This window comes from Camelus dromedarius, chromosome X (assembly GCF_036321535.1).
Source record: "Camelus dromedarius isolate mCamDro1 chromosome X, mCamDro1.pat, whole genome shotgun sequence".
NCBI classification, from domain to species: domain Eukaryota; kingdom Metazoa; phylum Chordata; class Mammalia; order Artiodactyla; family Camelidae; genus Camelus; species Camelus dromedarius.
In genome coordinates, this window is record NC_087472.1 from 99,013,585 (window position 1) to 99,085,673 (window position 72,089).

Genomic DNA, 72,089 nt, shown 5'->3' on the forward strand with positions numbered 1-72,089 from the left:
GTTTGAAAACTGCTTCCATATATGCACTGATTACAAAGCTCATTCTCTTAGCCATCATGCTTCTAAAATGTGGGCCATGGAAAAAAATGTCCTTATGTCCTTCTTTGACCAGAGCAATTCTCATTTATATTTGCTGATCTAGTGAATTTACTGAGAATGTCCCCATTCTGTATTGTGGCGGCTATGAGAATATACCTTTCAGATCTTTAACTGCAGAGAGTGCCATTGACCAATGGCTTCTTCCATCACTTGGCTCTAGCCCAGACAAAGGAAGAGAACATAGAAAACTACAGGAAGATTTAGGAGCCAGGCCAGAAGTAGAGTACATCACTTCTACTTACATTCCATTGGTCATAATTCAGTTGGAAGGGATCCTGGGAGATGTGATTTAGTCATGTGATGAGGAAGAGAACATGGATATTGGTGAACAAATAGCCAGTGTCATCTATAATCTGTAATATTTTTGTTACACTTATAATATCTGGCAGCTTATTCAAGAATGATCACTAGGGAAAAAAAAACCTGTTTATTTCATGGTCACACATGCAGAGTCCAGGAGGTATAAAAGTTCGTTTACTTCAAATTGTCTTTCAGTATATGCAGAATCTGCCTGAGAGGCATCTTGGAGACTTCATCTTCGGTCTTCTCTTTCTCTGTTCCCCCAATCTTTTGTCCCTTTTTACCATAATCACTTTGCTACCTTTTACACCTTTGTTCTTCCCCAGCATTCTGGCTTTACTTTATAGAAGAAGCATGTCTACTTGGGGTTCTGAGAATCCTTTCCTAATGCCACCAAAAGGAAAGGAGAGACCATTTTTGGAATGAAATGAGGCAGCCCCAAATCCTTTGGATTCCTTGAAAAAATGGGAAATCTACAGTTAAATTTAAAGCTAAGCTTTTTCTTGTTAATAGTGACCACCACTCATGGCATAACTTAACTGTGCTTTATATCATAACACGTTTCCTTAAACAATTTCATACTCTGGTTCAACAATTCTATTTTAAGGAATTAATCTTAAGGAATTAATCAGACAAGTTAGAAAAGACAGATAAATATATTTATGACTGCATTGTTTACAAATAATGAGGAACCAGAAACAATCTAAACATCTGAATGTCTTACAATAGGAAATTGTTCCAGTACATTTCAGTACATACATACAAAGATGAATACCATGCAGCCATCAAAAATGATGACTCATATCTGTATTTTTATACTGTATAAAATAGTAATTATACTATGATTCTAATTTTTACATGCACGTGTTTTCATTGGGAAATATTAGAAAGATCACACCAAAATGTTAACAGTGGTTATCTGGTTATCTTGGGGTCGTGGATTTCATATTGTTTTAATATTGCTTGATTTGATTATCTGTATTTCTGAAAAGGTTCTCTACATTTAGTCCTTGCATAATAAGAGAGTGAAGAAATAAAATATGGAATCAGAGAGTGGGAGATGACAATAAGTCTCAGAAGGTGGTTTGGTTTAGAAGAGTGCTGACATTTTCCTTGGTGTTTATGAAAGTACTTGGTTCCCAATGTTCCCCACCCATTCTCTCACCTGTCTCCTCCACTTTGGGAACTGTTAGAGGCAAATTCTCATTTGATAATTTCACTTAAATTGAAATCCAACAATATAGTATAAAGATATATTAAATAACTTCCCCAAACGCACACAAATTAAATTTCTGAAATAGTGATTATTTTTCCCTTTGTAAAGTCAATTTCTTTGATTTTAATGAGTTATGAGTAAAAACAATCTTACATTTTCCCCTTCCACCAAAAAACAAAACAAAACAAAACAAAACACCAACCCATGATGCTTGGAAGAACAGGGCTGGTAAGTCACTTTTGTAACTCATTGGAAAGCTTAACAAAAAATTTCACTGATTTTGGAGATATTAGGCTATTAAAATTGTGTTGTGGCCATGAGAATGTTTATCTTGCATCTTCTACTATGGAGAGCTCAATTGATTGGCAGCCCTGGGTGTTGCACTGTGAAATCCATCTGCATCCTGCTCCAGAGCTGTAACTCCCAGGCAATGACAGCTTCACAGGGCTGTTCCCAGCCTATGAGTGAGTGCAGCATGAGTACTAAAGCAGGCATGTTCCTGCTAGATGCAAGACTACTTTGATGGATGACTTAGGTTCAAGGACTCTCGTACAGTATTTCCAGACTCTCTTCTCTTAGAATGGCTTTGCAGACTAAGAGAGACTAAGGTACTTCCACCCAGGCTTCCTTCCTTCCCTCTGTCCCTTATTTGGGTTCAGACCTGCATTGCAGTCTGATGACTCTTCCAGCCTCTCCCAGCTGCCTCTCCATTTTCTCTCACAGGTATTAAATGCTATCTTGGCATCTGTTTCTCAAAAGGCCCAAACTAACACAAATAGCTCATAAGGTAACCAAGAGATTAAAGGTTAAGTGATACATATAACCACACTTGCCACAATTCAGGTACAGACCTAGAACCAGAAGAAAGCATTTTTCCTTGTGACTATCCTTTAGGGGTTCCATTGAGCCTAAACTAAAATTCTATTAAAATTTATTTCATTTTGAATGGAGTTCCTGAAGAAGTCTACTAATAACCCAACAATCAGAAATATTGATTACCCTGGCAGAGTCAGAACTTGGAGCCCACAATCACAACCATCTTCCAACAACATCACTGATCTTTAAAACTAAATCTAAGTCTACCTTGGAATAGTTACCACTGATTCATTATTGGCTTTGGACATGCCCCTTACATTCTCTGGGACTCTGTTTTCTTCATTTTGAATCATTTACTATAAGAGAGTCTCCTTGGGTTTAAGAGCAGTGGCTCCTAAGCATTGTAGGGTTTGAATCCTGGCTCCAGCTCTTGCCAACTGTGTGACCTTGGGTAAGATATTTAATATGTCTTTGCCTCAGTTTCTTTATCTACAAAAAGGGTTTAATAATAATCTCCTAGGCTTACTATGAGGAGAATAGTGTTTGGTGCACAGTACATTTTCATAAATATTGACTGTTGTGGTTGCTGTTAATTTATTGATCACTTCCTATGTGCCAGGCCATGGCCTAGGTTCTCTGAGGGAAACTATGAATATAAAACAGTATGGTTGAGGAACTCATACAACAACAACAAAAAAGGCTGGAAATAAATAATTGTGCAGCTGTGGGATAAGGGCTGTATGAAAGGAAAATAGAAGGTACAAGGGTTCTCTAAAAATAGGGTAAAGTAGGTTCCAGGAAGGCTTCCCAAGAGACACTAGTTACACTCGAACTGAGTCCTGAAGGCTATAGAATTTGACTGGTCAAAGCAAGGCTTGCGTGCAAAGAGGACAGCTCATGTGGTGGTATGTGGATGCAGAACAGCATGGGGCTTTCCAGGCAGGTGCAAGAGATTTGATCTAATCTAACTGAAGGGTGTGGGAGTAGGAGCATTCAGAGGCCTATCTTCAGAGATTGGCCTTGACTTCCATGCAGTGGAATCTGGATTTCATTCCTAGGGAGTGGAGAGTCATCAATGAAAGGACTGAAACAGGCAATGAGCATCACCAAGGATGTGTTTTACAAAGCCTTTTCTGGCAGCTTTATGGAATATAAAGCAGGTGTGAGGAGGACTCAAGAGAGACAGGAAGATCAGTAGGGAAGCTCTTATGATAGAGACAGAAAAGGAGAGGACTGGAAAAACAAGAATAAGGAATACAAGAAGTGGAACAAATTTACAGGAAGAGATAACAAGTTTTTCCTCTATTTATGCTCTGCATAATTCCACAAAGAACGTGAAGTAGCTTGAAGAAGATACACAGGATAGTTTAGAAAAAAGTACTAGGACCAGAGGGAATACAAATTAGATTAGGAAATATGGGATACAATATAAATAAGACATAAATAGGCCAAGCTTTTTGGACTTGAACAGGTGCTATCCTGGCAGCCAAAATGAAAATTGATTTGGTATAGAGTTTATCAGCTGTTCTATAGACCAGTTTTCTCATCATTACCCTCAGAAGCATCAGTAAAGGAGATCATTTGGAATGTTGTGTTTAGGTATCTGTGGGACATCTAACTAGAAATGTCAATAATGTTTCCATGTGAGGGTCTGGTGCTCCAAGATGGACCTAGGCTGGAGAAGCACATGAATGAGGCCCCACTGTCCATGTGGCCATCAGAACCATGGTATAGAATATACTCATCCAGGGAGACTGTGTTGGCCAACTTCTTGGCAGAATAAGCTACTGGTATTTGACAAGATATTCTCTATGATCCTTTTAGCTCTAGCATCCCATGGAGTCACCTTTTGCAAAGAGAATGCTACATTATTATTCATTAAATTATTGATTGGACAAGTATTTATCGAGCACCCACTATGTGTCAGGTGCTCTTCCATAGACTGGGAATATGACAGTGAATAAAACAGACAAAAATCCCCATTCTCATGAATCTTACATTCTAGTAGGTGACTAGGGGATCTTAGCTCATCACCTGTCTGCTGCCTTGGAAAAACCCAGAAATCTGTGTCTGAAGAAATAATTTAGATCATCTCTAGGGCAGAGTTGGTTCCAGTCAGGATCTTAGGATCTTAAGAGTAACCCTTAATGCATGGAAGATCTGAGAGGATGGGATTCTTTGGCCCCAGCCTAGACAGACCTTCTAGGCTGCTTCAGGTTCAATTGGAACCAACTCAGTTCACCCTGATTCCCTCAAAGCTGGAGCAAGTTCTGTCTAATTGAGAGGAGCAGGTGAAGGAGAGCTTGTTGAGCAGTATATCATTGTTTGTGTTGTAATTTGCAAATGAACCAGATGTCTGAATTATATGAGACATTTGATTCTTGAACTTCATAACCAGGGCACTTACTCAACATTTCCTACTGTATCGAAAAAGTAACCTTTACTGAGTGTCTTGTCCACCTGGCTGATATAGTACACATAGGCATTTTACTTTGGGTTCTCTTTTCTTACCTCCATATGCATTGATTTTTATTTTTGCTTTTATTCCCTCATTTTCCTATTTTTCACTTCTGGTAGATTAGAAGGTATACTCTATTTCTGTTTTTTCTGTGATTATCCTGGAATTTTTCATATACTTATTTATCAAATTTAAACTAAATTGATAATTTTATTTTCTTTCCAAATAATACAAGGACCTTAAAACTTTAATGCTAATAACTCCTTACTCAAAACTCCTCTACTTTTATTGATCATACAACTACATAATTCTGTTTTGAGTTTTTTAATCCTGAAAATTATGTGCTATTGATTTCAATATGTGCTTAATTTTACCTACATGTTGACCATTTTATATGCTCAGCATTCTTTCTTTCATCTCATACATTCCCTTGTGTTAATTTTTCTTTTCCTGGAAGCACATCCACTATAAGTTCTTTTAATGATAGCATTGGTGATTAGACCATTAAAACATAATAGTTGTAATAATAATAACGATGATGATAATAATAAAAGTAATAACTATAAACTATTACATGTTTACCATGTGTCAGGGATTGTGCTAAGTGCTTTAAATGGTTTACCTCTTAACCCTCACAAAAATCTGTCAGATACCATTATTATCTTTATTTTACAGATAGGAAAACTTGAGTCTTAGATTAAGTAACTTGGTCAAGGACACATAACTAGACGAGAAACCATTTCTGTCTAACTCCAGTGCCCATGCTCCTAACCATTCTTCTTGCATCCATACAATTGTGGACATATTTCAAAATTTCTTCTGTAGCCTCTTCTGTCTCATTTGTCACTAGACTTTCAGATTCAATTTGTGAATAGAATGTTTAACCAACTGGATCCTCTTCACAAATTGAATCTGTAAGTCTAGTGACAAGTAAGACAGAAGTGGCCCGAGAGGTTTTTCAGATATGAAGCTATCATTACAATCCGAGTCCTTCATTTGTGGCTACACATCAATAAGTATATAAATTGCAGGCAAACTATATCACAATGCCGCATCATTAGTCATGCTGCAGTGGATCTGACTTCAAACTATCTTAGTCTAAGCAGAAGGAAACTACTCTCAAGTCTGTCACTTAACACCCAAAACACTATTTTCCGTTATTTAAAGCATGTATACATGGCGAAACTTTGCTTTTCCAGGACCTTTTGAAGTTACTTGTTTGGACACCAATCTCCTCCCCAAATCATGATAATAGTTATTTGTTCAAAATAAAAAGGAACAAGGAGGGCGCTTCTGTGGCCCTTCATTTTGTGGTGCTGAATCTTACCACAAACCATCTATATTGTTATTCATATATATTTGTTTTGCATCTTCATAAGAAGATTACATTATTGAAAGGAAACGTCATTCAAGTACCATCAAGTAAATATCTCTAGTCACCATCTTAAGGCTCAGCACGACCTAAGAGAGACACTGCCTGGAAAGCTCATTCTCATGTTGGCGAAAGAAGATTCTGTGGTGTTCTGAAGACCTGACTAGTGCTTTATCAAATAAGACCTAGTAGGGGTTACTGCTCAATAAATTTTATGGAGTAAGCTAAGTATCTCTTCTAGGTCTTTTGGCCATCAAAAGAAAGAAAGCTTAACAAAAAGTAACAAGAAGCATAGGAAAGCTGATCTAGCTATACAGATATCAGACAAAGTAGACTTCTTCAAGACAAAGTGGATGACAAGTATTACCAGGGATAAAAGGGGAATTTTATGATAAGAAAAAATTTATATATTGAGAAGGCATAATTCCAAATGTGCATTTATCTAATAACAGAGTTTCACTATATGTGAAATAAAAACTTACAGAACTAAAGGGAAGAACAGAAAAAGCCATAATCACAGCTGGAAGTTTTAACATGCCTCTTTCAGTAATTGTTAGCATAAGTAGTCCCCCACCCCAAATCAACAAGAATACAGAAGATCTGAACAATATTATCAGTCAACTTGGTCTAATTGATATTTGCAGAACACTACATCTAACAGCAGCAAAATACACATTTGAAAAATTTACATGGATAACAAGTAAAGAGTTGAGTCAGTAATCAAAAAATTACCTACAAATAAAAGTCCAAGCCCAGATGGCTTCACAGGTGAATTCTACCAAAAAAAAATTTTTTTTTTAAAATGAATACTAGTCCTTTTTAAACTCTTCCAAAGAACAGAAGGGGAGAGAACACTTCTCAATTCATTCTTTGAGGCCCTTATTACACTGATAGCAAAAGCAGGCAAAGATATCATAAGAAAGAAATGTACAGACCAATATCACTTATGCATATAGACACAAAAATGCTCACCAAAATACTAACTGAACAACATATAAAAAGAATTATACACAATGACCAAGTGGGATTTATCCCAGCAATGCAAGCTTGGTTTCATATCCAAAAATTTATTACACCATATCAATGGAATAAAAAAGAAAAATCACACAATCATCTCAATAGATACAGAGAAAGAATTTGATAAAATCCAACACTCTTTCATGATAAAACACTCAACAAACTAGGAATAGAAAGAAACTTTCTCAGTCTGATAAAGTACATCTTCAAAAATCCATAGCTTACAAAATATATAATGGTTAAAGGTTCAATATTTTCCTCCTAAGATTAGGAATAAGACAAGGATATCTGCTCTTACTACTTCTGTTCAACACTGTACTGCAGGTTCTAGATAGGGAAATTAGATAAGAAAAAGAAATAAAAGGACTCCAGATTGGAAAGGAAGAAGTATAACTATTTCTATTCACAAACAACATGATCTTATATATAGAAATTTCTAAAATATCACTAAAAAACTATTAGAACTAATAAATGAGTTCAGCAAGGTTGCAGGATACAAGATCAATACACAAAAATCAATTATATTTTAATGCACTTGCAATGAACAAGTCAAAAATGAAATTAAAAAAGCAATTTCATTTATAACAGCAACAAAAAGAATAAAATAGGAATAAATTTAGTAAGATAAGTACAAAACATATGCTCTGAAAACTACAAAACAATATTGAAATAAATTAAAGAATATCAAAACAAATAGGACATCCTATGTTCATGGATCATGAGACTTAATATTGTTAAGATGGTAATGCTCTCCAAACTGATCTATAGATTCAACACAGACTCTATCAGAACCCCTTCAGGCTTCTTTGTAGAAATTGACAAGCTGAACCAAAAGTCCATGAAGAAATGCAAGGGACCAAAACTAGCCAAAACTACCTTGAAAAAGAACAAATTTGGATGACTCACTTCTTCTAGATCTCAAAACTTACTGCAAAGCAACAGTAATCAAGAAAGTGTATACTAGCATGAAGATAGACATAAATTAATGAAATAGAATTGAGAATCCAGAAATAAACCCTGACATTAATGGTCAACTGATTTTCAACAAAGGTTTCCAGATCATTTAATAGGGAAAGGAATAGTCTTTTCAACAAATGATGGTGGAACAACTAGATATCTACATGCAAAAGAATAAATTTGGTCCCTTACCTCACACCACGCCTGAAAATTAACTCAAAATGAATCAAAGGCCTAAATATATGAGTCAAAACTATAAAACTCTTATGTTGAAATACTCCAAATATTTGAGAGGTTATTTTCTGATTAACCTATGAATCAAGGAAGAATTCACAAGAGAAATTAGAAAATATTTTGAAGTGAATGATAATGAAAGCACAGCATATCAAAATGTGTGGGATGTAGCCAAAGCAGTGCTTAGAGAGAAATGTATACCTTTTCTACAATATAAATATGTATATATATTTTAAGACTCACTGAGTTGTACACTTGATAGTTGTAAATATTAATGCATGTAAATCTAGCTTTAATTAAAACAAATAGTACCAGGCTGTCAGAAAGATAAACAGAAATCATGGGATAAAAAAGGAGTTAAATGAAGACTGGGAAAGCCGTGGTTACAGTGTGTTTTTTAAATGGTAGCAAGACTATTTTTTTAATGTATAATTAACGTAGAGTAAAATTAACATACAAATTTTATCTTGATTACTCAGATCAAAATACAGAATATTTCTACCACCGCAGAAAACTTCCTCCTCCTCAACCTCCAGAGTTATCCCAGCAGTTTTTACAATAGTAGTTTTGAAGGTGAAATTGCTCAGTAGTGTCAACTTTGGCAGAGGGCAAATAGAATAAAGATTTAGGAGGACATTACAGATGATAAAGTGATGGGGTCAGATTCCAAATTGCAGTTAATCTTGAAATAAATGGGAGGTGAAAAAGATACATATTTTTAAGAAGCTGACACTGCTAGTTGTACTTGATAGTGAAAAAGGGAAAAAGCAATTATCTCTCTAATATTTGAGACATTTTCAATATATTTGGGGAGATAAAACACTTTGAAAAATGCTCTTTATCACTAATCTAAACAATGATTTGTGAACAAATAATATTCTAACATATGTAATTTATTTATTTACTTTTCTGATGTTAAACATGTATATTATATCCAAGTCTTTGTTATTTTAAATAATAATACAGTTGACCCCTGAACAACACCGTTTGAACTGTGTGGGTTCACTTATAAGCAGGTTTTTTCCAGTAAATATGCATGATAGTACTATGCAGTCTGTGGTGGTTTGAATTCGAGAATGTGAAACTGTAAAGTTGTACATGGATTTTCCCCACCTTGTACAAGGGTCAACTGTTTAATCAGTAACCCTACATACAAATTTTTATTTCTTGCTCTGATGAATTCAATTGATCTACAAATAACTTTGAGCACCTTCTGAATTTCAGGCTAGAAACTTGAGTGTTGTGTCAGTGAACCGAACAGTAGAGAACAGTAGGAAAGTAGAGGAAGAAACTTTCTCCTCTACTTTCTTAGCTTCAAGCTGGGCCCTACAAATTAAACTGACAAAAGATAGATTAACAGGAGAAAAACAAAGATTTAATCACAGCTATATGTATGAGAGTTCACAATGAAATGTGGCTTGAGGTGGTTAGCATGTGAGATTTATATACCATCTTAGGCTCCACAAAGAAAAGAGGGTGGAGGATTCCTGTGGAGAGGGGAAGGGAAGTTCTGGGAGGGTTAGGAGAGAAAATGTTTGATTGCTAAGTGTTGTTTAGTAAGGTTTGTTATGCAGGTGAAAATCATCTTAGGTGAGAAGAACTGTCTCTAGGAGCAGTTCTCTTCCTGGAACAGAGAATGAGATACCTTTACAAACAGAAATTTATGTCATGCTTTTAGACAGAAAGGGGTAGGTGGCAGAGAGCTAATTGCCTTCAGCTCAAAAGAATCCTTATTCTAAAGTGGCATATTCTGGTCCCCTTCAGACATAATAGCTGTCTCAAAGAGATTATAGTCTAGCAAAGATGAGAAATGTGGACTAATTGTGATGGATCTTCACTAAGCAGAACTAGAAATTCAGAACTAGGGAATTTAGCAGAGTCTGGGGACCCCAAAAAGGCCTTCCTGAAGGGCTGACTTCTATTCTGAGGCCTAAAGGCTAAGAAGGAGTTAGTTTACTGAAAGAGGAGGAATACAGCATGCCAGTGTGAAGACTCTAATACAGGGGAGAAAATGATGCCTTAGAGCATGTAGAGGAGATGGAGGGAAAGGAAGGCAAGGGAACTGTCTCCTAAGACCTTACAGACAATTCTAAGTATTTCATCCATTTTCCTAAGGGCAGTAGGAAGCTATCAAAGGATTCTAATCAGGACTGTAATCAATGCAAATGGCATGTAATGTCTTTAGTAAGCTTCACTTCCTCTACATGTTGGGAAGAGAGGAGGGCTTGTCTGATTTGGTTCCAGAATTTTCCACATAAAAGTTTCCTCAGTGTTGTAAATTGCTGCCCACCTCTGCATGCTGCCTCACTCCTGCTCACTCCACTGCAGTTGTAGCTTAGACATTAGGCAGAGTTCTCTAATGGGCTGTAGCACCTCTGTACGGCCCCAGTGCGGAAGAAATGAGGCAGGACACATTTTCCTCTTTTGTTCTGTCCGTTTATCCCAATAGTTCCGCCCTTTAAAACTATATGGATATTAGAATTCTCTATATGGTTGAGAATTACAGTGGAGCAGGGAAGAAAAGAAAAATCTAAAAGAGCATAGCTAATAATATTTACCCCCTTAACCCAAAGGAAGAGGACCCAGTATGTATGTGGGGAGGAGTGCCAAATTCCACACCCATGTTCTCAGACCCACTTCCTCTCCAAGAGAACCATCTTCTAATATCCACCTTGCAAATATTTACCAGCCTTTCAAGACATCTTTCCGGTGCATGTAGGTCTTGTTTCTTAGCCCAGGATATATATCTCTGCTTTTAGCAATTTTCCTAAATCTGAGTTATTCAATCTATAATTGTGACCTAGGTTCCAACAGGACAATCCACAGTAATCTCTGACATTTTGCATCCCATAGAAACATCCAGGTGTTCATTGGCACCACTCTTATGTTCTAATCTGAGCTCCACCAGCATGAGTTGCACACAAGTCTCTTTTTTGCTGATTGCCCAATCGTTAACTGTTGGAACACATATTTACATATACCCACATACACTCACCCATAGTCAGAGGACAAACACTATTTGGTAGACACAGTACAAACAAGCCTCACAAGAAGGAAAAGGCAATCATTTCCCCAAGGTTCCATAATTTACAAGGTCACCTTTCTCACAATGGAGTTAGTACAGTACATAATTACACAAAGTGGTATTAATTCCTTTCTATTATCCCCTTCTCTCAAATTGTACCTCCTTGAGCTTGCCAAGATCAAGAAATGGCCCATTACTAAGCCATATACCTCTTAATGACCACTCAGTTAGCTATACAAAGACCTGGTTAAAGCTTGAAATTACCTCTTGAAAATTTCCAATTAGCTATTAGACAAAGGCCATCCATCTCCCAAGCCTCCGTCTTGGGAGGAGGGCTTCATTGCTTGGGAAGTAAGGGAAGTCAGTATAATCAGATCTGCATTTTTATCAGAATATCCTGTGTAGAAAGTGGAAAGTGGTTGCAGGGAGGAGGGCAAAAGTACGTGCTGGGGGACCAGGAGGAGAAAAAGGACAAGTATATTGTGATCTTAGTTTTGCAGTCAAACAACTCACAAAAAAGGAATCCAAGAAAAGGAACTTTGTCAATTAAGATAAGTTTTGGTTGACACTATGGAAATTACTCTGAGAAGGTGGTGGTGTCAGAAATGTATAGAGTTTCATGAACGTGGATTATCACTACTTTATAAATAGGAAGGAAAATGTAGTGAGATGAAATGACACCCTCCCCCCGAAATAACCAGTGATAGAATCTATCTGTACAAACTAACATAATCTTTTCCTCATCACTTTCCAAAGGGAAACCCTCATCAACAACAACAAAAAATTCCAGAAACTTTGTGTATGATTATGACCACTTTATACACATCCATTTGATACAACTAGAATATGCAACTTTTGTTCTAAAATTAAATTTAACAGATGATAATTCAGAAAGTACTACCCCCACACCTCAGATCCACTTCCCCAGAAATGAGATTTCAACTTTCCTGACACTAAATTTGGGCAGAGATGTTAAATTATTATAATAACTGCAAGCTGGTCCCAGCTAAAATGGCATTTCAGCAGCCTGCCACTGGAATATAATCAACTGCACACCCACTGCTGGACTTGATACACAATTGTGGCACCAAAAAATGATTAGAATGTACCTCTTGGTGCCAAGTATTGCAGTACAACAAATTAACCTTTGACCAGAATAATTATTTTCCCACTTTCTGGATGTCTAAGTCAGTTAAGCATTTTCACATCAATGCAACCATATGTCTACCTGTAACACTTGAGAAATTATTCCTCATTTGCAGAATAACCCTCTGTCTCACAAAGGACATACTCTGTCTTCCAACTCAGAAGGGTGAGCAACTGGCTATTTTACAGTATGTGATACACTGGATAGTCCAGAAGTACTTACCTATTTGCATCATATTAGTGTATCATATTTTAAACATTCCCTCACAAAGTTGACCCAAACAAATAATCCTCTACAAAATACTTTCAATGCTTTAATTTTCTCAGGATTGTCAAGATCAATACCTTTCTCTGCACCAAATATCTTTGTGGCAGTAATTACCTTTGTAGAATTGTTGTTAGAGAAAAGTAAGTTTCCCTGGAGAAGAAGGATCTATGAGTTTTTATGAATATAAAGGCAATTTTAGCAAGAAAAGAGTATAGAGTCGGCAGCTGCTTTAAATAGTCTAGATTTATTCCTTTCCTTAAGTCTTAATGTTTCTTATTTTTCTATTTCTGGACTTTTAGTTAAAATATAACACTATCATTGTTAAACTGTTCATTATAGTCACCTTTTCTAGAAACTTAACTTATATCTAAGGTTCTAATATTCAGGGTTGCAAGTATTCCAGTTTATTTGCAACTTACTTCTTCCATAAAATCTCTGTGCCTTACTGCAGGGCAACCCCTCAAAAGTTGTGTCTTGTTTTCTATTAAATGTAATACAAATGTGCTCTTCTTAAAGGAGACCCTATGGGACCCAAACAAGCCACAAACAAAAATGAAAATAATAAAAGTCTGCAGTCATGATACTTTATTGTGTATAAATATATTTTAAAATGTGAACTCTGAATAAAGATATAATTGTTGAAGTTTTATCCAGGAGTGTTAAACACCACAAAAGAAGTATCTTTTTAGAAGGAATAGTTAATGCTTGAGGGCTTCAAATGGCCATTTAACTTTGAGTAGAAGCACAAACAGGAGTTGACCTGTAAGGGCTAGAGAACACATGTGTTGCATGTCCCCCTTCTGCTGGACAGATCCAAAGGTAGGAATATTTTAGTGTAGTGTATAACTTTTTTTCTAAGCAAGACCAACAGTGGACTTTCTTTTGTAGAACAAAGTCATAGGGTATAATGAAAGGGGCACATTTTTTGGAATTAGAAACATGCAACTTTAGATACTGCTTCTATGACTGTATTGCAATGTGGGGCTCTGTTCTCCTAAGTGTAGAAGAAGGATAAAGCCAGCTGGAGGAGGTTGCTTTAAGAATTAAGTGAGATGTTTGTAAAAGCACCTAGCTCAGAGTAAGTGCTTAATTCTCTCTGGTCCTTTCACCTTTAGTGATATAATTTTCATTGAATTTAAGTGGGGTTTACAAGGAGTCCAAAGCTGTTTTCTCAAGGAACATATCAGTTTCATAGTGAATATTGAGGAAAAATAGGAATGCATTAATTTCTATTGTAATGTTTCAGGAGGTCTTACCAACCATTAAGCAGAGAGATGCCATCAACATAAAAAAATTAATCCATAAAAACTGACATCCTCATACATACCAAATCCATTGATTATAAAGATCAACAAATGTATATTGGTTTTACTCTTTTTTTGGCTTTGGAATGACTATAGAATGATATTGGCCATAAGATGATTGATACCTAATAAAGATGATTTAAAATATGGAAAATACAGAGTCAAAAGAAGGCCAACCTCATTATATATATATTTTTTTCTACTACAAGAGAAGAAGATGCATGGGTAATACTAGAGATGGGTTATCATGAAAGTGTGTATTTTAGCATCTTTATATACAATGTATACTTCCCTGTTGTAAAAAGCTGGCTTGTTGATTCAAGAAGCTCAGTCAGTTTGGTACCCTGCAAGATTACTTTTTTCTTGATATAAATGGAATAAATATCCTCAAATTCTTCCATTGAGGTATGTGCTCCAACAAGTGTTTCCTGAGCATTCCCAAAGGCTCTAAAGAACTCATACAGAGAGGAGCATTTTCCCAGGAGGTGGCATGTCACCTTCTCCTCAACACAGAAGCCTCTTTGTTTTCTTTACTTTCCTCTCACTCACATCTTACATTTCTCTTCATCTTACCACTATTCCTACATCATTTTAACAGTTCCTGCTTCTCTCTCTTCTAACCATCTGATCCTTTTTTCCCTATTTGGTATACCAGCTTTGGAATAAGGGCTTGAAGACAATGCCTGCCGGCACTCACATGCTTCACCGAGGTCCCCAGGGACAGCTGAAGAGCCAGCTCTACATCTGACAGAATTGATGTGGAGAGCTGAAAAAGCTGAGTTGTCCCTGGGGCATTGGTGTATAGGGGAAGGAAGGCTTTTTCAGGGCCCTTTGAGCCAAGAATGTGATCAGGAAGGGAGCTGCCCATGGTTCTGAGTGGTCCCACTAAGGATGTACCGAATAAAAAAGGTCCATGAGCAGTGCCTTGAGGAGGAGATAGAGGTGATCAAAGCAAACCTCCTTTGACTACAATTTCAGACTTACCACACTGCTTCTCTGTTAGTGGTGCTATTCTCTTGTTTCCTTTGCCCTCCCCATGCAGAAACCTACAAAACCAGGACACCAGCTAAAGAAGCCCAGTGACCTCACTTCCTAGAGGCCAATGTCCCACAGTAGCCATGGATAATGGAAAGAAAGACTTGATACAGAGATTCAGTCCCTATTTCAGGAATAACTTTTAGGATGGGTCTAGCTATCCTTTGCCTAAAAGCTTTTAAAGGATTAAAAATGTCCAAAAGCAAGCTTGAGGGCAAAATGTACAAATAAGTAATATTGTTTATTGGACCTGTTACCTTTTAGAGAATTTGTGACCATTTAAGGAATGGGAAAACCCCCAAACATTTTTTTTTTCTGTAAACATCTCTTCTCTTCTGCAGCTCTGAAGCATGTGTGTTTGAGGGGGATTTTAAAATTCATGTCTTGGATTTATGTCTCTGATTACACATAATTCATCAAGATCTTGCTCTTCACGAGCTATTTAATACTCAGGAAATCATTTAAGTCATTTTAGGATCTTCCTAAAATCCAACAGGAAGTTGTGTTTACAAAGGACACACAAACCTGAAACATTTGCACATTTCATTTGAATCCAAATGCAGAAGCCATAAGTACTTTGGAATGGGAGAGAAATTCAGCCTATCTTTTCTTTGTCAATAAGAAAGGTCTGATTCCAGGTCATCCAAAAATGCTTCCTGATAATCCCACCTGGACATGATGTATGGACTCTTATGTTATACATCATTCATTGTCTAAGGTCTCATGTTGTAATCATCTGTGTTTGCGTATATCTTCTGTTTTTAATGGAGATGTCTGACCTAAGAGGAAGAAAACTAGATATAAGCTCAGGTAACCAAGGTTCAAGTCCTGATTTTCACAGCTGTGTGGCCATGAACAAATCACTTAACATCACAGAGCCCCATTTATTCTACATACTTTATAAATTTTGAACACATCAAAAGTGACAATGAGCCTAAACATATTCTGTTGTCCCTTAAATGAGAATTGCCATCTACTATTTAATCTGTACAGTTTTTAATTGTTTATACTTATTGTTTCAACAAGAATTTTTCAAGATTCACTACCGAAATATTGTGGGAAAAGAATATGGAAATGTGGGAAAAGAGTGGAGAAGTTTTATTTTCAACGGACATTTCTTTTTCTGCCAAAGTGGAATGTCTTCATCATAACAATTATGTGCTGTTACATACCCTGGGGGGCTATTTCTAGGTAGAGAAAGGGAAAAGCTAGCAAGTCCTGGAAAGCTAATTTTTATAAGTGTCTCCAGATTTAGCCTAGTTTATGGTGAGTTGGTTTAAACTATTGTATTTTTCAAAGACTACTAATTTTTTGCTTAAAGAATATATTACTTGTAATATATAATACAGTATATAATTGTAAAAGAGATATTGTAAAATATAATTTTGATTTTTAGATCTTATTTTGTTTAAAATTTTAGGTGCCAACATATTTCAGAAATAAGTAAGTCACTTGCATTTTTCTGCTTCTCACAAAAGAGGAAGTAAATGTGTTTACCACCACATGTGATCCCCTAGGAGGGTGCATTTTATTCTGAATGTCAAATTTTAAGTGGAGGAATAACAGGGTGCAGACATACTGAAAACACTCTCTCGGTAGCTGATGTTTTTCCCTCCAGTGGGTGATGAAAATCAAATCCCCAAACTGCTACTTCTGGGCTTTTTACTAATTAACTTGACATCTGTGGTGAAGCGGAACATAGACTAACCTTGTTCATTCCCAGCCCCACAATTAAACTGCTGGTAGTTCAGGTCAGAAGCTTATCTCTGGAAATTTGAGAGTAAAATAATTTCAAATTGACAGAAAGTGTAAAACAACTTCTTTAACATTTTTACCAAAATATTCAGGAAAAGGAAGGGCTTTCAGGTGGAGTAAAAGCTGTACTCGTCAATCCACCATGATTCATTACTCTGTCTACTGTGATTTTTCTCCATCTATGGATGACAGAATCACAGAATCCATGTAAACAGGATCATTCTTGTAAAAACAGCTCCTGTTATAGAGCAGGGATGAGTGGAGTAATGCTGTGACTGGGATGTGATATAAATAGAGATGGGGGTGGGAAAACCAAGTGGGCAGAAAGTTTCTTGGAAGATCTAGGGAGGAAAACATGATTCTTTAGGAAAAAAATTAAAGAATAATATAGCAAAACATGTTTACTGAAAAGAAAAAGTGTTAAATTTCCCTCATTTACGCTACTATCAGAAAATGTCTGGTGACCTAAGTGTGTCAGTAGCATAGAGTCCATGCAGACAAAGCTATCGGCTTATCTGTGGCTTACCAGAAAGAAGGAAGTGAAAAGATTATGGTGGGGAAAACTGGAGGCAGACTACAGTTATGTACAAATAAGAATACAGATGAAACAGAAGCATTGATGGGCAAAAGGACATGATGGCTTGGATTTTCTTTAAAATACTTTTTCAAAAAAATTTTAATTGTGGGACCAAAATAAGTTACTTATACAAACAACATGGATAAATCTCAGAAACATCGTGTTGAGGGAAGCCTTACACAAAAAGCACATTCTATAGATCCCATTTATATGACGAAAAAGGCAAAACTAAGGTGAAAAATGTCAGAACAGTGGTTATCTCTTGGAGTCAGGGTGGAGGCATGAATTGACTGGGAAGGGGCATGAGGGAATTTTCTAGGGTGATGGTTATGTTCTATGTCTTAATAGCAGTTTGGGCTACACAGGTGTATGCTATGCATGCATCAGAACTCATCAAATTGTACACAAGATTTGTGAATTTCACTCTATATAAAATTTACTTCAAAATAAGGAACAAATGCTGAGCTCTATTACTAATATGCTTGCTGAAGTGTTTGGGGGCAATATACTGATGTCTGCAGCTTACATGGAAGTAAATAAAAATATAAGAGATTGGTGGATGGATAGATGAAGACATGGATAGATATGTTATAAAACAAGTATAGGAAAAGATTAATTGTAGAATTTAGATGGTGGATATATGAGGGTTCATTTTATAATTTTTCAAATTTTCTCTATATTTGAAAATTTGTATAATAAAATGTTGGGAAAAGTGAGAGCTGGGAGAGAGGAAACAAAATTGGCAAAAATGTGAATAACTAGTGCATCAAGGGGATAGTTAATAGATTCATCGTACCCTTCTCTCTACTTTCTATATGTTTCAAATTTTCCATAATAAAAAGTTAAAAAGGGATTCATACTGTTGGGGAGGAAAATTTTTTCCTCTACTTTTCTAAATTCTTCTGGCCAGTCTAAGAATTAAATTCGCAAGAGACAGATTAACAGGGGGGAAAAAAAACAAATGTAATTACGTATCCATAAGAATATGAAGCCCCCAGGCACTCAAGCTGTTGCAGCTTCTATGCCATCCAGAGCTAAAGAGAAGGGGGTAGTGGTTTGGGATTTCAAAGGGGAGGAAGGCAATTCACTGGGAGTTGGGAAGAGCAAATGTTTGGTAAACAAATGTTTGTCATAGCATGCAAAGAAGTCTTTCTGATGTAAAAAGAAGTCATCTTTGGTAATAGCTCTCTTCTCAGGTACTGGCTCCCTATTTAAATTCTTTTAGGTACTTAAGCAGAAGGTAAAAAGAAAAACTACCGGAGTCTTATGTTTCTCACAGATAACTAGCCCGAAACAATCCTTATGGCAAAGAGACACATTTTGGGAAGGCAAATTTTGCTCCTTTACAATATGAAGAAATTATCTAAATTGAATATAGAATTGGACTTAAGTCATGTAATTATGAAAATGTATTTTCTCTGTATTTAATAACAGTATCCAATTTTGCCGTAAAATAAAAGGGAAATGGAGAGAAGTGGATTCAGATAAGAATCTAAGGAAATTAGAAGAGAGGGTCCTGAACTAAAAATTCCATCTCTATCAAAGTATGGTCATTTTTATAAATCACTTCTCTTCACCTAAGTTAAACTCAACTCTATCTTGATCCCTGCCTACAAAAAGGGAATCTACCTCTATAGCGTGAGGAGCAGAAAAGATCATCGTGAAGAATGCAGAGTTGAAAAAACATGAAAGAACATAGTGGGCACTGCAGCCAACATTTAGCCTCCGACAGTTTTCCCGCATCCTCTCCACTCCCTAGCTTGGCTTTCTCTCTTTCCCTAATGTTCAGGTAACATATAAGTATGCTAGTGAATTGACTGATTTCACAAATCCTAATTCTACTAACTGGCCCTGATACAGCTCCTTCTATGCTATAGATCCTCGTTCCAAATCCTCCCTTAGCTCAATATTGCCTTCTCAACTGATTCCTCAAGAAATACTTTCACAAAACTACTATTAAGATTATATCCTCATTTAAAAAATATAGAACCAGTATTAAAAAAGGCGGATGAAGAAAGTCTCTGTCATTGTTGTAGAATTGCTATTGAAGCTACTGTACATTATATCGTCCAGTTCCCAACTCATATGTTCAGTTTCTCCCAGAGTTTTGAGCTATGGTTGATCCCTATTGGTGATTTTGGGTATCCCCTTTTGTTAGATAGTTGTGTAACTCTCATATTTCCCTTTTTACCTTGGCTTCCAGGAAGTTTAGAGCTACTTGATTCATTAAATAGTAGCCTCCTTTGGCTCCATTTTCTGTTCTAATTATTGCACTCTTGTCTTTCCCATCTCCATCCCAACCTTTGTTCCCATTGCTTGGAACTTACCCTCTAATAATTATATATCTGTTGGATTTATAGTATCTAAGTTTTGGTAAACTGCTCTAGGTTTGGAAGTAGCTAGAGAATACATAATACTTTTATGAAACCTCCAGTACTGTCAATAAGTGATGTTACTCTAGCTCAAATTTTATTGCAGTGATATCTAAGCATATTGCAAAAAAAGGGATAGGTTTAGCTGATATTTTGAGAAAACCAAGTTTTTCGTTATGTTAGGAAGCCATCAGGAAGCAAATAAGAGGAAAATTTGCACAGGTTAGAGTGATTTTAATAAAACAAAAAACCTTCAGGCCAACTTCCAACATGCCATATTGTCCATCCATTCCCTTGAATGTATGTGTGTTCTCAGCTTCTCATCACAATGGTCAGACTGATCACTGATGTGGAAACAGATCTCATTCCTCTCAACTGGCTTTTGTCAGACAGAGAATGAATCTAGGTCATCTCTCTTGGAGATAGTGCTGTATCTCTATGGATTAGAGAGAAGAAGCCCAACAGTAGGACAGAAAAAAATTCAGCTATCAAAGTTAAGCTAAGTATTTTTTAACGTCATTACAATTTTGTGTGTATTCCTTAAAAGATGAGAAAGAAAGATTCCTCTAACACAGTTCACCTGGAATAATTCATTCTTCCTAAGCACATAATCACTTGATGCTATGATTGACCCACTGATTAAATATTTAGAAACTGAAAAAAAAAGTTAAGACACATAAAAGCACAGAAGAAAGTGGCTGAATAATTATCTGATCTTGGAATAAAGAAAAGTATTTCTAACTGGAAAGTCACCTAAAAAATTAAGTAGAAATTGCAATAGATATGTCTGCATAGCAATGTAAGACTTCTGCTTATCAGAATTAGAAATCAAACAATAAGTTGGTACCATTATATGCAAGAAATGTGAGACAAAAATTAAAATCCTTAATCTACAAAGAACTCACAGGAATTAAAATGCTTTCAATAAATGAAGGCACTGACACAATCAGAAAGTTTTTCTAATATAAAAATAAAAATTAGTAATACATACCTAAAACACTAGTCAACACTACTGGCAATAAAAATGCAAAATAAAGCAATACATTTTTTATATCTGTCAAAATAGCTTTTAAACAAGCATATACTTAATACCAGTGAAAGTGCATTGAAAGAAGCTCTTTCATTCATTGCAGCCAGGAGTAGAGACTGATGCCATCTTTGGAGGAGAATTTGATATATTTCAAGAGCCAGAAAAATATTAATTCATTGTTCCCTGATGAGTTTAATTCTAGGCATATATCCTAATAAAATAACCAGAAACATGAACATATGTACAGAGATTTATGTACAATAACGTTTGTTGATGTAGTATTTATCAGTTTGCAATGGAAGAGGAACTAAAATATAAATCATTTTATTGGATTATAAAACTAAAGTCAATAAGAACTATGGACAGAATGGAATATTACATAGCTATTTAAATTATTTTGCAGAAAAAAATTTTGAGGGAAAATTGCTATTAAATGTGTTTTATGGAAAAAGCATATTAAGCGTTATGAAAGATTTTAAAACTATGCAAAATTATGTTTAAAACATGGAAAGAAATATGCTAAAATGTTGACTATCTCTGGAAAACAGAATCATGAGTGACTATTACATTGTTCTTTATATTTTTCTGGGAATGTAATAATTTCATTATCCAGAAAGTACTACTGAAAGCTCTGGAAGAGCCCCTCTGTTTTCTTTTATTTATTTATTTATTTAAATGGAAGTACAGTCAGTTTCAATGTGTCAATTTCTGGTGTACAGCGTAATGTCCCAGTCATGCATATACATGCATATATTCTTTTTCATTAAAGGTTATTATAGGATATTGAATATAATTTCCTGTGCTATACAGAAGACATTTTTAAAAATCTATTTTTATATATAGTGGTTAACATTTGTAAATCTCAAACTCCCAAATTTATCCTTTCCCACCACCTTTCCCTGGTAACCATAAGGTTGTTTACTATGTCTGTGAGTCTGTTTCTGTTTTGTAGATGAGTTCATTAGTGTCCTCTTTTTCTCTTTTTTTAGATTCCACATATGAGTGATATCATATGGTATTTTTCTTTCTCTTTCTGCCTTACTTCACTTAGAATGACGATCTCTAGGTCCATCCATGTTGCTGCAAATGGCATTATTTCCTTCTTTTTTATGGCTGAGTAGTATTGCATTGTATAAATATACCACAACTTCTTTATCCAGTCATCTGTCAATGGACATTTAGGTTGTTTGCATGTCTTGGCTATTGTATATAGTGCTGCTATAAACATTGAGGTGCATGTATCTTTTTGAATTAAGGTTCCTTCTGGATATATACCCAAGAGTGGGGTTGCTGGATCATGTGGTAAGTCTATTTTTAGTTTTTTGAGGAATCCCCCTCTGTTTTCTATCTTTAACTTGTCCTTCAATCATAAGAAAAATTCTATTTCTCTTTGAGCTAGGACTTGCTACTTTAACAGAAATAAATCATGCATTTCTCATATTTCTACTGCCCTCATTGTACTGTGATTTACACAAGGGAAAGGTCCTCTTAATCCCTATCTCTTCAATATGAATTTCCAATTTAGGAAGTCAAATTGGATTCTGAGAGGGTAGAAAAAGCACAGTAATAAAGCTAATACAGAATTGTTCTAGAAACTCACAGAAGAATAAAATGCTATCAGAAATAAAATATTGATATAAAACATTTCAAGAAGAAAAATGGCATTTTTTGCTTTATAAATTTGAGTTCTGAAGCTAAACAGGCTCTTTATTTTCACTTAAGCACATGACTTGTAATTATAATATGGTGGTATTTTGGCCAATCACTTAGCTATTGCTGTGTAACAAACCACCATAAAACAAAAATGATTTAGAAAAACCACCATTTAGTTAGCTCACAATTGGCAAATTGGGCTGGGCTCAGCTGAAGGATGCTTCCAGTCTCAGCTGGGCTTACTCACGTGTCTGTAGTCAGCTACCGTGTAGCCTGAGGAGGGCTGGTCTAGGATGGCCTGAGCGGGGATGGCTTGTCTCTGTTCCATGTAGTCTCTCATCCTCCAGCAGGGTAGCCCAGGTTTGTTCTTATGTTGCAGACTGAAGTCCAGGAGGAAAAGCAGAAGCAAGACCATTTGTGGTCCAGGCTCATAACAGAGACAGTGTCATTTCTGCCTCATCGCAGTGGCAGGCAATCCCAAGACTAGCTCAGACTCAGAAGGAGAGGAAGCAGACTCCATATTTTGATAGGAAGAGCTGAAAAATCTTGCTTCCAGAAGAGTGAAGAATTGTGTCCTTTTACAATTCACCACATTAGGTTATGGCATTAGGCCTAAACAACCCATTTTACTCATAAGTATTATTAACTAATTTAAAAAAAATCTGACAGCTAGGAAACAGTTTTTCCCTACAATCCATGGCAAAAACCAGGAGCAGGTACCTTCCTAAATTTCAGCTAGGCCATCACATACAACTGAAGCATTAAGTGTTTCCTGCTAAACTCCATTCTTCTTTGCAAATCTGATTTCCTTTTTTTAAAAACAGGAATTGGAAAACCTTTCCTTTATTTTGTTTTATAATTGCATTTAATTTTTTATCAAAGTAGTTATTTGCACATGGTTTGAAAAGTCAAGCAGTATTTAGAAGATTTTAACAAAAAAGACTACTATCTTATTTCTAACCTGTCCTGACCAACAAACACACAAGGCAGCCACATTTCTTAGAGGCAACCTCTTTACACTGTTCTTGCTGTTTTTTCTCCTTTGGATATAGTGTATATGTAATTTTTAAAATTCATCCATGTTAGACATTTGATAAAGTGGCAGGCAAAATAACAGACTCACAAAGGTGTCCGTGTCCTAATTCTTGGAGCCTGTAAATGCGTTACCTTACATGGTAAAAGGGACTTTGCAGATGTGATTAAGGTTAAGGACTTTGAGATAGGGAGATTATCCTGAATTATCTAGGTGGGCCCAGTCTAATCACATGTGTCCTTAAACGAAAGCAGGAGAGAGTATCAGAGATAGGAACATAAGAAAGGCCACCTCCTCCCTACTTCCTATCCCTCACCCTCCCCTGCGAATAGCTGGCTTTGAAGATAAAGAAATGGAGCCATGAGCCAAGGAATATGGAAACCTCTAGGAGGTGGGAACAGCTGTAAACTCTCAACCAGTAAGAAAACAGGGACCTTGGTTATACAACTGCAGAAAACTGAATAATGCCAATAACCCAAATGAGCAGGAAATGGATTTTTCCCTAGAGCCTCCAGAAAGAAATGCACTCTGCTAATACCTGATTTTAGCTCAGTGAGACCCATACTGGACAGATCCCAAGCAAGTTAAGGCCCACTGGGGTTATGGTCCCTATCTTCCAGACACACTGAGGTGAGAGGCCCCCAAGATTCCCCAGTGGCCCTACTCCCAAGTTTTGTTGGGTACATGTGCCAGTCATGGGTTGGAGTCCTGTGCCTATGTTTGCAATCGCACAGGTAACTGTATAGGTTTGGGGTCTGGATGTGGCCTCACTCACAAAGCTCCACTGGGCATTGCCCTGGTGGCGGCTCACTGTGGTAGCCCTGCCCCAGCAGTGGCCCTCTGCCAGTGTTGTGCACCTGCAACCCTGTGTGGCCTCATCCTTTGAAATCTAGGTTGAGAAAGCCACACCCCTAGGCTTGGCTGGGCACAGTGAAAGCTACACCTAGAATGGTTGAGAAGTATGGTGCCGCAATTCAGGGGAGCTGAGCCACCTAGCAGAGGCAGTCCCTTCTTTGAAATCATTCTGCCCTGCAGGCTATTGTACTAAAGGCCTGTGATGGGAGGGGTAGCCCCTTATCTCTGAAATGCCCTGGAGGGGGCCATTCTTCCTTTTTTTTTTTTAGACAATAGGTTTTGGCTTCTGTTTAGATAGCCAGTCAATCTCCCCATTGTTTTGACTAACAGCTCTTAGCTTCCATTGAAAGGGTCAATCCATACCAATCCCCTCATCAAATTCAGTAAGCCCTTCCTGTGCTCTCTGAACAAGCTTTCTTATTTCTTTCAATATGGATAGGTTGAGAATTTTCCAAATTGCCAAAGCCTACTTCTTTTTTAAAAATTAAAAAAAAAATTTTAAATTGAAGTATAGTCAGTTACAATGTGTCAATTTCTGGTATACAGCATAGTGTTTTAGTCATACATATCCATACATACATTCGTTTTCATATTCTTTTTCATTATAGGTTACTACAAGATATTAAATATAGTACCCCGTGCAATACAGAAGAAACTTGTTGTTTATCTCTTTTATATATAGTAGTTAATATTTGCCAATCTTGAACTCCCAATTTATCCCTTCCCACCCCCTTTCCTCCTGGTAACCATAAGTTTGTTTACTGTGTCTGTGAGTCTGTTTCTGTTTTGTAGATAAAGTTCATTAGTGTCTTCTTTTTTCTTTCTTTTTTTCTTTTTAGATTCTACATATGAGTGATATGTGGTAACCAGGTACACCTATTTTATTTTCCATCTATGGTTCGATCGTCCTCTAAGACTATCTCAGTCTTGGCCGCTCATGGGCTGCACATTTGTTGCTGATAGTTGTAACTGGTGTCCAGGGTTCTTGTCCCGTCCCAGAAAGAATTCAGAGACAAGATGCAGAGGTTAAGAAAGTAAAGTGAGGATTTATTAAGTGATACATAGTACACTCTCAAGGGGACAGCAGTCCGTTAGGCTCAGGTGAGCAGCTGCCCAGAGTTTCTTTGGCAAGTTGGTTACATAGAGTGTAAAAATGAATGGGTGGAATATTCATTGGGGAGGGAAAGGTTTGGGGTTATATTCCCCGATTTTAATCCCAACTCCACCTTCCCGAAGGGAGGAGGGATTTTTGTCCTTATTTAATCTAGACCGGAAGTGTCATGGCGTCGGTGCATGATGGGTGTTTTACTGCAAGGCTAATTTTATTGAAATAAGGGCATAATGAGCAAAAGGTTACATTTGGACTCTGGAGATACCTGCCTTTTCCCACCTTTCTTTGTTTGCCTCCAGGCCACTCATCACCCCAAAAGGTATGACCACTTATCAGCCCAGAGGTTCCTGCTTTTCTTTGTCTGCCCAGGGACCCCTGGTGCTTACGTGATATATGGTTTCCTGCATTTGGCCTGTGCCCCTCCTTTCTGCCCAGTTCCTGCCATTTGGTCTGTGTCTCCCTTTCTCTGCTCCTATCTAGCACTATCTGCCTGCTCTAACACATTTAGTCATCTGGGGAGCATTTAAAAAATAGTTACGTGAGATTCTGATATAAGTGATCTGGGATGTGACCTGAGCATTGGGATTTTTAAAAAATCCCCTACTAATTTAAAGTGAGGCTGAGGCTGCCAAACACTGATACAAGTTATTGATTGTGATAGAAGCTAAGGACTTGCAAGACTTCTGCCATTGTTAGGATTCTTCCAGCTCACTCATCACTTGCCAGCGGTTTTAATGTTTCATCTTTCTTTTATTTACAATGATCTCACTTTACCTGATCACTGACTATGAATTTTCCTTCAGTTTCTGGTCTACCTCTGATAAGTCAGTCTTAGCTGCAAAAATGAAAACAAATTATGACTAATTGAGCCATCAGAAGAATTTATTTAAAGGATATTAGAGTTTTCCATAAGTGCCAGAGAACCAAGTTGGGAGTCAAGATCAATGCTCAAAATAAAATTTCAGAACTGGCCCTGTGAAGATATAGTTATTACTGTCACTAGACTCAGGCACAATGGATTGCATAGCCCACACCACCAATGCTGGATGCTGCACTACTGCTTGGAGCTATGGCCACAGCTACCCTTGTAAAATAGATGTAGCATTGTCTGCACATGAATGAATTCTCTGTTGATCTTGCTTCTCTGTCCATTATTTTCAGAATCTGGTGAGGGTACAAATGATTGGAAAGTATGTGGCCACACCCAATCAGCAAAGGAGGCTGGGAAATTGAGTGGCATTTTGGGCTTCTATAGCAGTGGGAAGCTCACTGGTCGGCCTCGTATGTAGGGATTTCCTAAATATAGCAAGGAATTTCAAGTCCTTTCTAAAAAGGTAAAAAGATGATAGTTATTACCATTATTTCCCACTGTTGCCTGACTATTCCTGCTTGCTTGATTCCTATACAACTATTTTCTCAAAACCTAGCAGCATGAATAGGCATTCTTTCCTTTCTTCATTCATTCAACACTTATTTGGCACTTACTACATATGCCTACAACTTCTTCTTTTGTGTTCCTACAAATAGGTTATGATTACAGTCCCTCACTGAATTTGGATTTGTTTATATGGTAGGGAGGGGCCTTTCTTTTAGGCTGCATATTCTCAGCTCTAAAACAACGCTCATTGAGTGACCAATGAATAATGTGTCAGGCTTTGATTTAGAAATACTGATTCTTAGATGAATGAGGCTTGGACTCTTTTAACTAGAGCTTCAGTTTAGTCTTTGATGACTATGGTTGATTGCCATTATTGCCCTGATTCTTCACCCTTCCCTGTATCCAATTTCTTTTTTGAGTGATGTTACTGTACCTCCCACTAAAGGAACACATTATATTTCCCTTTCCCACTTGACTTTGGACTCAACCATGTGACTTGCTTTGGCCAATGTAATGGACAGACATGATGGAGTGCCAGTTCTGAGCTTAAGCCTTAAGAGATCACACATATTTCCACTTTATTTCATGCACCTATGCTATTGCTATAAGAAGTACATGCCTCCAAATAGCCCAGTGGTCCAGAGAAAATGAAAGATAATTTGAGCAGAACCACCTCCAGTGAATGTAGATCTCTTAGTTTTTTGATGGTTTGTTATGCAGCACTGTTGTGGCTATAGCTGACTGATACTTTTGATAGTGATGAACTAATAGGGAGCTTTGAGATGGGGATATCATTATTTTTTATATTATACCCTTGGAGAAGTACAAGGTGATGTCCAGTGCTAACGTATTAAGCTAATAGTCTATAGGAGGTCTTTAGGTGGATATTTTGGGCCCTGAAGATTGTTGTCATATGATTTTGAATATACTTAGGAAAAATGATCCAGGGAATTGTAGAGACTGTTAGTAGAAAAATACAGAAAAGCCCCCAAATTATGGCAGATCGTCATCAGAATCATCATCATCATCAACATTGTTGATACCCTCTTTTATTTGAGCTCATCCTATGTTCAAAGAATAACACTATTATCCTCATTTTCCAGATGAGAAAACTGAGGCTAAGGGCTGTTAAGTAATTTTACCAAATTATTGGGAAGAATTCAGAATTTTGTTCTGGCCTGTCAGATCTTATAGTCCATGCTCTAAATACATAATTGATACCTCAGCCAAGGAAGAATGCTAATCATAATACAAACAATAGTACATGTTAATATGTATATGTTAATTTTAAAGTGTTTGCATAGATATTATCTCATTTGGTCCACATGATAATCTTTGCAAAATGAAAAAACTATATGGTCCTATAAAAGGCAAATGCCAAAGTTCTGAGAAATGATAGGATTCTAGCACAAGATCAAATTACTGGTAAGTCCTGGCACTAGTTACAAACTCACAGAAGATGGGAACTGTATGTCCCAGTGCCAAACTGGAACATATGAGAAAACATTTGGTGCAAACAATTAAGGACATAGTTCAAATGAGTGAAAATTCCTGGGTAGTTGGTTTAAATATATGAAGAAAAAAAATAATCTAATAGACACAGCTAAGCCAAACAACTGAGTTATTCATTCCTACTGAAGATTTTAATTTACTTTCCCTCTTCCCCTGATGTGTGAAAAGAACAACCCCAAACATATTATGTTGATACTCTTAGGATACATCCTAAATTAGTTATTTCTTCTCACATTTGGTTTCTAATTATTTATCTCTGGCTCAATTTCAATTTTATTTAATAAAGTGTTATTTTTTACTTTTATTATATTACTCTGTAAATTACTGTGGGCCACCACTGTGCACTTCATTCTGCCTTTGTTTCCCCCTTCACAAATATTGTTGTACAATACCATCTATAAAGATAAGCTGTTAACATTAGGTTACGGCAGTAACAAGTGCATTTCTCTTTCTGAACATTATAATCCAAGTGTTCTGTTTTTTTAAAATAAAGGTTTATTCTTTGATGACTATTTCATTTTGCATTTGTCTCTTTCAACTTTTCTAAAATGGAAATGAAATTGTCAATCAAAGCAACAATATTGGAGGTGAATTCTATGCAAAGAATTTGCAAAGGTAGAAACATTCACAAAAGGAAACAAAAAGGAAAGACTTATATTTTTCAAATGAATAAGTCACTAGTGACATTATCTATTCTTTGAAATCTGGGTATGATTATGTTGGTTGTTTTACAAATCTCTCTTCACAGAAAGTCATCTGGAAATAAAAGTGTGTCCTTTTTTTGCCATGAATATAATTTAGTGAGAGGAGAACTGGCTCAAGAAAAGACCTGAATTTAAGGTTGAGCAGAGAACCCTAGCGTTTAATAGGAACTTGGGCAAACTTTTCCATTTATCAGAACAAATGGTTCTTAAACTTTTGGTAGGGAAACACATTTTAGATCACATAAATCACTTTTTGAAACTTTCAAATACCAAGATATCCCCCATTTTAGTTAGAGTTCCCCCAGAAACTGACCCTAAGACAAAATTTTAAGTTTAAGTGGTGTATTTGAGGCGTGATACCAGGAAACATTGGTAGAGGAGCCAGCAAGTGAGACAAAGAAGGGAAGAAAGACAACAAAGGCCATGTTATCACAGCAGTCACCACTGTGGGAAGCTGTCTCTCAATCCCCCTGAAGAGCTCTGTGGGCTAGTATGAGAATATGCTTCAGGGTTATCCCAGATGAGGTGCAAAGAAGTCAGGATATTAGTCTACTTAACCCCTTGTTTGTTCTCAATGTAAGAACTACTGCTGGGGCCATAACCTCTTTGGTACTTCTGGCGTTGTTAGGCAGGCTATGAGCTTCCATGACCAGACCAACAGTCCTTGGATAGAGTTATGAATTTTGCAGTAGAGCAGCCTTTGATAACATGTGAAGGTGAGAGCTGAGGGGTTAAGAATGAGGCAACGTAATGTGTGTTGTATCTTCCAACCAAGATTTTTATCCTAATGGTAGAATGGGCATTAGTCTTTTTTTTTTTTTTTCTGTCTAGGTTCTAGACCACCTTCCTATGTTTGAGGAATTCCCTACCCCACGAGTTTTGGGAAAGAATTAAACCCACCTTCTAGTATGGAAGCTGAAAAGCGAAGACACTCATTTTCCAAGCCACGCTTGCAGGTAGGACTCCACTGATTAGATGCTGTTGCTTGAAATATTGATCTGGAGCAAGTGACACAATGAAGCTGAGTTAATGGAACACTAAATCTTGTGACACTGGCTGAAAATGGCTGCAGCAGCCAGTCTCCAGAGCATTTGTGGCAGAAGGGAGGGGTCAATGGTTGTGCCCAGTGTGTAGAATTCCCAGGAGCAGTGGTGCAGACTCCTGAGTACATTGTTTGGCAGGGCCCACAGTAGTGTCCTCATCAGATAGCCTCCCTTGGCAATGCTTATTTTCTGTGCCTTATTTTTCTGTCTTCCTGGTGATTCTGTGAGCTACTATTGACTTACCAATGCATTTGACATTTGTTTAAATCATCCAGGATCAATTTCTATTTCTTGCAATTCAAAATATTAATTAATACAACAGATCTAAGTTGTAGCACAGGAACTTCTATTTTTAACAGCTTCTCAAGGTGGTTCTAAAGCAAACTTTTAGAACCACTGCTCTGGGTTCTGTTTCTTCAAAAGGGAAATAAGTATAACAACATATGCTCAGTAGAGCACTTGTGATGTTCAAAAAACTAATTACCAGAGAAGAGCTTCAAAAGCATGAACAAGATAATTTCACAATTGAAGGTATCAACTAAATGATGATTTTAAACTAATTTTCCACTCAAAATGAATGGATTTCATTAAGGCTTTTCAGCTACTTTGTGAAGCAATCTATTTAAATACTGGTATCTTATAGAGAACTACCTGGCCATCCTGTCTTCAAATCCCTCCAGACTTCACATTTGGAACCGATGTGGTTGATTGATTACAAAAATGGCCACAATTCTTCACCCCTCCCTGTATCTAGTCCCTTACAATGTGACTTTGTAGCTTTTACTATTAAGAATCTAGCTCTCTACTGCTTGCTCTGGGCTGGCTTTACAACTCACTTTGGCTGGTAGAATATGGTGAAAATGATGATGCGCCAGTTTTGAGCCTAAGCCTCAAGAGATTTTGCATATCTCCACTCTTTTGCTTGGAACTCTACTAGGTAACATGTGAACAAGGGCAAGCTAGACTGCTAGAGGATGAGAGACTCCACAGAGGAGAGCTGAGGTGCCTCAACCCATAGCCAGCCAACCCTTATAAGCAGAGCCACCTAGCTGACCTAATTTAAATTGCTGACCCACAGAATCTTGAGTTAAGTCAATCAGATGGTTGTTGCATTAAGCCATTGACTTTTAGGTGGTTTGTTATGCAGCAACAGATAACTGATACAGTCCCCCAAATACTTTCTATATTCTATCTGAGTTCTGAGACCATTTGGGCCTTTGGGAGGGTTAAGGAACTTCTCATCAGGTACTTAACATATTTAGTACATACACATAGTAGTTTTGCTGGTATCTTACTCTGGCTCACATCCCAATTTTCAGTGATTGGGTCTTTGACTTATCATTCTATTCTAGTGATTAAGTTCTCTCTCCAATAACCCACCATATCTTCATGATTAGCCTTTTGCTAGAGATACACTAAATATACATCTTGCAAAATGTCAAAGGAGCTAATTAATTCTAAAAACAGCATTTTATCTAAAGCTGAATATTACCATCATAGAATTACCTTCTTGGATAAATGTTAATTATTATAATTATAAAATTCAATTTTATCATTAAAAATTTAGTGTCAAGGAGCTTATTGCCTATGTTTTATTCTAGAAATTTCTGTTCTAGAAACAGGTCTTATATTCAAGTTTTTAATCTATGTTGAATTAATTTTTGTGTATGGTATAAAATAGTGGTAAAGTTTCATTCTTTTGTATGTGGCTATCCAGTTTTCCCAACACCATCTATTGAAAAGTCTGTCCTTTCCCCATTGTATATTCTTGATTCCTTTGTCATAAATTAATTAACCATATATTCATGGGTTTATTTCTGGACTCTCTATTCTGTTCCATTGATCTATGTGTCTGTTTTTATGCCAGTACTGTACTATTTCTATAACTATAGCTTTGTTTTATAGTTGGAAATCAGGGCGCATGATGCCTCCAGTTGTTCTTCTTTCTCAAAACTGCTTGGGCTATTCAGGATTTTTGTGGGTCCACACAAATTTTACAATTATTTTTTTCTATTTCTTTAAAAAATGCCATTAGAATTTTGATAGGGATTGCATTGATCTGTAGATTGCTTTGAGTAGTACGGACATTTTAACAATATTGATTCTTCCAATCCATGAACACAGAGTATCTTTCCATTCATTTGTGTCTCCTTCAGTTTCTTTCATTAATGTCTTATAGCTTTGAAAGGTCTTTCACATCCTTGGTTAAATTACTCCTAGGTATTTTGGTTTTTTAGATGCAATTGTAAATAGGATTGTTTTCTTCATTTCTCTTTCTGATAATTATGAGTGAATAAAAATGCAGCAAGATACATGAAACAAAATCTCTCAGAAACACAAGTTCTTTATAAACACAGTAATAATGGAAGTCTTTAATATTCTTTCAGAATTTTGACAAAGTTGTCAAAAAGTAAAGACAGCATTGAATAATGTAAGGAACTTAAGTAAAATCAACATTTACTTCTTATGTGATAGAACATTTATAAAAATAAATTATTTATTAGCCACTAAGAAATCCTTAATAAATTCCCCCAAATAGATTTTGCAAGTCACATTTTTATCATAATTAAAATAACATTCAATAAAATCATAAAATGAGAGAACAACCTACTTAAAAATCAAGAAACCTCCTCCTAAATGACTCCTAGATCAAAGAGGAAATTATAAATTATCTAGAAAGTAATAAAAATTATACGTTATATGGGGCCTGTATTCAGGTAATTTATAGTCTTAAATAGTTTTTTTTTTAAGTTTGAAAATAAATGAACTACATGATTCAATTTAAGAAAATCAACAATATAAACCAAGAGAAAGTAAGAAGAGGGATTTAATACAGAAGATAAAAGTAAACAAAACAAAAAATAGTGGAAAGGATAATAAGTATTATTTGAAATATCAAATAAGCCAACAACTGGCAAGTCCAATTCAGAAAAAGAGAAAACAAAGTACCCTTATTGGGAATGGAATGGATATTATAGTCACAAAAATGGAAAAGACTGAAAAAACTACAAGAGATAGTATGCAAGTCCATGGCAACAAAATTGGAAATCTAAAGGAAATGGATGACTTTCAAGTAAATTTTGGACTACCAGTAAACCCTATCACAATGTCATAAATAGGGTCCAAACATTTCAGTCTCATAAAATTCAGGGTTTCATTACTGCAAGATTAATGAAAACCAGTTTTTTTTTTAAAAAAAATTGAGGGCTCGGAATCAAGCTTGTGCATCTAAGACCCAAAGGCAGTACTGCCCCAGTGGGGTTCCCAGGCAGGCAGCTGTTTGGCTTTCTTGGACAAGTCTAGGAGGCAGGGAGGGAAACCTGTGCTGCAAGATGGTCAGGACCAACTGCAAGGCAAGAGTGGGAGGAAAGGGAGATGAGCCAGGCTCTGTATAGGGGTTGGACCCCAGGACAGACTGATGTTGACGTGGTGGCTATCTCCTTCCGTTGGAAAGCTTCATACTGCTCCTTCTTTTGGGTCCTTGCAAAATTAAAACAAAAATGCTGTCATTTTAAACTGAGTGAGTCCCAACTAGGTGGTCACTTCCAAATCCCCTTCCACCCACCCCCATACCCTGTATTTGATAATAGGGACTAGGCAGGGAACTGGTGCTGAGCAACAATTGGATTGTATCCAGTGGCAAGGCACCTAGTAAAAAAATATATAAATAAAATAAACACTAAACCATAAATAGTGGTTATTTCTGAGTGGAAGGGTGTCCAGAAGCTTTCAAATACTATGTAAAATCTGATTTTTATAGTAAGTTTCACTATTGTAATTAGGAAAGACAGTGCAGTTGTGATGGTGCCCTTCTAGGCAGACATCTGTAAACCATACCCCTTCTCTAAATTAAAAATAATTAGTGGTTAGATTCTAAATGTTTGATAACATAGTTCAGGAATAGTAATGTGCTAAGCACTGATTTATTCCCATGATACTAAATCGTCTCTCACTTTCAAATGAAGTGGTACAGAAACAAGAACATCTTTGGTTAGCTTTACCAGTGTAAGGTGCTGATGATGATGTTCCCACCAAGTTACTGTGCTTTACTTCCTCTTTAATGGTAAATGGTTAAGCTAATAACATCTCCTTTTTAACTCTTACTCATGATGATTGGCTTATGGTGATGGTGCTAATACATTAAAGCAATCCCTCAAATGAAAATGTTGTACACTACTCAAAGAAGCAGCTTTCTCAATATTTTCAGACACAAAGATATAATTGATTTCCCCATTATGTTATTTCTAATATTTCTTATGCATTTGCTGCTTGAAACAGTAACTTGAAGAAAAAAGTTTCTGAACGTTAAAGTCCGGAATGGACAAAGTAATTCACTTCAGAACTAAGTAACTTTCAAGTAACTAAGTAACTTTCAACTTTCCCTGAATTTACATCTGCATTTCAGCTTTCATTTCCTGGATACCACTCTCTGCATCTTGACTAGAGAGGAATGATAAAAGTGTCTTTTCATCAGCTGTCATATAAGAGACACTTTCATTCTCAAAGGCAAAATGTTATTTCTTCAACAGGTTCGGGTAACAATGAAGGAACCATCAGTTGTTAAGTATTGTAGTATTACTATTATTTACAAAGTAAGATATTAAGGTAAAGTATTAAGGCTTTCTTATATTCAAGTTGCCTTTTAGACATGTAATAGTTGTCCTTCCATCATGTTTGGACATCTAATAAAACATGTGACAAGGCAATTCCAAAATAGCTTGCATCTCTATATAACATACCATTCCAAAATCTCTTGTATGACTAGAAATTTGTCCCTTGCTTAAGAATGATGAAAATAGCTCAGTGTTTTTCTGATGTCCTATAGTTTCTTTTTGAACACACAATTAAAGGGAGTGGACGAAACATTGTATAATTGTGGATCCTAAGTTATATATAACTATATTTGTTGAATTCTCAAAGATAATTACATAATTGTATTCACAGATTTTCTATCCTATAAATAGTTTTTTAATCAAATGGGCTAAGTTAGTTTGTGTAAAACCTAGAAATCCCTTGGAAAGCAATAAAGCAGAAGCCCAGTTAAATTCAGCATTGATTCACCAAGTTGTTAAATTCAAAAGAGACTTCCAAAAAAAAAAAAAAAGACTTCTGCTGATTTCTGAATTACCAATTATCTGGTGTACAAGATAGATTGCATATTCAATATCATTAAATTTGTTGATAGCAGAATATAATTCTGGAACATTTTCTTTAAGTAATATGTTTTATAGATGAAACTTTGTACCTTGGAATTTTTTTTAAATCTCCAAATTCAGAGAACTCAAAAATCCCTTCTCTTCAACTCCTAAAAATGATCTGCACTCTCTAGAGATAATTTAAATAAGCTTTTTGTTTAAAATTTTTAGACTCTGAATACTTAAAACTGTAAGGGACTGTCTTCTTCAGTGTATTCTTTTAAAGTCTGTTATTTCGAAGTTTGATGGTGAGAATAAAATAGGTTTGGGCTACCTCATTTCTAACATTTTCTTTACCTGTATTCTTTACATGATTTATTATATCAGAATCAGAAGTTATTGACCTTTAGTTTATTTTTTAGTTTTTTCCACTTGTGATAATTTGAGGTGGCAAAGCTGACATTCAGTTTTTAAATTGTTCTCCCAAGATGTGATGGATTCTCAATAGGATTTTTTTCTTGAAATACTCTACTTAAATGAAAGTAAATAACTATATTTTAAATAAAGTTCTTAAAAATTTGTTCTATTTCATGTTATAATTGTACACCAAACAATTTTACAAAAATTAGAATTAATATGTAATCTAATCTCTATTATTCAGTCTTTATTATTATTCAAATTGTATAAATCATTATTAGAGAAAAAGGAAAAAATGTTCTTTCTAAAGTTATTTTCCTCATGCACTTTCATAATATTTACAGTAACTGTCAATCTTTTCCCTTATTCATTTAACTCTTTGAAAGTTTTTAATAACTGTTTTGTACATAAAAATTATGGCTTTCACAATCATCATTAATTATTATAGCAGTTTATTTCTGCAATAATAAGTACACATACTACAGTTGACTATTAGAATTTCAATAAATAAAGCACACAAGGAAATTTTAACTCTACATTATACCTAGAATGCATATCTGTATTTGAAAGTGAGTATCAAGAAAGCAATAAGTCCTGATGACGTAGGTTACTGTCATACACTATTATTATTTATATTACTGTTGTTATTACACTAAATATATATAATGGCAACCAATAATCTTTCAAATAATATTAGATTAAACAAGAGGCTATTTAACTTTCCAAAGGCTGCAGCCAAAGCCCAAGTTGAAAATAAAATATATTGGCTGAATTCCAAGATCAAAGGCGAACTTTCATGCCTGCCTGCTTTATATATTTAAAACTCTCATCTCAAAGAACTTCAGGCATATTATAAGATTTAGATAAAGGTATTTGTGTATATGTAATGAATCTTCTTCTATCTGGAAGCAGTACATTAGGTTATATGTTCACAAGTTTTAAAAGGTTGAACTTGAAAGTTGAAAATCCCAAGTTCTTCCTTGTTGGCTACATAGTAAGGATGTGTTTTGATAGCTTCCAAACATAGTTACCAACAAGGTCTTCCCAACATATACACACATGCTGCTGCCACTTCTCCCATTGAGGTAGAGTCTGTTTTCCCTTTCCCTGAATGTAGGCTGACTAGTGACTTTGCCACTCTCAGGCCTATCCCTTTAGAAGCAGCATTCACCTTTGATTTCTTGGAACCTAGTGCTGTATTATAAGGAAGTCTAGGCTATCTTGCTGGAGAGACAGCATGTGGAGAGGCTCTAGAGGATGAGCAGGATGAGCTTCCATAGAAAGAGACATCACATTGGGTAGACTAGAATTGCCACGGGCCAGTGCCTGCATTATACCTTCCATACCCTCCTTTTTGGGTGGATGTCTCACTTGTAATTTCCTATTCTTGTCTTGCTTTTGTGTGGTGAGTGTATGGGGGACAGATAACTTGTGTTTTTAATTTGCAGTCTTCTTGTTTGAGAAGAGCTATACTTAAGCAGCTGCACCAAAAAACAAACAAACAAAAAAAAAAACAAAAAACAAACAAACAAAAATTGCACCTGGGGATCCACATCTGAACTTGTTTTAGATGACAAGATTCTGGACTCTGAGCTAATGCTGAAATGTTATGACGTTGTTGAGGATGGTGTTAAGTGCATTTTGCATATGTAAGGGCTGTGAATTGTTGTAGTTGAAGAGTGAATTATGGTAGATGGTCTCTAAAGTTGTCCACTAAAATTTCTCCTCTCCCTGTGCTTGAATGCTGTTTGTCTCATAAAAGGCAAGGATCTGGCTTCCATTGTCTTGAATCTAGGCTGATCTGTGACTTTCTTTAACCAATAGGATATAGCAGAAGTGCCACTGTGCCAGGTGGCAGCTTATACTTTCATTTCATTGGCACCCATTTGCCATGGTAGAGATAGAAAGAGATGTGGCAGTATCCTAGAGGATGAGCTGCCACGTGCAGAGAGAGTCTACGTGGAGCAAAACTGAAGCACCCCAGGTAACAATTAGCATCAAGGCCCAGATATGAGACAGAAGCCTTCATGGACCTTGTAGATTAAACCAGGCAGTAGCTGAATGCAGTCACATGACTGAGCTGAGCTAACCCTACACAGAGCAAAAGAACTGCCCAATCAACACACAGAATCATCATAAGTAATAGATTGTTGTTATTTTAAGTCATTAGGTTTTGGGGTGGTTTGTTACATAGCCAAAGATAACTGAAGAGAATGGAAATGCAAATCTCTTAATGTGGTAAAATAAAAATGTTATCTTTAAAAGAAGCATTATAAATTGCCCTGCTGTCTATTGAATTAATTTGTTAAGACATAGTCCTTTAAGAAGAGATATATATTTCTTTTGGTGAAATAAATTTCTGCCACTTAAAAAACTTTTGAAGGATGTGAAACAGTAGTTGAGAAAATCTGAGTCAAGAAAGTAACATATTCTTAATTTAAAAAAACCTCTAAATTCTTAAAAAAAACTGTTTGTAATATGTACAATATCGTTGTTCACTATCTCAGGCACACTTCTAAAGATCTGTATCTGTTATACTCCTTGGAGAAATAATCATCTAATAATTTTTCCAAGTACCACCAGAAAAGCCTTACTTTGCAAGGCAAACTGTATTAATTGGCTTTAATGTTTAATGTACTCTTATTTTACTTTTTTAAATTTATTTTTTATTATTTTTTAAATTTTATTATACATATATATTTTTTATTGAGTTATAGTCAACTTACAATGTTGTGTCAATTTCTGGTGTACAGCACAATTCTTCAGTCATGCATGAATATACATATATTCATTTTCATATTCTTTTTCACCATGAGCTACTACAAGATATTAAATATATTTCCCTGTGCTATACAGTATAAACTTGTTTATCTATTTAATGTACTCTTAATGTTAGTTTTGTCTATCAATATTATACATTCCTTAAGATAAGGGGTCTATTTCCTCAGTTTATTTTCTTCTTTCCTTAATATCATTTCTGGAAACATGATAGGTAGTTAATAAAATTAGTCATCATTCAACAGTCACTTATTGAGAACCTACTATGTGTCAGGCAATCTGAGATGCAAAGAACAAGCACAGTAACTGCTCTCAAAGGCTTATAACTTGGGGAAAATATGAAAGCAAAAATCTGTTCCACCTGCGGTAGGGGGAGAAAACTCTCTTGAGCTTAAGATCCTACACCAACCAGAGTTTGGTTCCTACTGAGAAAAGACCAGGAAACTCCCACCAAGATCAACCAATATCAATAAGGAATTCCTTCAATGGACTCACCAATAGACTGGACATATTTGAAGACAGACTCCATGAACTCGAGGATAGGATAATATAAATGTTGTTTACCAGAGAAGCTCTTAGAGACTCAGTGCCCAGGGTTTTTATTGGAGGCTTGTCACATAGGCACCCTATGCCTAGGGCATATTGAAATTCCAGAGTCCTAGAAGGAAAGCATGTAACTTGTGAACTACCACTAATTCCTTCTCTGCCTTAGTAAGGTGTGGCAAAGGAAAATGAATCAATTTCTAGGGCAACACAAGGATTCTAGAAACTAACAGATCCAGTTACTTGAAAAATCTGAACTTGGATTTCCTTTAAATCACAATCAATTCAGGTCATTGCCAGGTAATTGTTACACATACAATTTAGGCACAGTGAGGCACTCTTATCAGTTAGGGTGGCAGGAACACTCCCAAAATCCAAGTTCCCTGATGCTGGCCAATGGCCAATCTTAAGAGCATATGGTTTAAAGTATAGCAGTCATAGGCCTGCCATGTTAACTCTTCTTTGCAAAGTAATTAATTGAAATTTAATTGGCTCCAGCTTCTTCAAGGTCTGGAGGAAAGAAGAAACTGTTTTTACAGGAGAAACTATTGTTTACTGCTTCTGAATAGTTTTTTCTTTACAAGGTATAGTCGTTGTTGATATTGCAAGGGTGAATCTCCACAGTGGACTTCAACATAAAGAAACAGACATATGGATTATGCTGGGAGCAGGATCAATGGGAGGCATTTCTGGTAATATGAAATTAAACATGTCCATTAGAAATTAAAGTTTTACTTTTGAATGTATATTAGCAGTATTTACTTTCAGTCACAGTGTTAATAAGCATTAGATTAAAATGAGATATCAAACACCTAACAAAGTGAGTGGTATTCAAAGCCTTTCTGAAAAAAAAAAAAGGTAACAAGCCAAGGAAAAAGCTTTGAATAGGGGGAGCTCCTCCTGGCATTCTGCAAAATGTCAACCTAGAGTCAGAACTGACCCTCCCCTTCAGACAGAGGCATGCAAACAAGGAAGTGGCTATTTTTGAATGATAAAGTTGTGGAACTCCAAAGGAGCCAAAACCACCTCTAGAGATAATCCTTACTTAAGGGTAAGCCTGCGGGTGGAAGCACCATCATTTTAAGCACTACCCATTGATGCCATCATATTTTCTCAATAGCCTACTTCCAAATACCCTCAAATGAAGAAGGAAAAGACCTCTGACATTAGTGGACAACTGGAAAACGCATAGGTCTTGGCAGGAGACCAACCTAGATTCAAGTATGTGTGCCACCAAATAACCACTGTGTGATTCTGGCCAAGCTTCTTCATTTCTCTGAACCTCTGTTTCCTCCTCTGTGAAATGCTCATAATAACAAATTTGTAGAGTTCTTTCAAGAATTACAGTTGTAAAGTTCCTGGTAAAGTGCATGTTGTAGTAGGAATGGAGTGAAAGATAGATAGCTTTATCTTTTAAGCTTTATGGTTAAGATAATGTGTCATAGTTCTTCATGTTAGACTCTGCCTGAGCCATTCTTTAGAGGTGAGTAAAGTAGAAAGAAGCAGCTCCTGAGACATAACTAGAAAGAAACCTCTGCTAATTTGTTATGCTGGACATCTGCACTTATAAAACTACTTTAGGAGTAGAAAGGGATTATTTTTAAAAAAGAGTTAGTGCAGTACAGATATTTCTTAAACATAAAATTCAGGAAACCTCAGATTCTTTTTTTTCTTATTTAATATGGAACTGTGAAATAAGAGATCTTTCAAAAAATTCTAATAAACAAATAAAGGTAGAGAACACCAATCCCACTGCTCATTTACATTCCCCAATTTCTGATTGAATCCCTCGCCAGGAGTCCCATAAATCTCCTGAAATGGGGGCTTCCTGTAGAGCACACTGTGTGACAAAATTAGAGGGGATGATTGCACAGCAACATCAAAACACATGAAGTATAGATCCTCAACTCAACCAGAAAAAGGAGATGTTTGAGAAGTTGAGTTTTTTTGAAGCACTGAGCCTGTTTGTGGATATTAAAATGATTTCACAGCAGCTGTTAAAAATCTAGTTCCAATTCGGTGGGATTGTGAATTACAAAATTAAAGGGATTCGAAAATGAATAAGCATATTCTTTATTGCCCCCAGCCCCACTGCCCAGGATGGGAAGAAAGAGAGAAACATCATCATGTGAATCATTTCTGTACTGAATATAAATAACAGTAGTGAGAATGAGATGCTATAAAAATGGGACAGATTCCATATCAAACAGAGCAAAAGGCAAGTACTCACATCTCACATCGCACATCTGTTTGATACAGTTCTGTTTTTGCACAGAACTAAAAGATTATCAGTGGCAGAGAATTCTCCTCAGTTTTTCTGTGTGCCCTACACCTGTGAGACACAGGGAAAGGGACAAAAGATGCAGTGAAAGCTGTTATAACTTCAATTTATTCACATGACAGTCATTTTTCCCAGCAAGACTTACTAAAAGAAGCCATTTTTCTTGTATGTGAAAATGTCATAGCATAAATATTCTCTCATGCAACCATTGCATAGGCATTTTATCCAAGGGCAGTGGACGGAAGTCTCACTGTTATTCTCTAGGCCAATAATAACATTCTTTTGTCCCTTCCATAAGTAAGATAATAGCCTTTCTATGCCCCATGAGGGGATTCTCTAATTTTCTGCTGCTGCTTTTAGAACTCTTTATGCCTGCTTTGGATATTTGCATATATAAATATTTTTGTTTTTATTTTAGCCTTTAAATTGGTCTTGGCTGACTTGTAACAACAATGTCGATTAGCAGTGTGTTGTTAATATGAAGATCAGTAAATCCCCTTAAAATGAAAAATACAATGAAAGGCTCCGGGTCTATTGATTTCTATTTATAATTTCTATAGAAGTGTTCCCTGTGGTGACCAATATAGTTTAGTGTAAGAACAATGCAGAAAATTGAAAGCTTTTCACGAAAACTCTTTCCTCTTTCTGAGCACATAACTAGAACTACCTTTTCCCAACCTCCCATGGGACTATGTGACTAAGTTTTAGTTAATGGAATGTGCACGGAATTAATATACACAACCTCCTGCATTACCCATGAAAAACCACAAAGTACTGTCCTCCATGTTCTTTCTTCACTTGCTGGCTTGACACAAATGGACATGGGAAACTTGGAAGCCATATAGACTGTGTGTTGGTCAAGAACTCCATATTGGACTGTTATGCAAGCAGGAAATCATTTCTATGATACTAAAGCTTGAGGGTTACTTATTACAGCAACTAGATTTATTCCAACCAATGCAAGTGGTGAACACAAACATTTACTCCTTCAGCTCTTGCCCATCATATTACTTGTTCACTCTATGTCATTGATTCTGAACCAGGGGCAGTTTTTCCCTCAGGGATCATTTGACAATGTCTAGAGATATTTTTGGTTGTCACAACTGGGAGGTGCTACTGGCATCTAGTGAGTAGAAGGCAGAGATATTGCCAAATACCCTATAATGCACAGGACAGTGCTCCCTACCAAACAAAGAATTATCTAGTCTGAAATGTCAATAGCCTCAGTTGAGAAACCCTGCTCTAATCTTAGATGAGGCCACAGTACCCTTCTCAGCAAACCATCTAATGGTTCAGCAAATTGTCTATCCTTATTCTTTTTTCTCTAAGCCATACTGTTTTTAGAAACAATGAACAAACTGGAGGGAGATCAAGATGGCAGAGTAGAAAGACATGAACACCTCCCCCCATGAACACATCAAAAACACATCTACATGTAGAATAATTTTCACTGAAAACTAACTGGAGACTGGCAAAAAGACTCCTGAACAACCAAAGTTGTAAGAAGGATCCACATAGAATCAGGTAGAAAGAGAAGAGAAGTGATCAGGTTGGGACCTGTGCCCCCTGGAAGGGGACTCAGAGGAAAAGGGAGACTATGCTGGTGGAGACTTTCCCTGGGGAGTAAGTGGTTCAAGCCACAGACTGGGCACCAACCCCTCTTACTCCAGCACTACTCCTCTCTAGGGCAAGGGTACAGATGCTGGGAAAGAGGAGAGCCCACAATTAAAGGGAACAGAATCAGCTCAGACCCAATCTTCAGGGCTTCTGTTCCAGCATCTTGAGACCTGCCTCTACCCTCAATGAGATGATGAGAGCCACAGAGCAGAAGAGAAGCCTCAGTTCACACCTGGCGCAAGCCCTAGACCTTCCATCACCAGCCCAACCTCCTACCAAGGTGACAGCTCCTGGCACACCCTGAGGAAAAACATGGCTTGTGTTCACATCAAATCCAGTTTTCACACCAAAGCCGCCGGGCACATGCAGACTGCATAGCGATGCTCCCACATAAGGACACCTCTTCAAGATTGCAAAAGGTAACTGTTTCACCTAACTTCATAGAGACAAGAAAGTTAAGCAAAATGAGAAGACAGAGAAATTGGCCTCAATTGAAAGAGCAAGAGAAAACCTCTGGGAAAAAAAAAAACAACTAATGAAATGGAAGTAAACAATTTACGAGATAAAGAATTCAAAACATCGGTAATAAGAATGCTAACTGAATTAGGGAAAAGAATAGGTGAACACACTGAGAATTTTAACAAGAAACCAGGAAATATAAAAAAGAACCAGTCAAAACTGAAGAATACAGTAACTGAAATGAAAAAGACACTAGAAGGAATTACCAGCGGACTTAGATGATACAGAAGAACACATATGTGATCTGAAAGATAGAATAATGGAAATCACCAAATCAGAAGAGCAAAAGAAAAACAAATTTTTAAAAACAGAAACAGTTTAGGGGATTTTTGGTATCACATCAAGCATACCAACATTTGCATTGTAGGGGCCTGAGAAAGAGATGAGAGAGAAAAGAGTAAAAAGTGTTTTGATGAACTTATGGCTGAAAAATTCCCAAATCTGAAGAAGGAAACAGATATCTAGGTATAGGAAGCACAAGGAGTCTTAAACAAAATGAACTCAAACAGACTCATACCAAGACATATCATTATTAAAATGGTAAAAGTCAAAGATAAAGAGAGGATTCTAAAGGAAGCAATAGAAAAACAAAGAGTCACATACAAGGGAACCCCCATAAGGAATCAGCTGATTTTTTGCAGAAACTTGGCATGCCAGGAGGGAGTGGCAATGATATAGTCAAAGTGCTGAAAGGGAAAAAACCTGCAATGTGGGCAACCTAGATGTTGTAGCCAGCAAGATTACCATTTAGAACTGAAGGAGAGATAAAGAATTTCTCAAACAAGCAAAAACTAAGAGTCCGTCAATAATAAGCCTACCCTAATGGACCTAGAGATTATCAAAGTGAAGTTAAGACAAAGACAGACAAATAACATATGGTATTGCTTACGTGGAATCTAAAAAATGTTGCAAATGAACTTATCTACAAAACAGAAACAGATTCACAGACATAGAAAACAAAATTACGGTTACCAAAGGGGAAAGAGGGGGAGAGATAAGAATTTAGGATTAGCAGATATAAACTACTATATACAAAATAGATAAACAACAAGGACCTACTCTATAGCACAGGGAACTATATTCAGTATCTCGTAGTAACCCATAATGAAAAAGAATATATATATCTGAATCACTATGCTGTACACCAGAAACTAACACAACATTGTAAATCAACTATACTTCAATACAAATAAATAAGTAAATATTTAAAAAAATACTAAGTTTACCCTAATAGAAATTTTAGAGGGTCTTCGCTAAGTGGAAAAGAAAAGACTATAATAAGAAGTACGAATCTATAGGAAAGGAAAAATCCCACTAGTAAAGGCAAATATATAGTGAAGGCTGTGGATCTACCACTTAAATAAGCTAGTACAAAAGTTAAAAGACAGAAAATTGTAAAATCAACTATAACTGCAATAGTGAGTAAAGGGATAAAAATAAGACATAAAAACACAAAATGTGGGGGAGGGGAGTAAAAATGTAGATCTTTTAGGATGTGCTTGAACTTAAAAGGACTGCCTGTTTAAAACAAGTGGATGTATTATAGATCAATATATATGAACCACAACTCAAAACCAACAGTGGATTCAAAAAACCTATAGAAAATGGAACACAAGCCTACCACTAAAGAAAATCACCAAATAGGGGAAGACACTAAAAGAAGAAAATAACAGAAAAGAACTCCAAAAATAACTGGAAAACAAGTAATAAAAATGACAGTAAGTTCATACCTATCCATAAAGTTGTAGGATACAAAATTAATATACAAAAACTGTTTATTTCTATACACTAATAATGAACTCTCAGAAAGAGAAAGCAAGAAAATCATCCTGTTTAAAATTGCATTCAAAAGAATAAAATCCCTAGGAATAAGCCTAACAAGGAGGTTAAACACCTATACTCTGAAAACTATAAACCTTGAGGAAGGAATTTGAAAGTTCTACAAAGAAATGGAAAGATATCTCATGTTCTTGAATTGGTAGAAATAATATTGTTAAAATACCCATACTGCCCAAAACAGTCTATAGAATGAATGCCACCCCTATCAAAATACCCATGATATTTTTCACAGAACTAGAACAAGCAATCCTAAAATTTATATGAAACCACAAAAATACCCTGAATTGCCAAAGCACCTTGAGAAAAAAGAACAAAGCTGGATGTTTCACATTCCCTGCCTTCAGATTATACTACAAAGCAACATTAATGAAAACAGCATGGTACTAGCACAAAAACAGACACATAGATCTATGGAACAGAATAGAGACCCCCAAAATAAACCCACGTACCTATGGCCAATTAGTCGACAACAAAGAAGGCAAGAATATACAATGGAGAAAAGACATTCTCTTCAGTAAGTGGTGCTAAGAAAACTGGACAGCTACATGTAAAAAATGAGATTAGAATATTTCCTCACACCTTATACAAAAATAGACTCAAAATGGATTGAAGACCTAAATGTAATACTTGAAATCATAAAGCGCCTAGAAAACAACTTAGGCAAAACATTCTTTGACATAAGTCATAGCAATATTTTTTTGAATCTGTCTCCTAAGGCAAAAGAAGTAAAAGCAAAAATAAACAAAGGAAACCTAATTAAACTTAAAAGCTTTTGCACAGCAAAGGAAACCACTGACAAAATGAAACAACCTACTGAATGAGAGAAAACACTTGCAAACCGTATGACTGATAAGGGGTTTATATCTAAAAAATATATAAACAGCTCATACACTCAATATAAAAAAAAAAAACAGATAAAAATGGGGAGAATACCTGAATAGACATTTTTTCAAAGAAGATATACAGATGACCAACAGGCACATGAAAAGATGCTCAACGTCACTGATCATCAGAGAAATGCAAATCAAACCCACAGTTACCTCACACGTGTCAGAATGGCTATCATCAAAATGTCAGCAAATAGCAAATGCTGGCAAGGATGAAGGAACCCTTATATACTGTTGGTGGGAATGTAAATTGGTGCAGCCACTATGGAAAACTGTATGGAGGTTCCTCAAAAAACTAAAAATAGAATTAACATATGATTCAGCAATTCTACTCCTGGGTATATATCCAAAGGAAATGAAAACACTAATTTGAAAAGGTACAAGCACCCCAGTGTCCATAGCAGCACTATTTACAATAGCCAAGTTATGGAAGCAACCTAAGTGTCCATCAACAGATGAATGGATAAAGAAGATGTGGTATATGTACACAATGGAATAGTACTCACTTATAAAAAGAATGAAATTCTGGCATTTGCAACAACCTGGATGGACCTAGAGGGTATTTTGTTTAGAGAAATAAATCTGACAGAGGAGAACAAATACTCTATGTTATTTATACATGGAATCTAAGAAATAAAACAAATGGATGCATATAACGAAGTGGAAACAGACTCACAGATATAGAGAACAAACTGGTGATTATCAGTGGGAAGAGGGAAGGGGAAGGGGCAAGATAGGGGAATGAGGTTAGGAGTTATGAACTATTATGTATAAAATAAATAAGCAATAAAGAGCTATTGTACAGAAAAAAGGAAATAATGAAAAAATGATTCATTTTGACTTCCTATATCAAAAGGAAAAATTTATGCTGCGAGATTGTTCCCAGTCTCTGTGTGACCTCCCCCCACCCAGTGCAGTCTACAGCTGTCACACACATGTGAACACCATGGGAGAGCAGGAGGCTTGCTTATCATGTTTGTCACTGTATCCTCAGACTGTATAATAATGCCTGACAGTAGAAACTGAGTGAATTTTTGTATTTTAGAAACCACAGGGAATGGTGAAAACTGGAGCATCAAGGGAGTACTTGCACCATTTCAAGGGGCAGCAACTACTCAGTTTTTGCAAGCATTGCCTAGGGGAAAGAGACCTAGGTTAGCTGATTTGATGTAAAGTCTCCCAATTTTAAAATATTGTTATTAGTTTTAAAAACCTACAAATACTGTACAGTGACCATTGTTTAGACCAGACACTATACATCTATGAGTCTCATTTGGCTCCCATCTTGCACTCAGTTAATATTATTATTAATAACAGCAGCTATCATCATTGAGCTCTTAATCTTTGTCAGGCACTGTGTCAGTTAGCTTTTGCTGCTTAAAACCATCCCGGTGGCTTAAAGCAGCTATTTTAAATTTATCTCGAAATTTGGGTTGGCAGCAGAGGCTGAGCTCAGCTGGGCATTTCTGGTCTTGGCTGGCTTCCTGATATGTCTGCAGTCAACTTTCAGTTGGTTAAATCGTTATCCTCTGGGGGGTTGGCTGGCTGTCCTCTCAGATGTTCAGGGCAGCTAGGCCACATGCTTGTCATCCTGCAGCAGGCTAGTCTGAGCTTGTTTACATGGCAGCAGCAGTTTTCCAAGAGAGCAAGAGGGCTCTTGAGGCCTAGGTGTGGAACACTAATGTTGCATTCCATCGTCCCAAAGCAAGTCACAGGACCAGCCCAGACTCAAGGTGTGACGGCAGAGACTTCATCTCTTAGTGTAAGGAGCTAAAAAAATCACATTTATAAATGGAGTGTGGGTACAAGAGAGGGGGATAATTGAGGCCTTTTGGGCGTAAAATCTACCGCAGATACTATTTGATTACAATGATAATGTCATTTAATCTTTTTTCCCCATTTTTAAATTGATGTATGGTCAGTTTACATTGTTGTGTCAATTTCTGGTGTACAGCATAATGTTTCAGTCATACATATACAAAAATATATCCGTTTTCATATTCTTTTTCGTTTTAGATTACTGTAAGATATTGAATATAGTTCCCTGTGCTATACAGTAGAAACTTGTTGTTTACCTATTTTATATATAGTAGTTAGTATCTGCAAATCTCAAACTCCCAATTTATCCCTTCCCACCCCTTCCCCCCCTGATAACCATAAATTTGTTTTCTATGATAATGTCATTTAGTCTTTATCACACTCTTGAGAGGCAAGTACTTCACTCAATTTGAAGATGAGAAAGCTGAGGCTCAAAATGTTAAGTTTCTTCTCAAGTATGCATAGCTGTGTCTTGAACTGAGATCAAGAGACAGGCTAAAAATGATTCTTAAAGGGTCCCTGTCCAATTCACGGGAGGCTTAGAGTACCCTGCTGTACTCTTCTTCTACTCTACTGCCTCCTTAAACCATCTCATAATCCCATTCTCAGGGAGTGAGTGAGGGCTGTCAAGAGGTTGACCCAGTGGTGATAGCTGGCCTGCTTGGATCTCAGAAGGTTGTTAGTGTTGGATTCCTTTTTGCTGTGCCTCAGAAACCTGCCGGCCCCTTTCCTTCCTCCACAGTTCCCACATCAGGTAGGGACTTACGTACTGTCTCTTAGTCACCGCCTGATTCCTAGAGTTCACCTGTCAGTATACTTGCCTCTGGAATCCTGACCACAGTCCACTGGGCAGATCTAGCTCTTGCCCTCTGTCCCAAACCCTCACTGGCTTCCTTCTCTCTGTAGTTAACCAGTAAATATACAACTCTATCCAAAACACAGACAAATTGAGCTTTCATGGGTAGTTCGGGGCAAATGCCTAGCAAATACCTCTAAAAGGGGCCTCTATCTGCTGTCTAGAGATTTAGGAAGATATGAGAATCCTGGAAATCTTTTTTTATAAGCACTGTGAAATCCCTATTCCATCCTCAGTCAGAGGCTGGAAATTCTGAATGTCCTCGGAGGGCTACAAGTATGTTTGATAGATGCCTAGGGAACTAGTTTCATGAATCCTGAATTTTTGAATGCTAGCCGTGCATATGTTGGAAAAGCATGACTGGTTTGCAAACTGTTGGGGACAAATGCCTAGTTTTTCTTCTGGCTTGGTTTTAAATAGAGAGTAGGAGGTTGGGCGGGGACCGAGGGGGAGTAGAGCGAGAACAGGCATTGTTGTGCAGGGTTTTGGTTGCCCCTGCATGAAATCTGAAACAAAAACGAGAGCTCCATTCGGCAAACAGCTTTTAGGATGAGTCATGGTGAGGGAAGTGGGGCTGGGTGTCCACTCTTTGTACTGCCTGGGTTTATGGCAAATATTTAAATGGTTTGGAAAGTAGCGTGAGTGGGAAAGGAGATGAGGCTCAGAAAGAGAGAGGAGTACAGGCTTCACTAACTTTAAATGAAAAAAAGGGAGATCTTCTGTTCAACATTATTAATTTTGACCAGAGAAATGGCCTTTGAAAATTTGACAAAGCCCTTAGAGACCCCAGAGTTTGGAAGTTATAAGAAGCCTAAGTTGGACCCTCGAACTCAGTGGCTCTGACTTTGCTGTATGTTAGAATCATCTGGGAGTAAAACCCCCAGTGCTCTCTAGACCAATTACATCAGAATCTGTGGTGTCAGTAGGTCTCAGTAGGTTCTGCAGTATCCCAAGTGATTCCAGTGCTGCACACAGGTTTGAGAAATACTGTCTGAAGTGAAACTGGACAAATGGTTGTTATGTGATAAGACTCATACTAGGTATAAAAAAGCACAAAGAGTGACCTGTAGTCTGCATCTGAATATAAAAAGAAAACAAAACCACAAAATGCAACCTGTTCTCCTTCTGACAATTTGTTCAATTTGGTTTAATATTTTAGGCAACTTTCAGATTAAAAATGATGAGACTGTTTTGTGTTCACATTATCCTGGGCATGTAATACAGATGCAGTCACTTCTTTGTTTTGTACTCCTGGGCCTAGCTTTTCAGCTTCTGTTTTCAGTATTTAGTCCTTTAAAACAAAAGAAGAAAAGCGAACAGAAAATTCCCAAGCAGCTTCCTATCTTACTAGTAGGTCTTATCATGAAATATACCACTTTTGATGGATTTTGCATTAAAAATACATGGAACATGCCCTTCCAATGCTTTTCTTCACAATTCTGGAATTTGACTTAGATCTAAAATAAATGATATGATGAGTTGTTCTGGGAATCACTATTCAATAGGACTTTGTTGTAAAATAACATCTACAGACAAAAATAACAACAAAAATCTTCGATTTCCTTCAAAAGGAGGCTACATATATGGGGCATGATTCATCTGAAGTCTGTTTTTTAACCAGATGTAGTCTAATCTCAGTAGGGTCTAGGTTAGGCCTGTGGCTTAATTCAGGGGTAGTTTTACTGTTATTCACATTACACAGACTTAGTGAAGAAGTCTCTTATTCTTCCTTTGAAGCAAATTTAAAACAAACATCACAACTCATTGCTATTAATATCATGATCAAAAGTGATGGTAATGATCCATTCAGCCTCCTGCTGTCCTAGCTGAAAAAGAAAATTTTAAAATAACTGGTCAATAAAAAAACTGGAGTATGATTCATATATTGGATGTTGCAGTAGAACCCTGAGATTTTGATAACAGTCTTTCTATATCTGTTGTATCTATACCTGTCTCATCTCTACCTACATCTCTCTATATTTTAATATATATTATATGTATGTATTTTAAAATTTTAGTCTTTCTGCTCTTCTGGCTTGGAAGTTATATATTTTATACAATTTATCTCCATTCCTTAAAATTTTAACATGCATTATTAACAAAGACTAAACTTAATATCTCACTCTGTAAAATGAACATTTTAATTCCATTCAACCCTTATCTTACATGTCCTTAGGAATTCATGCCTTTAAGAAAATTCCTTTATATTTGTTTTACTGGAGTTTCAGGTATCTGTAGAAATAAATAAGAGTGTTGAATTTAGGCAAGTTAGGATGTGTTCACCTTAAGGTTACCGTTATTTGGTGATTTTTTTAGCCCCACGTCTTCTAGTTCTTTGCTCACCTTTCTTTCTTGTATTCAATCCTTACTTTGGGTACATTATCCTTCTTCTTAAAGCATGCACTTTAGAAGTTCTTTTAATGAAGTTTCATTGGTATACTCAGTTTTTGTCTGAAAAAATATTTATTTCATCTTTATTCTTGAATAATAATGTATTATATATTGCAATTCTAGGTTGACAGTTATTTTTCTCTCAACATACAGAAAATATTAATCCACTGTTGTTATTGAGAAATATGTTAGATCTTATTCTATTCTCCATGTCTCTTAATCTGTTTTATATTTGCTATGTCTACATCTCTATGCTGAAATCACAATAATTTTTTTGTATTTCTTTTCAGCTAAATCTGTTCTTCTGTTAAATCATCTATTTATTGAATTTTGTTTATTTCTGTAACTATATTTTTGTTACTAGAAGTTCTATTTAGGTTTTAAAAATGTGGAAATATTTTATACTGGGTCATATTATTCCTTCTGTTTTCTTGTTCTATAATCACTTTAAGTGTACTTATTTTGTGGCATGTAGACAATAATTCTATCATCTGAATTTCTGAAGGTTAAATTCTGATTCTTTTTCATGGTAGGTTTTCTCCTCCATGTGTTTTCTAACTTTGGATTATGGGCTCAAATCTGATTGGTTTTTATCCAAGAGAGTACAACCCTTCTTAAAAGGTTTGAATGTGCTTCTACCAGGCAAACTCAGGACCACCTTATTAATTCTTAAATTGATTTAGGGCTTCCTGAAATATGTAAGTTGTGTAAATTTGAGCCCCATATCTGCAAGAAGCAAGCTTATGGTTTCAAATTCTCAGGGAAGAGGGTTTTAAAGTTTGTTAGTATTTTTGGTTTTGTTCTGTTTTGTTTTTTGTATCCAGATCTCAGGTCAGCTTATCACTGCAAACAAATTTCTATATCATCTTCTTTTGCTGGTAGATTCTTTTTTCTGTCTCACACTTTCTTTGACTATGTACCCCTGTAAGGAATTATTGAGGAATCTCAATTCAGATTCTGAATCTTGCTCCTTAGTTGGCCAAAGACAGTTTCCCACTATGGTTTTTGGCTCTCATTGTTTGTCTGGAGATTTCCTTACTTGCTTGTGGGCTTAACCATGAATTTAAAATAATGTTTCTCCAGGCTGTCAGTATGCTATATATCGGAGGGCTTTTTTATTTCACCAAGATAGCTGCTCTGCTGCATTGCCAGAAGTAGAAGTCATAGTGTATCTTTAAGATACAAGAAGATGAGAGAATCGGTTACATAGATGGGAAGACTTTGAAGTTAGGGGATTGGATGGGATCCAGAAGATAGGTTGTTTGGGAAGGAAGAAAATGATGGATGCTTAGAAAACATCAGACAAACTCAAATTGGGGGACTTTCTGCAATATAGCTAGCCTATACTCTTTAAAAATATTCAGTCAAGAAACACAAAGACTGAAGATCTATATAACAGATTGAAGGAAATTAGAGGTATGATAGTTAAATGTAAGGCATGATCCTGGATTGGGATCCTATACTGGAAAAAAATTGCTATAAAGGACATTATTGGAACAATTGATGATATTTGGATATGGACTGTGGATTAAATAATATTATATTAATATTGAATGTCTTGCTTTTGGTAACTATAGTGTGATTATAGAAGAGAAGGTACTTGTTCTTAGAAGACATACAGTGAAGTATGTAGGGGGAAAAGGGCACAATGTCTCCAACTTACTATTAAATGATTCAGAAAATATTATGTGTGTGTGTCTTATACACACTACACACACACACACACACACACACACACACACACACACACACACACACAAAATTATAAAGCAAATGGCCTAAGTGTAAACAATTGTGAGTCTGGACAAAGGGTATATGGAAATTCCTTGTACTATTCTTGTAACTTTTCTCGAAGCTTGAAAAGATATCAAAATAAAAAAAAAAATTTAAATGAGGAAGTTCTGAGGAAGCACTTTAGGGAATGCTTACATTTAGGAGAAGAGAGAAGGAAAATGAGCAGGTGAAGGAGGCAAAGAAGAGCAAGTTATTGATGTAGGAGGATGACTAAGTAAGCATAGTCAACCAAACTGAGGAGGACGTTTCACTTTGTCCAGGACAACGTCTACTCTCTGTGTACCTGCACTTGGGTTCACAGATACATCAGAAAATATTTCAGAACAAAGGGATTCTTCATGTCCCTGCAAACAAATGATGCAGACATTTTGTGAGTTACCTCAACTAAGTGGTGTTATGATTCATTTGGCAAATATAACATCCTCACTTTTTTAATAACTTCTGCTTTTGCCACATTAAATTAATATCTTTGGAATAGCTATAGTCTGAACAACAAGAGCTGACATTTCTTCTTTCAAAAGCATTGAATAGACCTATACTTTTCACCCAGAATAGTTTGTGATTATTGTGGAAATTTTATAATTACATTCTATTAATGAGAATTATCCTTTCCCTTATAAGATTTGAGGTTTTCAAATTTAAGGCATGGTTTCCATATCAAACTTTAGGTTGAGTTATGCTAAAATTGTGAAATATATAATTTTATTTGATGATATCATGCATCAGCTATTTTATATCACTCTGTAGCTATTACTTTAGTATCCTTGGTGAAAAGGCAACAATTCTGCTGAACAATTGGGGGAGAAATGATCATGCTTTCTTTCTTTAGTATTATAATTAAGATGTTTAAATAACCAGCACTCCCTGCTGCTTTAGAGATGGTTGGGAAAGTTGGGGGAGGGAAGACTTGATTGAATTCTGCCTTTGAAGAAAAAATGCTCACTTAGACCTTAAAAAAAGTCCTCACAAATCTTTAGGAATTTAAACATAAAATTAGCCACCAAGGTTATATAAGTGCTATATGTCAATTATTTATCTGTAAAATGATCTTGTATGTTTAAAGTTAGTTAACTCTTTAGCTCAGATGTTGGCCTACTTTTTGTGTAGAGTCATATAGTAAATATTTTGGCTTTGCAGGCCATGAAGTCTTAGTTGCAACTGGTCAGTTCTACTTTTGTAATATGAAAGCAACCATAGATACTATGTAAATGAATGGGAATGGCCATATTCCAATCAACTTTCTTTACAAAAGCAGGCAGTGGGCTAGATCTGTCCCTTGAGCCAAAGTTTGCCATTCTCTGCTTTAACTTACAGTTATTTCACGTTGGGTTTTGCCAGCCTTATCTTAAGGGAAATTCATTGCATGAAAGGGAATAATTCACAAAAAGTTTTCATTTTGGAGAAAATTTCACTGGTTACTCATATTCTCCCAGTATTGTGTGTCAAGGGCAGAAATCAGGAGAACCAACTGTCAAAACTCAAGCAATAAAAACAACCTATCTGATAATTAAGAAAACCAAGACAAAACAAAGTTCAAAACAAAGGAAAACCAAAAATCTAGTTTCTGTTAAAAAACAAAAGAAGATGGTCTCATTTTGCTATGTCTTCTAACTGCTCCGCCAGTTTCCATGCCCTTCCTTTACCTGCAATTAGGGGTGAAGGGTATAATGAAGTCAGTCCTTGGGCTCCAAATTATTTTTGGATTGAGGAGGTTTATTATTGAATGAATGAATGAATGAATGAATGAATGAGTCAGTCTATGTCTTTGGTAGTGCATCTTCCAACTCAAGTTCCTTTCATAAGAGTTTGACATTCAGCCAAATTATACATAAGCTTCTTCATTTGGATAGTATCTTTAACTAGCATGACTATCGGGTCTAATTTGTTTTGTATAGGAGGACCGCTGTGTTAACATCATTCCCCACATTATACTCTTACTGAGCAGCATGCTTTGATGAGTATTAGGCATATTTCAATTATCCCAGCAATAGCTTGCAGTTCAAGTAAATGAAATCATAAATGCATTCTTTTACAGTTTAATTTAAAACATTAGCCTGAAAGTATTCATTATCTATAAGGAATTTGTTGACTTACTATTAAGACTATTTTCCAATCCTTTTATCATTTATCAAGTACTTTTCATGTACATTATCTCAATTGATCCCAATAACAACTTTGTTGGATGTGCCACCTTAAGATATTTTTATTTTTTTGAACAAGTGTTGGGAAAAAACACATGCTTGCATTCCTATATACATCATGTTTAAGAAATGAAACTATAAGCTCTGTTTAGACAGGGACAATGTCTTATTCACTGCTGTATCCCCATCATCTAGTATAACTACTGGCATGTAATAGGCACTCTGTAAATATTTGCTGCATTAATAAATTAGTGGATGAGATAGTAAGATACTTATTAAAGTTTCTACTATAGAGATGAGAAAACAAAAATTCAGAGATGTTCAGTGGTATGCTTAAGGGTGAATGGCTGGCTAAATGGAAATAGAACTGGCATACAGAAAATAAAATAATGTATATAAATTGGTTAGCACAATGCCTAAGGCATAATAGGTGATCAATAAGTGTATCTTGTTTATATTCTATGCATATATTCAAACACTTTAGTGTTCTTTCCTCTAAACTGAATCATAGTAACGGTAGATATGATAGTCATAGAAAATAATTTAACATTTCAAATAAATTAACTCTTGCCTATTAAATAGCATCTACTGAAGTGTAAATATATCCCAAAAGGCTAAATAATTTCTCTTTTCTTCATTTTCACATATTATCATTGAGTTGATTTGAAACCCAAAGAAAACTTGAATTTGATGCAAGAGCATAAAACTCCAGCCATCATCTATTCACCATACACTAATCTGCCTGTGTCAAAAAGGGAAACTTCCATCTAGCCCCCTGAAATCTATACAGGCTATTGTTCTCTTTTGCAAATCTGAGCCATTTACTCTGTAAATTACCAAGAATTGCAAACAAAAGCCCAGAAATAGGTCTGTGCAGATTCACACCAGTCAGGCAGCTCTGTAAACAGTCAGCTTTGCCTGAGTCCTATTTTAAATACCTTCATTATTAACAATGTCATGTCATCCTTAGAGCTGATTACCATGCAGTGAGCCCCCCAAAATAAGATTTGAACATTTCAAAAAAGGCACTACAGCTTTTACAGAGATGATTTAGCCATGTTGCTGCTAAAAGCAAGCCATCTATTGATACAAATGCACATTTTACTTTCATATGGCTGCTATTTGCAGGGTGTCACATTTTGGTAAGGGCAGGGAGTTGTCAGTTTTTCAAATAAGACTCATATTTGTTTTTTTAAGCACAGATGAATTTTTCTTATATTAACTTCTTAAAGACTTTGTAGGGAAGTCTTTAGAAGAAGTGTTTTTTATTTTATTACCAGATGATTGTTTTACTAAACGATTTTTAAAGAGTGATGTCTAGAATGAACTTTTCTGACATCCTCCTTAATCCAAAGTCTTTTCTCCAGAATTCTACTTTTTCCACAAATATTGAAAAGAACACTCTACTTTGCCTGCCTTTAACCAGCAGATTAATGTTTTAGAGAACAGTTTGAGAAAGATACTTATGATGAGAATAGCTAGAAGATGAAGTCAATGTCAAATCAAATGGATTTGCCAAAGGTCACTCAGCCAAATTTGAATTCATGTTCCTCTCTGCCTCCAGTGCCTCTGCTCTTTTCACTATAGCAGGCTGGGAAAGATGAAAAATTTGCCCCTCCAAAAATCCATGAAGAAAATCACTAGTGATTAGGAGCTAATGGAGACTATTAAAAAAATCCAAAAATATGTACATCTACATCCTCAAAGAATAGGCAGCTCTAAGTCCAATAAGTCTTGAATAAAGTATATATTATAATCAACAATGTAGACAATATATGCAACTGAAAGATAAGAAGTATTAACAGCTACAGAAACTTACTTTTTTTCTCACCTGATTTACAGAAAGATATGCTGAGTGATTATACGTCCAGATAATTAAAGATGAACTGCAGTTATTAACATTTGAAGAGAATTTTGAAAAGTAAGCTTAGTGTTCTGAGTTTTCTAGACTTCAGAAATTATCCCTCTCTTGACTATCTGAGTAGGATTTCTGCCTAAAACCTTTTTCTCTTCCAGTGGGTTCTGAGGACGACCCAAAAAAACAATAGTGGTTGTTACTTGTCAGTTGTCCCTTAGGAGTACAGCTGCAACTTGGTCTCCAATCATGTCTAGACATTTTGATGACATTTCCCCAAACATTTCCAGGCTCCCCACCCCAAACCTGGGCACAACTTTCTCCAGTTCCCTAAGCATCACAAACACAGAGTGACTCCAAATTAATGAAGATTTCAGGATGTTCTTAGTGAACTGCAATACAGAAAAAAAAGAAAACATAATTGATTATCAAACCCCAGTGACCCTAGAGTCCCATTGCAGGGAACCCTCTACTGCCTACCTTTCCTAGACCCCAGGCTGCAAGCTCCGTCTCTGGGCTTCTCCCATATTCTCTCTAAAGTCTCAGTGACAAATCAGCCAGTACCCTCCAGAACATTTTTTAAAAATTCCTAAATATTAATAATTTCTCTGCAGCACTGAGACTGCCTTTTATATTACTAAACTAAGAATTTAATATTCCAGCCTGAAGTAATGGCATTTGGCTTACTTTACTGGAACTATTTGCCTTTTACAGGTAAAGGCCTTTTAAAGGCCTTTAAAGCAAGGCCTTTCCAGAATGCAGAAGATTTGCAATCAAGTGATTTGACATCTATATTTGAAACTGCTAGAACTTCCAATGCAGCAATTTTCTCTTAAAGAAATTTGACGTTCCATATCATTGTCCATTCTGCTACAAACATATCAGGGATAAATTGATTAATTTATATACTACCAACCAGAATTCACCATGGTTTTAGAAAAAGTAGAAGACTTCATACTTAAAGTTTTATACTCTATATAATTCCTTATGAGTAATATGAAGGTAGGTATGCCTACCTTGAAAAGAAAAGAAAAATTAGTCTGGGGTTGTTTAACATCTCATAAATTGCTACTTTTCTAAATGAAATACATTTAAATATTATTTTAACTAAGTTCTGTCAAATTGTTTAGATGGACAAGTAGTTGAAATGTAGGGTAAAAGGAAGAACACATTTCTCAATTTCAACTTTGAAATATCCATTTGGGCCTTGAGTCATCAAATCACTGGTTCTCCAAAAGGAATACCAGCAGGTTAAAGATAAAGAATGTGTCACTATGCACACTCTTCCTGGAAAATACTGTTCACCCTATGACTTTCCCTAGTGTCTACATACATATGAATCCAACCTACCTATCTTTATCCACTTCATATTTCTTTTTCAGATTTTTAGAACACTTGATTACAAAATAACTCTACTTGAATATATTTCAGGTATCTCAAATTTAGTGTTTTCTACTCCTTAAAACTATATTGACCATAGAGTTATATATTTTAACATCCCTTTCAATTCTCAGTTACTGAAGCAAAAAGTCTATTTGTCTCTTCATTCTTTAACCACATCCCACCCCCACCCACCTCCACACACATCCACTCAATGATCAAAGCTGGGCCATATTACTTCCTTATTATTTCTTACATTTGTCTGCTTTTCTCTTTCACCATGTGCTCCTCAACATTAGCTGCACATTGGGAATGCCTGGAAAGCCCTAAAATTTGCAGGACTTTTGTTACTGATCAAGATGGGTTAACAGGGATTGGATTTACTATCCTGCCTGAAAGATAAACAACAGATTCAAGAAGCTAAGCAAACTCCATGCACAAGAACCATGAACACCAAGAAACACCAAGGCATATCATAATCAAATCATTTAAAACCATTTATAAAAAGAAAATCTTCAAAGCAGCCCAAGAAAAAAATGATATGTTACATAGATAATAACAAAGATAAGAATGATAATAGACTTCTTGTTAAAAATAATGTGAACCAGAAGACAGTGGAGTGACACATTTAAAGTACTGAAAGGGGGAAAAATGAAACTGTCAACCTAAAATCCTACTTTCAGTGAAAATATTTTTCAAAAGTGAAGGTGAGATAAAGACTTTTTCAGACATGTAAAATCATTCATCCATAGCAGGACTGGGCTCTGAAAGATGTTAAAGGAAGTACTTCAGACAGAAGAAAAATGATATTAGATGAAATCTGAATCTACAAAAAGTGATGAAAAGCCCTAGGAATAGCAACTGTCTAAGAATATATAAAATGTTTTTCTCATTATTTAACTACATGGAAAGATAATTGATGATTTAAAGCAAAAATTATAACACTGTATTTTATAGTTTAAAATAAAATAATGGAGGAGAAGGAGGAGAGAATTGATAAACTTAAAAACTGAACAATAGAAATTACCCAATCTGAACAAGATAGAGAAAATAAACTGAAAAGAAAATGAACAGAGCTTCAGGGACTTGTGGGGCTACAACAAAAAATCTAACATTCTTGTCATCAAAGTCTTATTTAGGACAGAAGAAAAAGAGCAAAGTTTGTAAAGTATTCAAGAAATTGTGATTGAAGCTTTCCTAAAGTTGGCAAAAGGGAACAAGCCCTACGGATTCAAGAAGCTGAGTGAACCTGGAACACATTTCTCGAAGAAATCCACAAGATGCATCATAATAAAACACTGGACAAATAAAGACAAATAAAATCTTGAAAACAGCCAGAAAAAACCAGTACATTGCTTATAGGGGACAAACAATTTGAATACAGCAGACTTCTTATCAGAAACCATGGAAACTAGAATAAAATAGCATATTTTCCAAGTGCTGAAAGAAAAGAATTCTCAACCTAGCATCCTACATCCAATGAAAATACCTTAGAAATGGAGATGAAAGTGAAATCAAGATGAAGGAAACTAAAAGAATTTGTTACCTGTGGACTAACCCAAAAAGAATGTTAAGGGTATTTTTCTAAACAGAAAAGAAATGGTAAAAGAAGACATCTTGGACATTAGAAGAAAATAGAACAATGAAAAGAGTGAAAATATAGATTGACTCAATAGATTCTCCTTCTCTTAAGTTTTAAAAATTTTGTTTGATGGTTGCAAAAAAATTGTAACATGGTCTGATATGGTTATCGATGTAAGTAGAGAAGATATTTAAGATATTATATTATAAATGAAGATAGAGGAATGTAAAGGGAGGGAAAGTCTCTACACTTTACTCAAACTAGTGAAATTTTGGCAACAGTTGTTCTAGTCTGCTTGGGCTGCTTTAACAAAATATCACAGACTAGGTGGTTTACAACAGAAATTTATTTTCTCACAATTCTGGTGACTAGAAGTCTATGATCACGGTGTCACCATGGTCAGTTTTTGGTGAGACCTTTCTGGCTGGTAGCTGGCCACCTAAACCCTGTGTGCCCAACGGACCTCTTCTTTTTGCAGAGAAAGAGAGAAACGGGGTGGGGGTGGGGAGGGCAGCACAGAGAGAAGGAGAGGAGAGCACGTGAGTATGCTCTCCGATGTCTCTTCTTACAAGGATACTGATCCTATCAGATCAGGGTCCTACTCCTAAGAAATCATTTAACCTTACTTCCTTAAGGGCTCTGTCTCCAAATACAGTCACATTCAGTGTTAGGGTTCAGCATATGAATTTGAGGGGGACAGAGCATTCAGTCCATAAAGGCATAGGACTGATTTTAGATGACTGGCTGGCTGGAGAGACAGAAAGAGAGAAAGAAGGACCTAAAACAACTAGTAAAAAAGCTATACAAAGAGATACACTAAAAACACTATAGATAGGTAGAAATGAAATTTTAAAACATATTCAAGTAACCCACAGAAGGGCAGCAAAAAGAAAACAGAGAAACTGTAAAACAGAGAGAACAAACAAAAAATAAATAGCAGATTGGGGCCCTAACATGCCAACAGTTACATTAATTGTAATTGATCTAAATATATCAATTGAAAAACAGAGATTGCTTAAAATCTTAACAATGGCTTAAAAAAAGACCAAGTTATATGCCATGTATAAATGATTAAGTAAGTTGAAAGTAAAATGATGGAAAAATATACAATGCAAATAATAATCAAAAGAAAGTACAAGTGACTTTAATATTAATTAAAGTAGACCTCAGAGCAAAGACAGTTATTAGGGACAGAGAGGGATATTACATAATGATAATAAGTCAATCCACCAAGACACAGTAATCTTAAATGTGTATGCAAATAAGAGAACATCAAAATGTGTGAAGCAGAAACTTACAGAATTGATAGGGGAAATAGACAAATTCACAGCAGTAACTGGATACTTCAACACTCCTGTCTCAAAAACTGAGAGACCAACTAGGGAGAAAAATCAAGAAGGTTCTAAAAGAACTCAGCAACACCATTAACCAACAAAATCTCATTGGCATTTATGGAATGCTCCATCCAATCAATAATAGCTGAATATATATTCTTTTCAAGAGCCTATGGAATATGTACCAAGATATAATATATTCTGGTCTGTGAAACAAGCCTCAAAACATTTTGGATTTAAACCATATAGAGTGCATTCTTTTACCACAATAGAATCAAACTAGAAATCAGAAAGAACAGGAAAATCTCCAGATATTTGGAAACTAAATAGCATATTTCTAAATAATCCGTGGATCAAAAAAGAAAATCTCAAGGGAGATTAAAAAAATACATTGGAGTGAATGGAAATAAAAATACAGCATATCAAAATTTGTGAAATGCTGCTACCATAGCATTGACAGGGAAATTTATAGCACTGAATGTTTACATTAGAAAAGAGGAAACATCTCAAATCAATAATCTAAGCTACTACTTCAAGAAACTTGAAAAAATAAAACAAGTAGAAAGAAAGAGATAATAAAGATAAAAGCAGAAATCAATGAAATTGAAATCATGAAAATAATAAATAAAAACAATGAAACAAAAAATGAATTCTTTGAAAAGATCAATACAATTGACAAACCTCTAGAAATACTGACAAGAATATATAAATTAGTAACATCAGAAATGTACATCAAAAGGATAATAAGGAGCTACTATAAAAAACATCATCCATGTTAATTTGACAGTTTAGATTAAATGGACCAATTCTTTGAACAGTTCAAACTACCACAGTTCACCCCATATAAAATAGACTATTTGATTACAACTATAAAGGAAATGGAATTCATAATTTAAAATTCCCCAAGAAGAAATCTCCACAGGACGATTCTAAATTCATTTTATGAATCCAGTAATAACCGGATGCTAGAATCAGACAAAAGACAGTTCCCCCCAACAAAGAAAACCTGCTACAAACCAATATTCCCCGTGAATATTCTTTCTTATTCTTAAAATATTAAAGTGTAGTATATTTATCAACACATAAAAAGAATTATAGACCATGAACAAGTGGAGTTTATGCCAGGGATGCATGGCTGATTCAATGGTCAAAAATCAATCAGTGAAATTTATCATACCAACAAGTTAACGAGAAAAATAAAAATCACACAATCATATCAGCTGCGGAAAAAGCATTTGACAAAATTCAACATTCATTTGGGATAAAAACTTTCAGAAAACTAGTTATAGAAAAGAACTTCCTCAATTTTATAAAGATAATCTACAACAAAAGAAAAACAACCTACAACTAATATTATACTTAATTTTGAGAGACTGAACAATTTTGCTCTAAGATGAGGAACAAGGCAAGGATGTTTTGTCTCACCACTGCTATTTAACTTGGGACTAGAAGTTTTAGCCAGTACAATAAAGCAAGAAAACAAAATAAATGTCATAAAGATCTGAAAGAAATAAATAAAATTATACTTAATTGTAGATAGCTTAATAGTTTGCATAGAAAATCCCAAGGAATCTACAAAAAAACCTAGTCATAGAATATAAGAGCAATGTATGTTAATTGTATTTCTATAAACTACCAATGAACTGTGAAAACCAAAATAACAATAACAAAAACCACACACACAACACTATTTATAATTTCCATAAGGGAAAGGAAATACATGGGTGTAAATTTTAAAAATGTGTACAGGACTTGTATGCTGAACTATAAAATGCTGATGAAAGAAATCAGAGATCTAAATAAATAGAGAAACATACTATTTTCATAATTTGGCACACTCAAAATAGAAAGGGAAAAAAGTCATTTCCTCCCAGATTGGTATACAGGTGTATCACACTTCTATCAAAATCCCAGCATGATATTTCTTGTATATATAAACAAGAGTATTCTAAAATTCATATGGAAAGACCAAGAGACTAGACTAGCTATTTTTTTTAAAAGAAGAATAAAGTGCAAGTTATCAGTCTACTGTATTCCAAGAATTATTACCTGGTAGCAGTCAACAAGACAAGGTTGATATTGGTAAAGGGATAGACACACTGATCAATGGAACAGAATATTAAAACCAGAAATAGTGCACACAGCTACAGCCAACTGATTTTTTTCAAAGTTGTAAAGAAATTCAATGCAGGAAGGATAGTCTTATCAACAAAAAATGCTAAAGTAACTGAATATTCATAGACAAAAAAGGGAACCTTGACCTAAACCTTATACCTTATACAAAAAATAACTCGAAATGGATCATAGATTTAAATATAAAACCTAAAACTATAAAACCTTTAGAATGTAACATAGGAGAAAATCTTTGAGATCTGAGGTTTTGTGAAAAGTTTTCATACATGACACCAAAAGCACAATTCATAAAAGAAGAAAAATAAAAATTAGACTTCAAATGTAAAATTTTTGTTCTCTAAAATACCTTGTGACGAGAATGACAAAATGAACTATGGGCTGGAAAAAAAGTTTGCAAACCATGTATCTGATAAAGGAGCCGTGAGTAGAATATAAAAAGAATTCTCAAAACTGAACAGTAAAAATCCAGCAATCCAATTAGAAAATGGGCAAAAGAGATATTTTACCACAGAATATAAAAGGATAGCAAATATACACATAAAATATATTCAACATCACTAACCACTGAGGAAATGCAGATTATGATTATGATCAGCTATCACTATACACTTACGAGAATGATGAAAATAAAAAATAGTAACACCAATTGTTTGCAAGGATACAGAGAAACTGGATCTCATACATTACTTGTTAGAGTGTAAAATCGTTCACCAACTCTGGAAAATAGTTTGACAGTTTCTTAAATATCTAAATATGCACTTACCATATAGCCCAGCAATTGAACTCTTGGGCATTTGTCCCAGAAAAATGAAAATTTATGTCCACACAGCTTTTGTTCAGTAGCCAAAAATTGGTAACAATGGAAAGATCCCTCAATGGATGAATGAATAGTTAAATAAACTGTAATACACTTACACGATGGGATGTTACTCAGCAATAAAATGGAACAAACTATTGATACACACAAGAACTTGGATAGATCTCAAGGAAATTTCTCCTGAATGAAAAAAAAGCCAATCTCAAAAAGTAAAATATTATAGGATTCCATTTATATAACATTTTTGAGATGTCAAAATTATAGAGATAGAAAACAAGTTAGTGTTTGCCAGAAGTTCAAGATGAGAGGAGGAGTGGAAAAGAGGTGGAAGTGACTATAAAGGGATAGCATGAGAGAGATCTTTCTGGTGATGGAATAATTCTTTTTCTTATTTTAAGTTGTTGCATGAATGTCTATATACATTGCATCTTTAAAAAAGAAAAAACAAATGTGGAGGACTTACACTATCTGATTTGAAGACTTGTAAAATGACAGTAATTAAAACTGACATTGATGTAAAAGTAGAAAAATAAATCAATGAAACCATGTAAGAGGTTAGAAATGAAACCATGCTTATATGGCCAATTGATTTTCAACAAAAGTATAAAGACAATTCGGGGGAAAGATAGTCATTTAAATAAATGTTGCTGTTCCAATTGGATGCTTTTATATAAAAAATGAAAGTTGACCCATATCTCACACCATATACAAATGTTAACTCAAAATGGATCATAGATCTAAACCTAAAGCTAAAGCTATAAAAGTTCTAGAAGAAAGCGTAAGAGAATTTTTGTGACCTTGTTAAACATTTCTTAGAAATGATGCCAAAAGCATGATCTATATAACAAAAAAATTGGTAAGTTGGACTTCACCAAGACTAAGAACTTCCACTCTTCAAAATCCTGTTAAAGGATTTGGAAAACAAGCAACTGACTGGAAGCAAATATTTACAATTCATATATCTGATGAACTTGTCTCCAGAATATATAAAAACTCTCAAAACTCAATAATAAGAAATTATGCATCCCACTAAACAATGGGAAAAACATTTGAAGATATTTCACCAAAGAAGGTTTATGAATGGCTAATAAGCACATAAAAAGATGTTCAAAATCATAATTAGAGAAATGCAAATGAAAACCACAATGAGATATTCCTGCATACTTGACAGATGGCAAAAATTAAAAGTCTATCCATATCAAGTGTTGTCAAGAATGTGGAGCATATACTGAAAACTCTCATATACTGAAGGTGGAAATGTAAAATTGTACAACCACTTTGGAAAAATTTTGGCAGTTTCTTCCAAAGTTAAACATATGCCTACTATATTATCCATCCATTCCATCCCTACTTCCCAAGACAAATTAAAGCATATCTCCATACGGAGATTTGTACCAAACATTCATAGCAGCTTTATTTGAAATAGCCCCACACTGGAAACAACCCAACCATCCATCAACATGTGAAGGAATAAACAAATGGTGGTATATCCATACAATGGAATACTACTCAGTGATAAAAAGGGATGAACTGTTAGTATATACTCAATATTGTTAATATGTACTCAAGAAATCTTTTAAAAAGTGAAAAAATAGTGATATCTAGGTTCTACTTTCAGAGCTTCTAATTTAATTTGTCTCAGATATGCCCTGGGCATCAGGATTTTCTAAAATTTCTAGGTGATTCTAAAGTGTAGCACAGTTTTTAAAAATCTCTGTATTTCCACTTCCACCACACTAATTAAAGACTCTATCATCTTCATCTGTACTTGTCCTACTTCCTAAAAGACATCCTTCTTACAATATTACTTCCTTCCAAATCATTCTGAACACCATAGGTAGATAAATTCTATCTATTGTGTCATAATTATAAATGAATAAAGAATAAATAAGTAAGCTGTTGAACCAGGTGATGCTTTTCAGGGTTGCCACCTGTCATATGATGGATTAAGGACAACTTTTACAAATTAAAAGATATTGGTTTAAGGAGTAGGTATCTATGGGGAAAGAGAATACTCACAAGACTAAAGTCAGCTCTCAGAGATGATCATCATCCCCTAATCTGTCCATCACCCACTGGGGAGCATTTTCTGGACCTGACTTGAGTTTGACTCCAATGGAGAGAACATTTTACTCTTGATTCTGACTTCTTGTGGAGCAAATGTGAGATGGTGGCCTTGTTGTTGAGTGGAATAAGGATGTTATTTATGGAGCCAGCAGTCTGGATTTAGGATGCTAACTAACCCAGTACCTGAGGACTGTGGGGCCCTTGAAATGATAGAGTCGTCTGTGAGAGGAGAGGAGTGGTCGTGGACAGGAAGCTCTGTGTGCCATTGGAAGCTGAGCTTGAACACTGTCCCCCATCCAGTGAAAAGATGGATGGATGCTCCCAGATTCCAGCTAGCTATTGTCTAGGCAGCCTAGAGTGGGCATCTGTATCACATTTAGATACCCTGTTTTTTACATTATGAATAATTTCCTTTAAGTTTCTTTTGGGAGGGAGCGGTGTGTGGAGGGAAGGGCTGGAGTGAGAAGGAAGAAATTACATAAGAAAGCCCAACAATGTACATTCATAGGATGAAGATAAAAATCTCAAAGAAACTGATGGTCTGGGAACACTTACTATCAATTTCATTGTTTTCCATTTTGTTTAGGAAATCCCTGCCAAATACTAATGCGGGAAAGGTAAATCCACAAGAGACAATATATGTTGATATTATCTTCTAATTGTAAAACCAGAAGCCTAATGTCACACTGCATGCCCTCAACAAATGCTGCCTGTCCCTACTTCTAGTAATGATCCCAAAGCACTTATTCAATCTGTTCATCTCCTTGAAACAACATTTCTTCAGTTGCTTTAATCTATATAGAAACATTTTTCATCCAACACATTACATAATCATCACTAACTTACAGCTGAGAATCCCAGTACAATGGGAACCACCACTTTGGAAATTTACCTTAAAGCATTTCTGTTTTAGAGTCACATACACTAATTTCCAAATCCCTTACTGAGAAAGTTAAATCAATATAGACATTCATCTACTAGTTACTATAGAATATCCAAAGTTTCTTAAAACTATCAAAGAAATACAAACACTAATTAACTATAAGATGGTATAGCAAATATTTATAGTTCCAGAAACAAGTTTGAAAGTTAAATACATATATATATGTATATATTTATATAAATGTATATATATGAAATATTATATATTTGGGGAAAAGGGAAAATGATTCTGAAGTAACTGAGCACCACTTCTTATTCCATGTGCTCAGCATTGTATATTTTATGTTCTAAAATTCTCTCATTTTACCAGTAAGAAAATTCCACATGAGTATGATTGTCCTGGAGATCAGTCTTGGCATTTTCATTTAACAGTAATGTTTCTTGGCTTAACCAATGCTGGCTTTATTTTCAGAGCTGGCTTCTTAGGCTGCCTAAGAAGATGCTTTGACTAGCATATGGTGTTTCTTGCAAGGATTTTAAACATTAATTTACAAGGTGATTGAAAAAGGTGTCTTGATAAACAACTGCTTTTAATATAAATACATGTCTGTGAGCATCTCTTTACCAGAAAGCTTGACTATTCTTCATCCAATGGATGCTTGGGCTCATGTTTCCTGTTTATAACTGTATTACTTAAGGGAGAGCTGCTGGAAATGAGACTTGTTCTATCTCTTTACTATAATATAAAAGAATAATTTTCATTTTCTTGACCCTAAAACTTCTGCTTGTCTGTGCTAGAAAAGTGAACACTCTCTCAATTAGCTTTGCATGGTTTATTCTTGGCAGTGTTAAGGGACGACATTAATTGATTTGAGGACAAAAGGTTCATAGTTCTTCTTAATGAATATTGCCCAAATCTGGAAATACAGATTTAACAATGCAGTTCTAAAAAGTAGCTTCATTTAGACAGAAAATAACACTTAATAATCAATATGGAACCAGGCCGATGAAACTCACATGTAGTCCAAACCAAAAGTGTTCACATATTAGACCCTTTGCAGAGATGAATTGCAGATATGCCTTTGAGAATACAATCTCATACTCCTTATTTTTCCTCCAAGAAATATAGTCAAAATGTTTTCCCTCTCCAGGCGCTATGCCAGGCACATGCTGTGCAGGTGCTGTCAAAAGTGAATGTCACTGTAGCTAAACTCATTTCCTGCCTAAGTCAGTCCTAAGTTCCCAGTACGTTTCTTCCTAATGTTTACCTTTCCTGCCAATGCCTTATAGGAACCTCACCCTTCATCTTTTAGAGAAAAGAAAACACTCGATCCCATTTAGCAATTATTAAGAAGTAACCAGTACTGCTGGCCATTGTTTGCCTTCCTGTGCTCATCCATTCACTACTCTGGTGACATGGGAGTTCCTCATTTGCCTCAGACTGCACATCAGGGGCCTTCAGAAGGTGATTAATCATTATTTTGAGGCAAGAGACCACACACAACAGCCTGAGGAAGTGAAGACATAAGGGTTCAAGATGAAGTTCAATTTCATAAAGCCAGCTCGTCGTAACTAAATTGATGACTGAGTTCGCCCTCTTTCTCCTTTTGCTGCAAGTTGTCTCAGAATTTAAAGTTAATGTCTATTGAGGCCCCGGTGAATAATAGCACTAGCTGATACCCCAGAACTTTGGGGAAAAATGCTGATAGGAGCCCTCTGATTTAGAGAAAGAATCTACTAGAATATGTAAAAATACACAGATGCTCAACATTGATCATCAACTGCTGGAATATCAAGAATTGTTTATATCCTTGGGAAAAATACCTTAAATTTCTATAGATAAGCAGTTTGTACTTTTTCACCGTTCTTTATGCAGTCAGTTGGCAAGGATTTATTGAATGTCTGTACGTCCAGTATGTCTACAGCTTCAAGCAGAAGGAAAACTAAAGGAACTCTAGTATTACCCAATAGTAAGTCAACAAGCTACATGGAAATCCAGAGTTTCTTTGGAGGGAGGTTTCCAGTAGAATTCGAAGCTAAAGAATAATTTTTCTTACGTTATAGTTTACATAGATAATAATGATAATAAATAATACTATTGATAGAAATTAAAGCATTTGGAGCTTTAACAAGTTGCTCAAAATCACAAAATATGCATAACAAAGGGAGAAAAAAGTTCAGAGGTCTTAAAGCACTAGAACTTTTGCTTTCTCTAGAATCTGGATAAAAGTTCCCAGGAAATTGGGTTTCCTGCCTTGGTTTCTTCATATGTGAAACGGAAGAACGAAATGAAAAAATGTGTAAGTAGCACTTAATAGCGTAAATAGCACACAGTAAGCCTGTGTAAGTATGTGGTGTTTATTGCAGATGAACAGTTTGCTCCAGGCATAGAACAGCTCCTGTAGTCTTAGTAACAGAGGATGATCACACATTGCAGGTTAAATTGAGCAAATCAAAGCTTCCACCTTTAAAAATGTAAAAACTGAGCTGAGGAATAGCCTGATTGATATAGCTAAGCCAGTGTGTGTGAGTTAGGGGCAATATTGCTGCCCACCCCCCCACCCCCGCCCCCGCCCCCGCCCAGGGACATTTGGAGACATTTTTGGTTGTCACAACTTAGAGGAGATGATACTGGCATCTAATGGGTTCAGGTCAGGAATGCTGCTGAACATTCTATAAGGCACAATTCAGCCCTCAAAGCAAAGTATTATTTGGTCTAAAATGTATATAGTCCTGAGGCTGAGAAACCCTAGTCTCAGCTGCTGGGCATAAATTAGGACATCAGTTTTGCTTATGCTATAATAGAACCATTGAGGGTGTCAGATGTAGAAATGGATTTTCCTTAGCATGTATTTGTTTGATAGAAAAAAGTAAAAGGAGCTGGGTAGCATAGCAAGTTTCTATGATACAGTATCTCCTTAGATATATAAAGAAACATAAAAAGCTAGGAGTGATTTTAGAACAGCATCTTAGAGGGATAAAATGGGAGGATCTTATGAAACTGAGAATGAGGACTCAATGAAACATTAAACATTTTCTAGGCCTGAATGCATGACTACAGAGTCATACTGGAATTGGCACTTATAAGAGGACCAAATTTAAAAAGTGTTTCCACAGATATATCTCTTGGTCATTTAAAATTTAAAAGACAAGAAAAAATGGACTTAAAACTCAATGGATTTGATTAGAGTGAGATTTTAATTAAAGGATGAAAAAAGAGCTTCAATCAGGGAATGGTGGCTTTTTTTGCATTGTAAAGCTTTCACTTATAAAATTTACTTATTTAAAGAGGCACACACATTCAAAGAAACTAAATACAGAAGGAGAGAAGTCTTGTGACCCAAAGGGTAAATATCACAACTTCAATGTTTTAATTAAAGATGGCATTTAGGGACATCAAACAGGTGGTGACAACTAGATTTTGTTAATTTTACCATTCTGAACAACAACAAAAAAATAGGTGAAAAATAGAAAGAGAGCTGTAACATGTTTTTGCATAGCATTTTACTATGTACAAAGTTCTCTGGCGGTATCTCATTTATTTACAGAGCAATATGGAAAAAAACTTATTTTTTTCATAATGCCTATTTACTCCCAGGTGTCCAAAATACTTGGCTTCTGGTAACAGCTCCATTGAACTATTGAGTGAATGTGTGGATTCCAAGAGCTCAAGTGGCAGTAATTATAATCTAAAAACATCTAACTCAATAATGGTAGTAAGAAGTAGATGGAAGACATAACCTACATCTGAAGACAGCCTATCATACCACCAACCTAATGCACTGGGAAATAATAAGTGGATAACTCTAGCTGCTGAAATTCACAGGGAGCCATATAAACCTAATAAATCACTGATAGAGGCTGTAAACTTGCCAGCAAATCAATTACAATATCTTTGCAATTCCTTTTTGTTTGTAACTAAAATAACAACACAGGGGATTTGAAAAATAAGCCATCTTTGATTGCTTAAAATCACTTCTTGAGGTGGTGAAAGACATCCCGGTCAGCATTTATTAGCAAGGCCTTCATTATATCATTTACAGCATGTATTTGTTAAATGGGAAAAAGGATTCTTTACATATAAATATGATAATGCTAACCCATTATTAGTAGGGCATACAATTTGAGCTGTTTTTCTTGCAGTTAAGATGAATTTGTATTAAGTAAGTTATGTATTCTTGTCTTGCTTCAAGATACAACAGGACTGAAGACATTATGTATGGTACAGTTTATCTTTTAATCATAGATAATTAATAAATGGAGGGATAAAACTCTGGCAAATCCCTAGATTTCCTTTTAGGAAGTACGTTATGCTTAGGATCAATTGAGAAGGATTCCAATTGTTAGATGTGTAATACATTTTAGGATGATAGAATCTTAGAGCTAGGCAAAGCCTTAAGAATATCTAGTGCTAGCTTATAGTTGCAAACGAGAAAGCTAAGATTCAGGGAAGTTAAGAGACTCATCCAAGTACACATAGCTAATGTGATGGCTTATCGGGATCTAGAATTCAGAGTTCCAAACTGCCAATTCAGTGATTTTTCCATCATAACATACTGCCCTAAGGTCATACTTGGTTCTACCACTACCTTTGTAACAAAAGAATCTCATGCCATTTCATCAAGAGCATTAGTACAGAGATGCTCTGTGAACTTATTTGAGTCAGCTTGCAAGAGATAAGACTTCAAGTTCATGTCCATTGCTTACACCATCTCAGAATTACCAATTCTTTCATCACTGTCCAATGAAAGAA